We start from the raw sequence: 72,089 nt of genomic DNA on the forward strand, positions 1-72,089 counted from the left end.
TGATTGCACCAAGCTGAAAACACAGTGTGAATTTTCTCTCCTCCCTTCTAAATCCCGCCTGAACCCTTCTTTCACTGTATCTGCTCCTGTGCTTTTGCAAGGTGTCAAATTTCCTTTCTCATCCAAGTAAAGGAAAACCATGCAAAAAATGGAATTATCTTTCAAATTGATAAAATAAATTATGAAATTCATTTGTGGCCACATGAAAATAGACAGAGGTAAGTGGGTGGTAAACAGAATTGGTCTCAGCAGCAGGCAGTGGGCCTAAATGTTTGAGCCAGTTATAGATGGAGTATTATTAAGTGGGAAATGAAAATTAACCTCACCAGACTTCTAAAGAGCTAGGTTATATAAGTCAAAAGGAAGAGAATCTGAGGATATACTGTTCCTCTATTTCTCTCTTGTTCAACGGAATGAGTCTAAAATATCACTCATTTAACAGGTGACTAAATCCTGTTACTGAAGAAAAAAAAGAGAACCTCTTTTTAAATTTCTCAGGTACTCCTAAATACATTTTTTTTTAAAAAAAGTCACATTTCTTATGTGGATGTTGAAAGTTATACTTTACTTCTAAAAATCTTGCCTAAATGCTATAAATTCATCCTTGGCGTATTGTGTGAGACTGACGAACGAGTCATTTGTCTTAAAAAAAAAAAAAAAGAGAAATCAATCTAAATGTTTGAGATTAAAATAATTTTTGCTAATAATAGGTTTATATATATGTGTGTTTATCTTGATGTGTGCACCCAACAGACATATATTTACATATACCATCATTTTCTATATATCTGTGTTGTTATTCACAGTTGTTTGGCAAAGTCATGGTCCTGAATAAAGGGGATAAAATTTCTCAATGAAATATTTAAAATTAATACAACTTTGAAAATCAGTTGTAAATAGATGTCTGTGTATTCTGTTTCAAATAAAGCATAGGGAAAATACAAAATGGGCTTGGCATTACAGTAGATATAATTAGGAAGGTTTATTTTTTTAAAAAAGTAAAATAACTGTAATTTAAAATGCTGAAATTAAAAGTATCTGTGAATATCAACCCATGTGCAAACTGATCTGCAGTGGAGCAAGATCTCAGTAAACGCTGGATGAGCCAAGGACAATGCTTTAAGAAGCTTCTGTGATTAATAGTTTATGGTAGGGGTGGTTTTAGTAATGAATGAAAGCAACTTCAATTAATTGATTTGTTCTTTTTCTCATTTCCTTTTTCAGGGTAAAGCTCTGTTGTATTAAATCTTGATGAGAGCTCAAAAGCATTGTCTGAAGAATGATTAAATAAGGGCCCGTTCTGTTCAAAGCTGTCTTACATCTCCTTGGATTGAAGTCTCTGAAAATGTTCCCCTTGCATCTATATGGTCTTTCTGAGTCTGATGATGTAAAATGTTTGCCAAAGCATGCAAGTGACTGATTAAGTACTTGTTTAAGTCCCAATTGTTTCAATTACTAAATGAAAAGAAACTAAATTGATAAAAAATATTTCTGCATAATAAAAGAACATTACTCATATAGCTAGAATATAAATCACAGGAATAGCCTGTTACTTCTTCCCAGAAAGGATGGAACACAGCCAGTCTGTCTAACTTAAGTACTTAAACTTTGTTTCACAGATGTGTCTCTGGAGAACTCAAAGACAACCACATTAATTATTTTTATATGATGAAAGCAACACTTGAATAAAATAATAAAAAAAAAACAAACAACACAATCAGAAGCAAAAAATCCATCTAAGCATCTGAAGTTTAGGCACAAGGTAATTGTCTAGTTAATTTTATCCATATTGTAACATTTCTTATGCAGCATATTGATGCTGAATTTCTAAATAGACCTAGCTGGTTTTATGCTGTAAAAATAATACTGTATCTTTAATTAAAAAGAAAACAAGCAACATCCTCACACTCACTAGAATTTACTCCAGAGTTATTTGATTAATTATATAGGGAATTTTGTATTTTGAATTAATTAAATTTATGCTTGAATTTTCTATGATTTTATTTGAAACCTCCAGTGTTATTTGAGTAGGTTCAGTAACTCTGGAAATAAGGCCAGTTAATCAGTAAATGTGATTTACCATGGGTTCAACAGCCCAAGGTATGTCCAGTCTAGAGCTGTGTAATGTGTAGAATAGTCTCAGCTAGTTACAAAGGAGCTAGTTATGAAATTGGAAATATATCAGCTCTGGGCTAAACACAGCCCTGCTGACCTGACTATACTGTTTACATGTCATGACTTAGTACCCTTAAATAGTTCTGTGGTAACTCATGCAAACCTACCAACTAACTTGGGCTCTTAAGATATCTCTAAGATATCTAGCACTCTCTCTAACTGTGCTTCATTTTGTCCTACAAAAATATACAAAACTCAAGTATCTGTAAAAACAGACTTTATAAAAACTTTTGAGCTAAATGGTTAAATTTTTTGCACAGATTTAATGGAACATATTCATTGTTAGATGTCCTCATTGGCCATAGCACTTCAGAGGTGAAAAACAGGGACAGAACTTTATATCCTGGGTTGGTTTTGGACTAAATACAAAATTAAAGAGTTTAAAAGAGATTATTAAATTACTAAATATTCAGGGTTTCATCTATAGCTCCTGGGAAGAGCTAGTTACTTCCATGAAATTCCATAGGCTGTACAGGGATTCTAGTGCCAACATATAGAAGAACTACACCATATAAGTACTGATGTAAACATGATGCTGATCGGCGAATGAGACTTTGAATGTTAATAAGGAATAAGACAATTAAGATAGAGCTGTGAGATAATAATTTTTTTTTCCCATGGAAATTATATAACAAGTAGTCTATATATTGTCTTAATTTCCAAAAATGTTACTAAGCTTTAAATTCATAATTTACAACTCAAAGTTGTAAAGTTGCTTACAACTCAAAGATAAGTATTTATATTTGTCTATGAAAATACATTTCTTCTATCAAAAAGGAGGTTCTTTATGAGAAGATGATGATTCTTGCAGCAACTGTGCATAAAAACAACTCACCTGAAAACTGCTTCCCAGTTATGAAACATGGTGAACTATTGATGTCCTGGAAAAATCTCAAAGGATCACTTTTAAGTGTAAATATAGAGATTTTTTTCAATTGAGCTTTTTTTTCCTTAAAAGTATAATCATATTTTTTTATAATATATGAATGCATTAATTCAGTAATATAGTAGTTTAACACTGTTAGGATCTTTCACTATCTCTGGGTTGGGTTTTATTCAGTTATATTTCTCTGGATTTTTTTTTTCATTTCATTATATTGTTCCTTAATTTACAGGAATGCATTTTGTCTTAAATTATCCTGGAAAAACTTAGTATATTTGAGGTAAAACAGATAAAATCTAGTTCATAAAATTATTTCTCTGAATCAAGGAACTGATGACCCTGGTTGTTGAGCAACACTATGAACAAGAGAGCCAGAACACTCAAGCTGAACTTCAAACAGTTGAAACTTTTACTAATGCTTTGTTCAAACAAGCGTACATGTGTCTCCATTTTGTGTTTTCTTTCTTACAGAGTGTGTTATGAATCTACAGAGCAAGTTCTTACAAAACAGCTGATGAGAAATAAAGAGAAATTGAAGTTTCTCACAGAAAAAAAAATTGCTTAAAAACACATTTTTTTCCTATTAATGTTTTTTAACAACATGCTAGGTAATTGCTACTTTGCATATGGCTTGGTTGTGAAGCAATTCCTTAATCGTTCATTTTCTTTTCTCTATTATAACTAGTTCACTATGTCTTGGATAAGTGCTACCTTTTCAAAGACAGCACAATAGCTGTCTAAAAAATTAAAAGCAAGACTTCAAGTCCTAAGGCTCTAGTATTTATGTTCTCTGAATAACTAACAAAGGGAGCAATTAATCTAAAATTCTGTTTTCCTCTAACTAAAATAAGACCTTAAGGGGTAAAAATAAATCAGATTTTCAAATCTTTGTCTTTCCTGAATTAAAGAGGTTTCCTAGATGTCTAGCTTTACTTTCCATCACCATTTTAAGAAAAAATGAACTCATTCTCTGGAAGTTCTTATCAGCCTTTGACTAGGAGGAATCGAATATTTTATTTACATGAAAAAAGTCTCTACATAATTCAAGTAGCTGCTCCATTTAAGATTTTGTTTTAGGCACTACTGGTTCCTGGATTTAGGACTCTGATGTCCTTTAATGTTCTTTGCTTTTGCTTCCTCAGCTTTTACTTAAAATGCAAGTGAAAATTCTATTGATAATAACAAGTTTGGTGGGGTTTTTAGAATTTGAGAATTTTGGGGCATGCTTTGTTTGCTTGTTTTAGTTTAGGTGTAATAAGCATATGGAAAAGATGTTTACAGGCTTACTTAGGAGATCCTGGAGTGATATGGCTCTGTGTTTCTGCATAAAAAGCTCTTAACCTCACAAGAAGTGAAGAACTATCAAGAACACTATATATTGGAACATTACTCCTAGAAATCAGGTTAGTATAAAATAAATATCTGTAAACTAAAAATATTTTAATTTACTGCATATTCTGATCTTTACAGTGCACTTGTATTGCATATGCTAACTATCAGTCTGTCTCTATTTGCCTTAGTAAGCTTACTAGACTTGCTCAACTAACTTTGGGACACTGTTAGAACAACAACAACAACAAAAAGGTTTTCAAACTCTTTGTTTGAAGACTTCCAGATGAAGCTACAAATCACATAGAGGCACACTCATTAAATAGGTTGTCATGAGGCTGGCACATAACTTGACATAGAGTTCTTTTTTGGTCTGCATTCTGTTTCTGATGATAAATTGCCTGTGAATAAAAGGAAATACTTGTTTTCTGAAATGCTCAATGACCTCAGTCAGTACTTTCTTTGCCATAACCATGAAGACTGTAGTAATATAGACCCAGTCATGGATACTGTATGTATATAATACATTCTGTGGACCCCTAGAGATGGAATGGAAGTGCTTGTCCTGTGACATGATGACTGTTCTTACAGTACTGAACACTGGCATATCTTACAGGTGTGCAGATTTCATAGTAGTTTAGTTCTAGCTTCTGTCTACAATCAAAACACACTTAACAGAGAACTAAAGCTCTAACCTAAGTATCTAAATTTGCAATATTGTCGGTAGAGATTAAGACCTTGGCTCCCCAAATATAGATTTTGAAGGTGTTATAGTATATGAGAAATATACATGAGCTCGGAAGTTACGATGAAGGTGCATGGTAAATCTGTATATCCTCTGAAAAGAATTTGGAAGTCAGGTGGATGGCTTTGTCATACCAAATGGCTCCTGATGTCCATGTTAAGGTTACTGCGTTACACCTTTAGAAGTTTCACTGACTGTGTTCTTTAGATCACTCTTAATTTAAAAAAAAAATAAGGAAAGAAAAATTAATCATCTAGACTATGTGTACTCACCTAATTTCAAATATTTTCTCTTGAATTGAATCTCATCCCCACAACTTAATCCAGTAGCCTGAACACAAAGAGGTAGAACTGTGTGAGATGTCCCAAGGAGATTTCTCAGCCCATGGCAGTTAAGGCAAGAGAAACTTAAGCATGGACACACATCAGCAAAGATCTCTATGCTTCTTTGCAAGTATTCTAATGGAAGGTCAGTTCTAATCATAACACATATAAGCCTACATAACACAAGTACCTGATATGGCTAAATTTCACAGTAAGTGCCCCAGAGGCCAAGAGCCAAGCTGATTCTTTCAGACATTGGATCTGCACTGGCTGTGGAATTGATGACAGTGTCCTCTATGTTTGTTTGACCCAGAGGGCTGTTTTTTACCATCTCTAAACTTCTTCTAGCATACCACTGCCTCTTTAACTTCATTAATCAGAAAGAAAACCTAAAGTGACTTGGTCAGACTAGTCATCTGCACTATAAATATCTGCATCTAGTCAAGATTTTGTTCATCTTTCAATTCCCTTTATAGTATATATCATCTGTAACAAATTTTTTGTTTCTTCCTAAAATAGGTCCCTTATGTAGGTCATATGAATAGTTCAAGAGTATTCTTTTTGTCTTGGTTAATGACAAGGTGCATCTAAACAAATAGCTCAATCATAATTCTTTGTACAACAAAAAGATTCTAAAGCTGGATGATATGAACATTCTAGTTGTTCTGATATTTTAAATAATCTCTGGAAACACAAGAAATTCTTAAAATTTAATAGTTTGAGTTTACAATTTTGATATCACCACACAGACAGATTTGCGTGGTGAAGAAAGTTATGTAAAAGGAGAGAAGCTGAAGATTCTGAAAACAAGGGCTGTTTGATCTACTCAGTAAAATTTTAAAAATTTTAGAAACTGAAGGTTTTTCTAACATGTTTCAAAAGCTCTTTTCAAACAAGGACTGCTAAATGCTTAAGACTGGTGAAAGAATCATTCAGAGGTTTTCCTCTGGCAGGCAGTGATGGCATTCAATGTTCTATTCACAAAAACAAATCTCTGTACAACCAATAGTTTACAGTAGAGTTTAATTGGTTTACCTGAAGATAACACATTTAGAGGGGAAGATTTTTTGAATGTATTTATAAGCAAACACAATAAAACAAGAATGAGGAGTTATTTTTAACAAAAAAATTTAAATTTTACACAAAGTAATGTTCCTAAATTCATTAAAAAACTTATCTTTAGGAGCCTCAAACATCTAACACTTGGTAAATCCAAGGAGATATGTATTTTCTTGCCTAGATTAAAATAAAATTTAAAAGCTAAAATAAATACAGGTACCAGCATGTGAATAGTATGAATTGTCATAGTTCTGTAGACATCAGTGCCCGTTTATACAAATTAAATCCTAAAAATTTTTAAAAATACATTTTGAGGGAAAACTACATGTTAAATACATTGCATTTCATTAAAAAAAAAAAAAAGTATTTGAAGAAAGAATTTCAGGCTAGTTGTTGGATGAAGACCAAACTGTAGAAAAGTGGAGGATGCGATGCAGGGCTGAAACATCTAGGGAGAACATGTTAAGGGAAGCTCTCACACTTCCCTGCAGCAATTGTCACAGCTGTAACCATCTCAAGTGACAGTAAATGAATGCATATGACCTGAGAAATATGATGGGAGTTCTGGATAAAACTGGCAAAGAAAAATCAGGTGGGAAGACAGTGCTGTGTGCAAAAGAGCAGCACAAATCCACAGTTTTGGTACAGAGTGGATGATGTTTGTTAGAGAATTTGTGGGCCAGGGTCTTAGGGGAGACCAGCAAGGAAAGCAGGTTTCTCATGTTTCTCAGCTACTGAGTAGGCTGGGGTTGCACAAAAAGTTGTGAAGGGACAGAGCCAGGACAGCTGAAGCCAGCTGACCAGAAGTATATTCCATACCATATGGCATTGTGCTCAGCAATAAGTACTGGGGAAGAAGAAGGAAGGGGATGACATTCGATGTCATTGCATTTGTTTCCCAAGCAATGTACGTGTGACAGAGCCCTGCTTTCCTGGACATCATTGAACACCTGTCTGCCCATGGGAAGCAGTCAATTAATTCCTTGTTTTGCTTTACCTATTGAACTGTCTTTATCTCAACTCTGGGATTTCACATTTTTATCCTTTTGTTTCACTCCCCCATCCTGCTGTGGGGGAATGAATAAACAGCTGTGTGGGGCTTAGCTGCCTACTAGGGCTAATCTTCACCAGCTGACAGCACTGTGAAGCTGCTCTCAAAATGGAAAAATGGAAATTTCACATCTATTTTCAATTAAAAAAAAGAAGAAATATCTGGGAAATGAAATTATAATCAGTTTACCTCATTATTCTGGAAGACTTTTAATCAAATCCTGCTGTAAGTAATTTACACCTACATGAAGAAGTAGATTGGGAACAGGCAGCATGTATTTACCAAAGCTTCTTTAGCAGCCTGATGGGCTTTGCTGGTGATATGTCTGGCTGTGTGGGTGGGGGGAGAGCCACGTATGTAAATTACTTTGATTTTAGCAATAGTCTCATAGCCAGCCATAATATATTTGCAGCCAAATCTCCAGAAGTTTGAAGAAATGTGCAAAGTTATGTCCTTGGAACGGAATAATCCCATACAGTCACAACATTGTCAAATGGCTAGAGAGCAGATTTCCAGGTAATGGTAAACTGGGCATCCCTGTGGCAAATTAGATATTAACTAGCAGAGTAAACCCCGTGGCAAAGAAGGCCTATGATACACTGTGCTACATTAACAAGCAAGTAGGCAGCTGGTCAAAAATGCTGCTCCTTTCTGATTGGTACTGTGTGTGAAATTGTTTCTGAAGTATTGTGTCCAATTTTGGACTTCCCTTTACAAGGAATACACCGAGAAACTGCAGCAAGTCTGTCTTTAAAATTATTTGGGGACAAGAGTATGGTGTACAAGAAGCAGTTTTGCTGGCATCTTCTTGGAGGTGCACAGTTAATGCTCAAGAGGGAATATACACAACAGTGATGAGTGGTTTTGCTTAGGAGACAGTATTTGGATCAGGCACTCACAAACATCTTTCTTGGCAACATGAACAGTTGCACTGAGTGCATTACCAAACAAATTTTCATACAACACCAAGCTGTGTGATGTGATCAACACAATGGAGGTAAGATATGTCATTTAGGGAGACCTTGATAGGTTTTAGAGTGGGCTTGTGCAGATGAAGTTAATTTTATGAAGTTCAACAGAGCCAAGTGCAAGGCCCTGTACATGGATCAGGGCAATCTGAATCACAAATACTTGCTGGATGGACAATGGATTGAGAGCTGCTTTAAGGAGATGATCTTGGAAATGCTGGTGGATGTGAAGCTTGGCATAAGTGAGCAAGGCATGCTTTCAGCCCAGAAAGGAAATTATATCCTGGGCTGCACCAAAAGAAATGTGATCAGGAGGTCAAGGGAGGTGATTCTGTCTCTCTGCTCCACTCTGGTGAGACCCCATCTGAAGCACTGCATCCAGCTCTGGGGGCCCCAGTGGGCCTGGTAGACCAAGTCCAGAGAAGGACCACAAAGATGATCAGAGGGCTGGAACACACCTCCAGTGAAGACAGACTGAGAGACTTGAGATCATTCAGTCTAAAGAATGGTTTGGGAAGACCTTATATCCACCTTCCAGGACTTAAAGGGAGCTACAAGAAAGACAAAGACTAGGGAATGCAATGACACGACAGAGTAGAATGGCTTTCAATTGGAAGAGAGTAGGTTTAGATTAGAGTGTAGGAATAGATTCTTTACTGTAATGGTACTGAGACACTGAAAAGACACTTGCCCAGAAAAGCTGTGAGTGCCTTATCCTTAGAAGTACTCAAGGACAGACTGGATGGGACTTTGAGGAACATGCTCTAGTGGGTGGCATCACTACCCATGGCATGAGGTTTGTAACTTGATGATTTTAAGGTGTATTCCAGTGCAAGTTGTTCTATCATTCCATGAATTAATTTTAAGTGAACATACCTGTGCATGTTAGTATATTGCAGGTATCCCTAGAACAATAAAATCATTTTACAAATTGAAACTACTTGAAGTAACATCAAGATCACATAAAAAAACAACAAATAAAATAAGGAACTATAACAATAAATTGATACACATTAACTAGACAAGGCTTAAACTGTTTGACTAAGTTTGCTAGATCAGAAGTAGTTTTTGTGGTCTCTCACCCCATAATAAAAAACAGAGAAATTGACCAGATTTTATAACCAGTGTAATAATGTGTCACAGCAAAGTTTTAGAGAAATAAGAACCATATGACAGAATGCAATGGTAATAAGACTGTTGTGATTTTAAGCCTAAATAAGAGGAGGAAGCTTTTAAACATGCAGTCTTCTGAATGATTAATTCTTTCATTATCATTAATTCTTAAAATGAAGAAATGGTAATTTTTTTTTTCCTTATGTCTTAAAGGTTTCTCAGTTAATATTGGTCAGTTGCATATATTATCAATGCTTTGGGAAAACCTAAGCAAATATGGCTTATAGTAATAGCCAACAACATGAAGAATACTAATGGCAGAAATTAATTGACAATAAAATTCAGAAATAAGTGGTTGCATATGGTGTCTAGGTTCATTTTTTTCTTAATATTTCATAAGAAAGCTGCAATCATAGCTGTAAACTTTAAATAAAATTGGCATTCCCTCAGGATCCTAAACTTGTTCTTTTATAGGCAGAAAATCATAATTTTAAAAATGCTATCTTGTTCATCATAGCTGCTGTTTATATGTCACTGAAAAAGAAAGATTAATGAGCCAATGTGCTTTTTATCCAAGAAGCATAATTAGTCTGCTTCACTGAAATGAATAATTAAGAGGGACATTTTAAAAGAAAACAATATGTTAAAGGCTAATTAAAGTTTTGGAACTTATATGACAAGCCCTGTTTTATGTGTTCTTGTAAGGCAATTAAAGAGTCAGGGTCACATTTTTTGGAAGGTCTTGTTCTTTGCAATTGATACAATCTAAAATGCTCTTTCCACAAACAGCATTTCCTACCAGATTTTTAGGAGCCCTGAGATTCTGAGTTAAAATGCAAATTCATATCTGTCTGATTTTAGCACTTTTATACTGCATTTTTTAATTATAAAATATTTTTGTGAACTATAAAAATCTGGATCCAAACTGTACTTTAAACAAGTATGAATGGAAAAACTTAACATGCCAATACCCTTTGTACACTGGCAATTATGTAAATCGTTTTCATATTGCAGCATCTGTGGAAAAAAAAACCAAAAAACCCTCTTTATTCATATGCACTTTTTTGGGTCTATTTGGTACAATTTTTATAGTTTATAAATCAATAAAATTGTACACATATTGCGTGCAAACATTACCTTTCTTCTTCTGCTTCCTTTATACCAAACAAGTAAAACTATTTCTTCATCTATTTATAAGAGAAATCCCATTATATTTACTTCTTGTAAGTTTTAACTTGGTGAGCTGTGAGTGTATAGCAATATTTACATAATTGCAAGAGGACTAGCAGTATCTGAGCAAGAACAGTAACACATGCAAACTGTAGGCCTTGCTCTGTTGGCAGTGAGTTAGCACAGGTACATTATATGATGGTGACAACTATTTAAAAAGGCCTTTGGTTTAGAGATGTCTGTTTCTGTCTACTAAAAAGTCCAGTCGATTTAGAATAATTACCCAATTTTTAAACAATTAAATGTAGCTGTGTTGAACCCTATCTTTTGTGTAAATGATACATAGTTTTAGTGAAAATTGAAGATATGAACTGCTAGAATTGAAACATGAGGATTACTATATCCTGAGGTGCATTAAGCATAGCATAGCTACACTTGTCTGACTGGTAAGTGATTGTCCCACTGTGTTCAACACTGCTGTGTCCTGAACATGTGTGCAGTTTTGAGATCCATAGCATAAGAAGGGTATAAAGTTACGAGACTGGCTGGAGGGCAGCAAACATGGTGAGGGGCTAGAGGGAATGATGGACAAGGAGTGGCTGAGGATGCTGTGTTAGAGGAGACTGATGGGAAAGATTGCTCTCTTCAACTTTGTCTTAAGGAGTGGAGATCTCCGCATGGGAGTGGACATGGAAGTGCTGATCTCTACTTCCTGGTGTCTGGGAGAGGATGCAAAGAAATATCTTAGATCTATGTCAGGAAAAGTCCAGACTGGATATCTGGAAAAAAATTCTTCAGTGTTCTGATATTGAAGAATTGGAAAAAGCTCCCCAAGGATCTGATCATGTCTGCAGGTTTCTGATGGTCAAGATACACTTGGACAGCACTCCCAGATATATGGTTTAAGCCTTAGGTTGCACTGTGTGGAGTCAGACATTGATTCAGTGGTCCCTGTGGATCCCTGTCAATTCAGGATATTCTATGACTCAATAAATTATACGGCATACGTAGATAGAAAACGTTAATATTTCATAATAGGAACCTGTTACTCTATGAAATACTAGGCTGTGAAGTTGTCAAATTATGCAAGCAATAGAAGAAAACATTTTGCCTTTCTAGAACAAAAAAAATCAAATCTGTTGATATTTAAAATAACCCCTCTTTTATGGGAAATCATCTGAAAAATAGTTATTTGATTTGGAACAAGAACAAATTTCAAAATACCAGTTTTCAGCTAAATAAAAAGTAACATCTTGCACAGCTCCAGTGATAGCTGTGTGTGAAATAAAGGCTAAGTGTAGACATTTAAAAATGTGATTTTTGGCAGTAGAGAAAATGGCGTTTGAAACTATTCCAGTTTTTAAAGGCTTTTTCATGATTACTGGCTACTAGAATATTTCTTAAGATATTTCAGACCTCAGTTACTTACATAAACTGAGTATTTAAAGATAGTTCTTTATAGCCATTCAAACAATCGCTGTAGTAAACATAGAGGATATATCCAATTAATATACATAGGGAGAATGTTGATCTTGCTATTATTTCTGAAAAGAGAAAATCCAGGGGAAAGTCAGGAACAAGTGAAAGAAACATTGGTGTGAGACAGTGGAACTATTCTGAGAATATTCTGAATTCTCAATTCGTCAGCTTTAGAAGGTGACAGCTTTCACAGCTGTGGGAGATAAAGGTGAAGTAAAACCATATTTGCCTCCCAGATGACTTCTCTGCATTTTAGGCCTTATGGAGACACAGTGGATTCTTCTAAGAGGCAGATACACAAAAGCCCAGCAGTGCTACTGTGGTGAATGTGTTTTGTACTGATTGAAAAACTAAACCATGCTGAAATTCCTATGAGACCAGGTATTTTATTTCGAAATAGAGTAATTCATACAAAAAAAAAAAAAAAAAACTCCTAAAACTCTGTTGTTGAGAAACTAAAAACACATCCACCGGCAGGTTTCATCAACCTTCACTAGAACTGAAAGAAAAAAAAAAAATCATTTAATGCACAGATATAATTTGATTAGTGTCTTGGACTGTTCTCTTCTTTCATTTCTTTCATTAAACAGAATTTTTCTTTCTTGTTTTGATTCCTCCTTCATATCATATTATTATGCAGATGTATGGTGATGAAAATAAATTATTTGGTAAAATAAATCAGATTTATTACCATGTCCTTCAGACCCTTTCCTGCTGGTACAGAATGCTGTGACAGTGTGACTGTGACTGTGCTGTCATTTCACTCCATAGCAAGGTGGAGCAAAGAGCTTTACCATTCTAGAGAATTAGTAAAGACTAGGAGGACACAGGAAGTTTGACTTTTCATCTCTGCCAAAATACATTGTATTTAAATAATATCTTTCTGAAAAAGACATACAAAATTTAATTCTTTGCTCTGTGAGGTGGAAAAATTTCTGAAAAGTATTCCCAAACAAATGCTTTAGCCCCTCTATTAGTGTTCTTTGACCTTTCTGGCAGAAATCCCTTTTCAAATGATTTCACCAGGTTTTTCATTATACAAAGACAGCTTCAGAGCTCCCCAGGTTCCTCATCCTTTAACCAGTCTTGCATCCTAAAGGTGTGACAGCTCAGTAATGTGTTTCAAAATGAAAATTTGTTTTTCAGCATGGGTAACAAATCAAGCCTAGACTGTATTTTCCCATATTTATAATGTGTGTTTCGAAATTGAGCTCTCATTTGCAATTCACAGTTAAGGTACCCTGAATCTTTTACAATATTTAGAAGGATTCATTGCAAAAAATAAAATGGAGCAATAATATTTTACTCTTCATGAGGACCTAAACACAATTGTAAGCTCCTCCAAATTTTTCTTAAAATATTCTTTACCTTTTCTTTGTGGGTGGCTTCCTGCTTTTATATGCTTTGACAATTTTGAGAATCTATTGCAATATTTATTTTTTTTTTTTAATATATGCTTCTTTTGTGTCTTTTGCCAATTTGTCTTGTTGGGTTTTTTTTTTTTTTAGTGTGCTTTATTCTTTCTATTTTCTTTCAATTAACCTGTGAAAAGTCCACTGAAATCTTAACAAAATGCTTAAGTTTTATGTCAAGGGATAAAATATTACCAAGGAAAAAACAGTTACAAATACATATATGATTAAAAAGAGCATTTTAAAAACTTGTGAGCCTCTCTGATCTTAAAAAGACTGATGTACCTGAAAATGAGTTTAATTCACTTGTGAAAGGTCAGCACAAGCAGTCCAAGAACCTGATTGTTGAAAGCATAATCAACATGCCTCAAGGAAGCAATTTGTGAGTTATTAGAAAAGAGAAAAAAGTGAATAAAAATTCTTTTTAAATGAAAATTGTTAAAAGTAGAGAATTAGAACTTGATTAATATGGATTTTTTTATTTTTCAGAGGCCAGTTTTGAAAATTCAGCTCTATCTACAGCAACATTAAAAATGTGATCAGAATCAAAGTGAAACGAGTTTATAAATAAAGACAGGATAAATTTGTGATCAAGGGACTAATCCAAGAAATATTTTTATACTGATATAATTAACTGTTAAAGAAATGTTCTTTCTTCTCATTGCTGTTAATTTAAAAATTATGATCATAAAATATCTCATTCTAAGTTAAAAATCTTCATGAATTTTAAGTATTTCAGTATATTTCAGAATATCACCATAATGTTCTGTTGGCTACTAAGTGGTGGGTCTTTTTCATCTAAAAGAAAAACTGAAATAATAGTTATATAACAGACTGAGTTAAAGGAAGAAAAAAGCTCACCAGTTTGACATACTGTTCCCCTCTAATCAAAGACTCTTATGGACAATTTTCTAAAAGATTAATGTGTGTATGAATTTATATATTAGCTCTCTGAATGATTTTCTTCATCTTTTTGTGCCTCAGGTTCCCACTGGTAAACTGCAACTCCCCTTTTTTTTTCTCTGTTTTTTCTTTTCTGTAATAAGGCAAGTCCTGGGCACCACCTCCTTAAAATATCGATGATATAAATACTTCAATGACTAAGAACAGAATTGCTGGATTCAATAAGGAAAAAAGTTAATAAAACTATCACAACAGAATATGAACTCATGTATCTATAGAAAGATTGAAGTGAAAGGAAAAAAAAGAGAACATTATAAACATGGACTCAGTCAAAATCAGGGTTAGATTCTTTACAGTATAGTCACGTAACAGAATGAGGATTCAAGCCTCATATTATAATTGTTTTCCTATTCTGTAGCCAACAGGAAGATAGGATAAACTGCTAAGTGAATATGAAAATCAGAAAAGTTGAGTTCTTCTTAAATGTCAAATGGGCACTATGAGTGCCGGGAAACAATGTCTAATGCGTATCACCAGATGAAGCTTGGTCATAATTCAGTTTAACAGCAAGGTAGAACCACTGATTTTTTTCGTCTCTGCTTCTTCCCTCATGTTCCCCCATGAATACAAATCATGTGTAAGATCCTAAAAAGTAGCTGAGCTTTTTTCCTTTTATTTCTGAAGCTACAAGATTTTTCCAGTGAAAACTGAAATGCTACTTCTCGCCATTCTGAGATTTTGTTTCTTTTTCCATGTAGCTTGTATTGATTCTTGTTTAAGCATTTTTCATGTATTGTTATCTTCCCCCAAATTTGATAGAGTTCCTTCTTGGTCCTTAATTTGAGCTTCATTAATTCTTTCATGTCCTTTGCCCTTTCTTTCCTTACACATTTAGTTAATACCATCTTGCCCTTTTAACAGATTCTTTTCAAAACAGTTCTGTACAAATTCTTCTTGTGTTTGTCACAATGACTGCCATTGCTCATGCAGCAGACCTTCACTGCATTCGGAAGAGGGCATTTGTTCTGAACAAAAGGCACAAGGGTAAAAGTAAGTTTGGATAGTAGTATGTATGTGAATTGCCAACTCTAACACATTCAGAATCACTTAAAAGATGGCTGCACTTTGTTAGAAAGTTCATGTTCCTTGGCATGATCTCCTGTACCATTTGCTGCTTTAGCAAAGTCTTGGCTCAGAGCTTTGTGCATTACCTGCTGATGCTGCAGGTTCTTTTTACTCAGAAAAGTGGTCTACCTTTTTAGTAAACATCAGATATGAGGAGTTATGAGCATCCCTGAATAAAAACTTAAGTTATTTCTGAGATGCATTTGAAATATTAAATGTGAAATGTGACTCCCATGGGATTTTTTTCTTTTTTTTTTTGGCAGCACTTAGAGCCACAAAGATACCAGAGTTTGTCTTCATTTTGAATCCATTCAAATTTTAAAAATTCAAAGCAAATAGTTTATTTTACTACAAAACCTACATTGACATGGCTGGCGCATTAAGCTTTCATTGCACCTTTGGGTTGAAATTAGCTGCCTTTTAGTTGACTACAGCCTGTTCATTCCTTTAAAAACTCCAGCAGCTGCAGGACACATTCAAGCAAATTTGCCAGGCTCTAAACTTTCTATCAAAGTGCATCTGTCTTCGCTGGTAAAATAAACTGTTGACTGCACAGTATTTGAAGTACTTGGCTTGAAGTACCTCCCCACACTTTAAATATCAGTCTGCCTGAAACACTACTGAGATGATCTCAACTGCAGCCTTTTCCCTTAGCAATGTGCCTCTTTCTGAGCAATATGTTTTTAATTTATCCTTGCTATATTCAAAATAATTTCTACACTGCCCGATGTAAATTTGCCTCAGATCCTCCATTGTAGTTTTGAAGTTATCAGTATCACTTATCTCAGTACTCTGCTTTGAGTAGTTCAGTTTGTTTTGTGGATAATTGATTTGTACCTTCTTGTTAGTATTTAATAGTGACATGCTTCACAATCACCTTCACTCATAGTTTTTACTTAAAATAGATAGCATCACTTTAAAAATATTTTAAAGAACAATTTTTGTCTCCTGAGAAAACTCACATGTATTCTCTTCTACTCTTCCACAATTTCAGTGGAACATCCTTCCTACAGAAAGAGGCAGCTGGGAACTGCGGCCGTTATGAATGTTATGACCCAACCCTACCAGACTCAAATTGTCTTTGTACCCATCTGGAAAGAAAAGCAAAAAATATCTGTCTACTCATTATAAGAATCTGCTTAATGATTTTGCACAAGTAAGAAGGACCACAAGGTATATAAGCAGATTTTTTCATGATGAGGTCTAAAGACGTGAGTAATTTTCACTAGATTAAGAGTTTAAGGACCAAAGGAATCAAAGGCTTAAAAAAATGTATTACTCTGGAAAGATTCAAATGGAGATATCAGTGTTAAGAGATGATGAAGTTCTGGCTAGTGACACAGATAGGAAGCTTAACAGAAACTAGAATATGAATTTAAAAGCATAATTTTATCTGGCTAGAGAATAATATTATTGAACAGAAACTCTAAGATATCTTGCCTTGCAAAAAAAGAGAAGCTGAATTGAATAACAGGGGAATTACCTCCCACTGTCTACATTGAGAACAGCAAATTTGGTGAACCTTGACATTTGTACTTAGTTCTTAAAAAGATGGTGCTCTGGCCTGGACCAGCATCATGGATTGTATTTGGAATCACAAGTGAGCACTAGATGAAGCAGCCATAGACAGGGATAGTACACACAAAACATAGTCTAATATCTTCTTCTCAGGTATTGCAAACATCAAAAACTATCCAAATACAAAAAACCCCCTAGATTTCAGTCACTGAGACTTCAGTGACAGTAGGTAGATGCTATCTAAGAGTAAATATCTCTTCTATGCTATTCTGCTCTTTAGTTTAATCTGGAAAGATTAAAGGTAAATTAATAAAGGTCTTATATCTAAAAGTAAATGTGCATCCATTTCAGGTTTTAATAATTTCAGATTATCATTACATAAAGCAGACTGACAATGTCATACCCTGAAAGGCTGAAATTTTGCTTCAGCCTAAAATTCTTTGAGATAATACACACTTTATGCAGCTGCTAGCACTTGAATTTTTTTATTTACTTCCTCTTTTTTTTTTCTTTTAATAACAAGCTAGAGACAGAACAATTTCTACAAAATATATAACTCAGAACACATTGTGACTACCAATTACTTTTTTTTCCTGAGAATTTATTTTTTCCACCCTGATTGGAACACACAATGCAAAATTTACTCATCACAATAATTTCTTATAAAACTGGGGTTTTTTTGCTGTTTAAGTAACTTTACAATAAGCAAAACTTCATGTTTTCTTCTTCCCCATTACTATCTGATGGCTTATATTGTGAAATATCACAAAGCAGTCAATAATGAGGGACAGAATATGTTTTCTTGCACTTCGCTTTTTAGTATTTTTAGGCTACAACCACAGAGAAAAAAAAATATTATATTATCAATCTTCTAAGTAATGCAGGGCAACAAAATTTAGCATATAAGTCCTATATTAAATTACACTCTTCATGCTTGTCTGAAACATTCATTACATATATGTGGATCTGCTGGTACTTGCTTTAAATTTACCAATTTTTTTTTACTGAAGCCCATATCATTCAATGTTAAGTATCATTGTCAAGAAGTGGTATTGTTTTTCTGTTGTTGTGATTATCTATTAGTAGTTACATGCAGCCATAAATATATAGTTTTGTAAAATCCTGTGTGCACCAAAGTGTTTTCCAGGCACATAATTTCAACTTAGTTTGTCAAATTTGCAAGTATATTAGTTGCACATGGCCAAAGCTCATAATAATTATCTAAAATCTACTATGGTGAATGTGATTTAAAAGTTTTCATTTAATTTAAAAGTTTTGTAATATCTTAAATTATTATTTTCTCGATATGTCTATGAGAGGGAATGTGAATTAAGATTTTCAGCTTATTTCCAAAAGTGCAAGGATCCTAAAGCTTTGAAGTTCCCCAGGTCTCAAGCAGCTCTTCAAGCAATTTTCTGCCATGATGCATTCTGTTTCATTTTACATGCACACACGCACACACACACACACAAACATTCAAACTTTTAAGTAGGTATAAAAATAACTTATAATGATTTTGGGACTCTTATACTAAATGCCCTGCTGCCTATTCATACAAGGCTACCATATAATGTAGCACAGACATTTTAGTATTTTACCTCATACTGCCAAACTAACAAAAAAGTAATCACAACTGATGACAAATGAACAACTGAGATATTTAGTCATATTAGGATGCAAACTTCACTAAGATAGCCCTCAGTTAAGCATGGAATGTAATTTAAAGGAATTATCAGATACAATGAGATTATTGTATTTAGAGATTTTGTTGAAAGAAGAAATTAAGTACTACATTTTAAAAAAACATTACAGGATTGTGAAAAACAGTTCCGCAGAGTGAGAAATTTTGATCTCTATGAACAATCTTCTTGTTGCTGCTATGTTCAGAATTTTGTTTTTGGGATACTAGAAGAAGTGTTCATTGGCTTTTTCCTTCTGTATAGTGTTTGAGGAGCTTGGAAAATGTAAAATTTCTTACAGAACTGAAATCCTTATTCAACTGTCATGCGTTCAGTATATACTTACACACTTAAATTTTTTTTTCAGGGAACACTATGTTAATTTCTTAAAACTCTAATCCTGCCAAGTTTTTCAGAACAATCTGTGACAAGCTGAATCATAGTATAATAGAATAATTTAGGTTAGAAACAGCTCTGTAGGTCATCTGGTCCATCCTCATTCAAGAAGGAGGTTGGCTTCAAAGTTAGAGTGGGCTGTTCAGTCTTCACTGATTTCGCTTTGAACATTGCCAGGGTGGAAATTCCACACAGCCTTCCTGGGTAACTATTCCCAATGTTTTTACCATCTTTTAACTGAGATGAGGTCATGATATTTTGGACGGGGGTTTCTTGCTACCTCTCTTCTTGCACAAAAGTACATTTATGTATTCTATTCACAAGTTTTCCTCCTCCTAATAGCTTGTTTTTCTGACTCAAATTATTTGTCTTGAATTTGTATTAAATGCCTTCCCAAAACCATATTGCCGCTCTAATGGCCTCTGTAACCCTAAATCCATTATTCTTCAAGCACTTTCTGAGCTTTTTCTCATATACAATCTTTTACATTCAGAAATAGATCTCAGAAAAAAGTCTGTTTTGCTTCTTGTAAATGCACCATTTTGTTATTCTCTTTCTGAAGGAGTAGCATCTGTGGCACAATTAATAATTCTGAGACCTTTATTCATTTTGTTGAGCACAAACACTTAATGTTTTCATATGTTTTCATATGCCAGAAGTGATCCACCATATTTCTCTATTATTTCTTTACTTGAATTGTCTCACAGAAGAGTCATTAATTTCCAAGAGCATGATGAAGTGCACAAATAAACAACAGTTTGGTCTTTTAACCCTTGAAGATAAAACCAACAATAAGAAAATTCTCTATTTTATGATTCCATCTTTGATGAGCAGTAGTACAAAATTAAAGTTGACAAAGAAATCTCTGTTCATCTCCCAGTGCTTGAAAATCAGGTTGGTAATACAGTTTTAAAGTAAAATAAGGAACACTTTGTACTAGTCTAGCAGTTTAGTAACAACTGCAGATAAGCATTCCTAATTCCAGCAGTAGAGCAGCTAGACATGAACCACCAGACAGGAATATGTGAATAACTGAATATTGATTGATGACGTGACTGGAAAATTATTGCCATTGAACTGATTTTACTTCCTCAAATTCTTTCCAGAATGAGCTCCCCACAGATTCCATCTCTTTGATGTGAAACATTCACCCTCACACAAAATAGAATGGTAACTTTGGAAGACTGAGAAAGAAGACTATGCTAATACATAAAATAATGTATATTTTGGAGGAATATTTTTTCATATCTCCTTATGTCAAAATATCCAACAATTGGCTTCTATTTTACTCCCACCAGGCCATTTGTCAAAACTAAATGTATATAAGTACATTAAAATGAAGATGCACATCTACCAATAACCAGCATAAAAATGCTCCACATATACTCTGTGTCTCACAAAATGCGAGAACTCTCACTTTGACTTGATTGAATTTCTAAATTTCATGCTGTGTATGACAGGAAGATGCTTCGAGACTACAAAATTCCCTAATAGGCTTCAAGTTTAGAAAATAATGTCTTTTCTCAGTGCTTCTATGTTTAATGATTTCATTTATATTGCTAATAGTGTGCTATGATCTTTAGGTAGGCAAATACTTGTTTTTGTTTGATTTTTTTCTTGCCCCTGAGTGAAACAATTTAGTATGTCACTGGAGAAGAGTAGGAGCCATGGCCTGAAAATGAGGACATGGTAAATTAAAGAACAGTTCATAATAATTCTATAAAAATGTCAAAATGCACATGACTGCATGGCTGCTGCCTGCAGTTACACCATGACCCTCATAAAAAAAAAATCCATAAAAATCAATCTGTTGCAAGAGGCATATAGACAAAGTGATCAAAATGTCCAAAGATTAAAACATCCTTTACAGAGACTAAACTGGTAACACTTTGAGAAATTATGAATATTTGAAATCTGTTGATTATTTTCTTTGTGGAGAAGTTCCTTTAAGACAACTCAAGCCAAGAATGCAAGGAATTACTGATTTCTAAAAGTATTGGCAAGATTTTTTCTGTGTCTTTATGTGAAATATTACGTTATGGAGTACAACCACACACTTTGGCTTACAGTGTCTTAGAGATTGTACTTAATTCTTTCAAATTAGGGCAAGATGCATGATTTTATTTTTCTTTCCTCTGAAAATTACATCTAATGCTAAAAAAATCCCCAACCAAAAGCAATGAAAAACCACAGCAAACCCAACCCATCACATATGTTTCACAGGGCTTTTTTACAAAATTAATTTGTCTTCTGATGACTCTTTTTGCTGTGATGATTTTACAGTAGTTACCATAACAGATTTCCTGATCTGAACAAAGCTCTTTTATTCATCCCAAATCTGCACTCTCTCCCACCCAGCTGAATGATGCAGAATTGTCACTTGCAGCCATGAGAAAGAGAAGTGCAAGCAGAATGTTCTATGATTTGTTTATTCTGGCTCCTGCTGTCTTCTCACAGCTGCTATGGTCTGAAGCGTTAGATGCTTGCTTGAGCTGGGTTTCAGATTAATATTTGCTTGCTTGTAATTTAACAACAACAACAAAGTTGTTTAAAATGTTAAAATAAAAAAAAATGTTTGTCAATGATGTATGACTTCAGGGTTGAATGCACTGGAATAATTAACAAAAAGAGCAAGACAGTTTCAAGAATTAGTTGTAAGAATCACAGACAAATATCATGTTTCAATATATGCTATAAAATATTAACCAGGATATTATAACTCTACATTGATTAAACAAAACAGAAGTTAATTAATGATCAGCTCTTTCTTGCTATCAGACTAGTAAGCAATTTAAAGAATGTCTAAAGCATTACTTGAGAAGAAAAAACTATGTTTTTCAGAAATTTTCTGTATTCACTCTATTCTTCCCCAGTTAGGAACAACTGGCTATTAAGTATCATTAAAGGAAGAGAAGAATTAAATAATTGACAATTTTGGTAAATTTAATCTATCAAGCTTTACTCTTCTATGAGAAACTACTAAGGCAATTCCTGTTCTGATCACTCCTAAATCACATTATGACAATGAACTTGTAAGTTTTAACCCTAAAAAAAACAAAGACTAATCAGTAGCTTCTCTTAGGTTTATTTCCTTAATTCTATACAAAAAAAAACCCCCCTGTGATTGCAGTCTATGTTTCCTTATATTGTAACACTTAGCATTTTAGGACTTGACTAATAGTGATCCTGCACTGTTATTTTACATCACAGTTTTGAAATACAACTATATTAAAAATGAAATATTACAGCAGCATTTGTCAAAAGCGTGTCTGTGGTATCTCTGCTGTCTTCAAGGCTTTGCAGAAAAGCCATGGTTTAGATGGAGAGTGATCATGAAAGATTTAACACATGACTGAACACCACAGGCAGGCAGGAGGTATACTCCAGCTCTTTGAATTACGCAAATGAGATCATATCTCTTAGGATATCCTTCTTTTTATTGACTACTGGCACCACACACATGCAATAGTGAAACAGAAAAGAAGATATACTTGGTGTGGCATCCATGTCCCATCAATTTTTATATCAGCATTTGTCCTGGATTTGGTTGTGATTGAGTCAATTTTTTATAGTAGCTACTATGGGGTTGTTTTGGTTTTAACTTGTTGATAACATATATAGATAATATATAGATATTATAGATGCCTTTGTTTTAGCTGACCAGCAGTTACCCAGAGCCAAGGGGTGTTCTGCTTCATAGCCCACCTAATCAGAGAGTAGGCTGGGTGAACAAAAGGAGCTGGGCAGGGACACAGTCAGGGTAGTCGACCCCAGCTGGCCAAATGGATATTCTGCACCCTAGAGTGATGTGTTCAGTTAAAGCTGGGGAAAGGAGAAAGCAAAGGAATACATTTGAAGTGATGGCATTTGTCTTCTCAAGTGTGTGGTGGAGCCCTGCATTCCTAGAGATGGCGGAACGCCTGCCTGCCTGTGGGAAGCTGTGAATAAATTCTTGGTTTTCCTTCGTTTGAACCTGAACCTTTCGCTTAACCCATTGAACTGCCTTTATCTCAACCCATTAATTTTCTCATTTTTACCCCTCTCTTTCTTTTCCCCATCCCATTGCAGGGAGAGTGAGCAAGCAGCTGGGCAGGGATAAGTTTCTGGCTGGGGCTAAACCATGACAGCAGTATAAATGTCTAAAATTACCCTGGTTGCTATTCTCCAAAGAAACAGACATCTCTAATGAACAATTCTGCTGACCTAATTTATACTGTTACAGTATAATGTTAAATTTTTCCCCATGTTTTGTCAAAGTGATGTCAGAAAAATTAGCTCATATATAAACTAGGGGAGGAGTAAATTAACCCCACTGAGTTACAAATTTAAGAAAAAAATATTGAACATAAAGCATATCCAAATAAGCATTCAACATAAAATTTCACTTCCAGTCACTGCTCTTTGCTCTGCATAATTTCCCTGGGTTGTACAGTCAGTGTTAGATTTGGAGACTTGGGGCTCAAAGCAATTTATTTAGCTCTGAATATTCTCCACCTCTTTCTACTCACACAAACACTCTTCATTTAAAAAAAACAAAAAAAACAAAAAAAAAAAAAAAAAAAAACACAATCCCAACCAACAAACAAAGCAAACAGAAAACCAAACGAACACAAGCACACCCCCCACCTTAAAAAAAAATAAAAATACAAGACTTCTTTTTTGGTGTGACATTTTGTATATTTAAAGAGCTTGTCCCCCTCTTTTCCACTGGGAAACACAAGGGCAAATTTCCTTATCCTCCTAAATTGTTAGCAAGGGAGGCATCTTCATCGTATAAAGGAATGACTTTTTTTTCCTGCAATCATTTCCCTTACTTTGCAGTTATTCATCTGGTTAACTCCTCATCTGATCAGGACTTTTTCTATCATATTAAAAGTTCCCTATAAGTCTAAAGAAATTTTATATTGCTACCTGTAAATATACACAATTTATAAACTGTATAATAATTTGGCATTAAAAATCATGGCTCCTTCAATTACAAAAAGAATTATCTCTCATATTCCTATGACCATCTGACATTCAGGTCACAAATCCTATGACCTCCTCAAAGGCCAGGAGCCTGGTCTAATACACCCCATATCATCTAAAAGAAATGGATTCCATGTTATTTTTCATATCTGTAGTACTGTCAAACATGTAAGCCTTCTGATAACAATTATGCCTGTGGGAAGTGCTTTGTCCTTTTAGCGTCCTTGAGTTGTGGATCAGAGTTTCACATAACTTGGTGCGAGTTTCAGCACTGAGCACTGGCACTGATTTCTCAGAGAGGCTGTGCAGCCTCCATCCTTGGAAATTTTCAAAAGCTGCTTGGAGTGTAGACTGAGGCAACTTGTTCTAGGTGGTCTTGCTTGAGTAGAGGGTTTGGACAAGATGAACTGCAAAGGTCCTTTCCAAACTCAGGCATTCATTTCTTTTATGAGTTTTTTTTTAATTTAGTCTATGTGAGAAAAAAAAAAGGTAATTTTTATATAGTCAGACTGTTGATTCATACAACTTAATTTTTAGGCATGGGTCATGGGAAGTTAAAAGTTCAAGGGATGGAGAAGCAAAGTGAAAAAATTAAACTAAAGTTGAAAAGACTTACCTAGAAGCTAAAACTATGAGACAGGAAGAACATAGACAGATGAAGCAATTATTACTTACTGCACCCAATTACTTTATTCATCATAGCTGTAGGATTGTCATGGAGCTATTAGTGATTATGCTATAAAGACACATTGCTGAAGGTGGGTGAATAGCTATAATATAATCCAAAGCACCAAAATAACTAATCAGGACACAGCTTTTAAGTGTCAATCGTGTCCTAAAGTAGATTACTGTAGCTCGATTATGATTCATTAATTTTGAATTTAAGGATGTAGATGTGAATAGTTTAATACACTTTGTACATGCCTAATTCTGCTGTGGAAGATAAAACAAAACAAAACAAAACAAAAAAAGATAGGGAAAATTTGAAAATTTAATTTCTACTTTATTTTGAATAAAATGTTCTTCATTCTTCTGTGTCTTTTTGTTCAATCCTCATATGAATCTGCATGTTCAGTGAGAGATGAGAAACTCCAGCTGCTAAGAGAATGCTCACATATTGTGAAACTGAGCTCATTTTTACTTGCTCAGGACTCTGACTTATTTCTCTTTCCAGTTTGTTAACTTTAATATCCTCTCAAAGAAAGGATTTGTTTGAGATCAAGTATTACTTTTATTTCTATTTACTGCATTACAAAAAAGAAAAAGTGAGAAGTACCTCTTTCAAAAAGTTAATTTAATGTTAAAGAAACCATGAAGTGTACCAGAAATGCTAACATCATTCTTTACTGGTAAAAGATATTTTGGTTTTTTGCCTTTCACTCTTTTTGTCTGTCCCTATGGTCCTCCTAAATGCTGATGTGCTGATGTGTCTCTGTACAGTTCTTCATCTTATTAAAAAAGAAACCCAAAATGTCTATTTTTCTATTCATATGGATACTGTTCACCAGCAGCTTTTTTGAAACTATCCTTGATAGTCTCAAATATCTCAGAAGAGGAGCTGTCTCTAAAGGGTAGTATTCATTGGGAGAAACTATAATCAAAGCCTGAAAACTTTTCTTGGTAGGATAGGAAAGACAAAACATGAAAGAACAGCAGACTTTTCCGATAGTCACCATGGCAACAGAACGACAAAGTTTTTATTTCTTTGCCTATTTCTTACGCAACTGTTTTTACACATATTACCATTTTGAAGGTTATCAATAAGAACTTCAATTTATTTTTTAGTTTTACCCTACTGGTATGACATGATTTCAGGTAGCTGGATGACTCCAAAACGTTCTTTATCCATGATATTTTTTTAACCACACTGCCAAATTTGGGGCTGTGAGAACCAGCAAGTGTTCTCGCTCTCCCTGCAGACTCACAGCTCTATGCAAAATGGGACTGTCTTGCTGTTGAACTACACAAGCTAGAAAGTGAGCTATCACTACAAGGGTTTGAAATTCAGAACTGTCTGCCACAGACTTGGTAGGATGCCCCTTATGCTGTTCAGGTACAGGAAGGCTGCAGGGTAACAGAGAGTCTATTATATTTTGAGTCTATATTTTTTAATAAGAGTCTATATTTTTTATATTACACAGTATATTTGCTGATGATGGCCTATATTGCTTATTGGTTCATTCATTAAACTCTAAAGAGCCATTTCAAAATGACTATTCACATCGTCTTAGAGTATCCTATCCTAAGTCTAAAGAAATCAATTAAAAGCAGGCAACTGCTGGAACTGGGGTAAAAACTGAATGGAAGAATGGTAACATCAGAGGGCACTAAGACATGTCTAGATTCTGAATACTAGAAGCAGGTATATAGAGACTATCTTTCAAGAAGAGACAAGGTCAAACATTGAAAATGTTCTAAGATAAGAAAATATCAGAAAATAATTGAATGTTATTTATTCAATAAGGTATCAGCTCCTTAGGATATTCTTAACATTGATTACTTGACATCCTCCTATTTCTCTTTCTCTTTCACTTTGTTACCATTAAAAAATGACCATTTCATTAATCTAATGCAAATGTAACACAAGCAATACAACTTTAAATTAAATATATGATAAAATATTCATGAGCAGTGGATTTAGCCTACAGAGGCTGCTCATGACTTCTGTGGATAAACTGTGTTTTTATATCTCACACAGAGAGACTCATTTGAAATTAGTAGTCTGGATAAAATGTTTTTATCCTTGGGAATGAATTTATCCACAGATGTTATAGCAGATTTTGTTATAATCAGAGCTTAATTTAGAGAAGGTTTTGTTTTGTTTTTGTTTTCTTTTGTTTTGTTTTCAATAAGTAACACATAAGCTTAATATTTTTAAATAAAATCTCAAATATATATATGCATATATATAAATTTATTTTCCATTTAATGCTGCCTTGAATGTAGACATCTGAGCTATTTTACAATATAAAGAAAATATAATTCTCTTCTTTATACTAAAATACAAACCTGCAGTGATATTACTTTGTATAATATGAAATGGTATCTTTCCTGGTAAAACAGCATGTTAGTGTACATTAGGTGCTTATTCTGGTAAGCAAAAACTGATACAGAATTTATTTGTGACTTTTAATAAATAATTCACTAATCACTTTTGTACAAGCAAGACAATATTGATTCACTTTGTGTGATAATGTTCAGCTTAGAAAGATCTTTGAATGATTTTCCAACTTGCTTAAATGGAAATTGATTGTTGAACTGCTGATAATGTGGGGGAATAAAAAGAAAATTGATGAAGACAACAGATCAAGTTTTCAGCTATAAACTATGTAATACTTTTATTTCAAAATAAGATGAAATCGATAAATTAATATTTGAACATGTGAGAAGGAAAAATGTGTAACCAAGTGATCCAAAGATTAATATCTTAGGAATCCTTGCATATTGTGACACTCCCAGTCATAGTGCTTGAAAGCATGTGTTCTTGCTTGGCTTTGTTCTTCACAGTTATGTAGAAGAATGACCACAGCTACTGCCCTAATGGGAGATAAAAATCAGCAGAGGGAATGGAATGGATGCTATCTGCTGTTATAAATGAGTGCATTATGATAATCTTGATAAAAGAAATAGCATGCAAAAGCAGTAACTTTGCTGTAAGCTGTGACATGTACTAAATTTACAACAGCTATGCAGTTGTAAGGAGCAGGCTAACAAGAGAATTATGGGAACAATGATGCTGACATGTGAGATCAAATACTTTTTAACGTCACGTACGTGTCAAAACTCTATTGTTGTCTGAACATTTATGTGAACAGAGTTTGAAAATAGAGTAATATTGCCTTGGAGACCAACCAATACAGTGAAAACTGAAAAAGAAATTTAAAAAATCGCTTTTACTAAAGTAGAAACCTTCAGGTTTTGTTGTATGAACAATATTTCATCATCCTTTTTTATTTCAAATTATTGTTGAGTAAAAAATAGAGTGTATAGAACACGAATATTGACTGCAAAACTCTTTCTGAATTTCATACTTAGAAATGCAACAGCTTAAGAATAACAAGTTAGTTCATTTATCTCTGGCTGTAGGGGCCATGGTATATGGCCCATTATCTGTTGGTGCCTTCTATGACATAGCATCCAGTACTACAGCCGTGTGAAAAATGAAATTAAATTGCTCAACAGAACAATTAACATCCAACATGGTAAGTAGAAATCAATGGATACACCAATGATTAAAACTGAACCAGCTGAACCAGCTACCCTCAAATTAGAATCATTTGGAGAACACACGTTTGTGACAGTTAAGATTCCGGTCAAAACTTTATGGAAAAGATCTGGTAGTAAAAAGTACAGAACTTTTTATACCTGTCAAAATGTAGACAGAACAGAAGAACCTTATACCAGAATGAAACATGAAATTTTGCACCAATTCTCTTGATTTCAAAAGGCTGTATCCAAATGCATCATATCCATGGGTCACTCAAGTAGGAAGTACTAAAGACTACTTACATGAACTGTTGTAAGGAAAGGTAATAAATATTAACACCCCTACAAAACTACTGTCTTTTGTCATGGTAGCAGATCTGTATAGAATCTGTGCAGAATATATTTCAGTAATCCAGCAAATGTTGCATGAAAACCTCTCTCGACTGATTTGCAAAGAAATAATGACTTTTTCCTCATTGTTGCTGCATTTTATTTGAAGTTTTAACAAATTACCTGAGTTACTTTGAACAATATGAATTCATTTCATACATAATAACCCTTTCTCCTAAAAAATTTAATGCATTAAATGAAATTCATTAAATTCAACTGTAAATTTCTCTTATCTGAAAAAATGCACTCACAGCCAATAAGAAGGTATCACTAATGTTTGAAAACAGATTCTTACAGACTCTGTCTCTGTTGACATTTTTTTCAAGAAGAGAAATTAAAAGTCAGTATGACCTGCGTTTTGGATAAGGAAGTGTGGCTTTCTGATATAGTCCATATAAATTAACAGTAATATGATTTTTTAGTTATATTTCTTGAGCTGATTCCTAGAAGAAAAACCTTGAAATCTGAGCATTAGCAATTTTTTCCCCCTTTGCTAATGGATTCACACCTTTTCTGACACTGTGTATTTTTGAGGTTCAAGAATATTTTGAAAATCCTTTTCCTATCATTTGTTTAAAAAAAATCCTTTAAAGATTATTTCAGGTCACTGTGTTGACTATTCAGTTCCAAATATACAGCAGAATATTTGTGTTCTGCCCTCAATATTTAATAGGGAACACAAGAGCATATACTTGTTTTGTTACTATATTATCTGATGGCTAAATATGTTGCTCCTTTCCTTGGAGAAACTTTGAAGAATTTTTTGGGTTTTATTTTCATTTCTCTCTCTGAGTGGCTCCAAATCACATATTTTCTGAAAACACAGGTAAGCCTAGCTAGAAAGAAGTGTTTTAGCCAAAATTCCTTTTGATTTTGGTATCATGTAGGTTTTGTTTCAAATTAAAGTGTTCAAACCTATTTTTTTTAGATATCTACATTCTCTGACAACTGTTTGCTGCTTCGTTGATGGTTACTGACAAGTAACTGAGTGCTCTACTTGGAGCTTTATTTGCATATTTTAGTTACATACACAATAATACATAAATAGCTTTATAGAAGAGATAGAGATTTAACATCTAGTGGTTTTAGAAGTAAACAAATTATCTGTTCCTGCACTTAACCCCTTCATTAAATTTTGTACACTGCAATTAATTCCTTTTTTTTCCCCCTGAAATTGTCACCATGCGGTTGGGAAATTAGCTCCTTGGCAACTTGGAAAATTTGGCCATAAGAATATTGGGTATGACAACATAATTAGTGAATGATAAGGAAGGGTATTTAATAAGATAGAAGCAAAACAGATCGAATTCTAAAGAGGCTGGACTGTAAGAGTAAAAGTATTTGTGGAAAAAATGGATGAGAACAGGTGTAGTGAACGAGAAAATAGATAATGTAAACAGGTCAGGGATTACAGGTGATGGTTGCAATAGCTACATTTCTTTTTCCTATTGTTCGTAGTGAAAATTCCAAGGTCAAGTGACTGATTACAGCAATCAAGTGCACAGATAAGATAAAGTGATCTGGATAACATAATTTAGACATAATAAAAGGATTTCTAATCTGGAATTAATTTGAAAATAGTAGGGGGAGTGTGCATGCAGAGAATATATTAATTACTAATTTTAATATTCTAAAATATTTAGCAGTTGAATCTAGTCGAACTAAAGATAATGGCCAGTCATTCTCTGGGAAAAAAGATAAAAAGAGAGAAAATTTGTTAGGAATCAGCATCATACTGCTGTTCACATGCATTCTTTCAGTGTGCTAATTGATACTGTTCAGGTGCATTAGTAAACAGTTTATAAGGCTCTCATACAACATAATTATGCATGAAGAGCTCACACAGGTAATGAAATTCATTTAATCTCGTTTTAAATATCTTCAAATTAGAAATGTCTTCTATTCATCTAAATTTCCTCCACAGACATTAAAGAGAGCAACACCTCCAGAGATATATTTATCATGGTTCTAACACATACCTGTTTAAAAATTAATTATTCCCTTTCTGGATGTCTCACTCCTTTCTTTCCATTGATTACTTGGAGAGTATAAACATCTGACTTGGACTACATACCTGGCTTGTAAATGAGTTGAGATGAAATGGATGCCATTCACAGTCACTTGTGTCATTGTGAGCTGAATTTCTCCATTAATTGTTCCAATTTACATTATACGACTCAAACTTTTGCTGTTAGTTAACTAAGATTGTTTTGAAAATTCCATGTGGAAACTTTATTTCTTTGTTGTTTTTACCATGAAAATGTTCTTTATTGTTTCTTTAATTAGATATTGTTACTAAAAGGCAAATGTTTTGACCTTTCCTGTTCTAAACACAAAACCAGCCAAAATAATACAGATTGAGCAGAAGAAGGAAAGAAACATGTCGGAATGAGGAGAGAGTTTTTCTTTATTATAAACTCTTGAGGCACTTCAGTTCATAAGTAATGGTAAATACTTATGACTAGTATGTATAGCGAGTGTGTAATTAAAACTACAAATAACAAAATTGCTTTAAGTCTCACAAATAGACTAGAACACACCTGTCCTGGTTTAGGGCAAATTGGGGAGAAAACATCCAAAGGGGCCCCCTCAGGAAACAAACCCAAGCGGCCCTTCCTCCAAAAGCTCTGGGAAGAAATTTCTTCAGGGAAAAAGGAAAAAACTGTCCAGGGAACTTCTCTGTTTCAGTTGGTCAAAAACTAATTAAAAGCAAAGGAGAGCTCTCTCCTGCTCTAACCACAGAAACACAGTCCAGGAGATGAAGCGATCAAATAGGAATAGGACAAATAGGAATACAATTCAACTTCACAAAGTCACTCCAGGACAATACCAGTACAATCTTCCTCCTGCTCCTCACTTTAAAGTTTTCACTCAAAATTATAGTAACAAAATAATCATTTTAGATTTCACAAGTACAGATTTCAGCTCCTAAGAGAGTTTTTGCTCAGGGAAGTGTTAATACTCCCATGGCAGTCTGCCATGGTGGGCAAAGGTGCTGAGAAATTTTCAGAGACAGCCTGCTCAAATCTGTTCATTCCCCTAATTTGAAGTGGGGGGAACTAAAGGTAAAGAAATAAAGGAGCAGGCCTAGAAAAAAAATAGACTAGATTTCTTGTTAAACAGATAGCATGCGAAGAGCTCAGATACAAAAACAGAGACGTGATAGATGGGAAAGTGCGCACATGCCTAAAGAGGAATACAAAAGGTATTATTTGAGCTTGCAGATATGGAGTTAGGAAGGGATAAATTCAGCTGGAGCTCAAACTAGAAAGAGAGACTTCTGATCTGGTTAGTACTGAGTGGAAGAACAAGGAGCGCACAGACTGCTGCTGAATGGAGCTAGCAACTAAGTTAGAAATGACACAGAAAAGAAGTACTCAGTCGTGTTTTGACCTCAATCTGTAAGGTTGATGTCAGCTCTCAAGTCTCCATTCCAAGATGAAATGGAAAACCAAATGGTGAGTCACTGACAGCAAGGGAGGATTGAGCTAGGGACCATCTGTAGCAATTGTACAGGAAGAGGTTTTTAGGATCTGATGGAATGAATTTGAAGACATCAGAAGATACTAACGCAAACCTCCTCTGCCATTTTTAGAAGGTGATGGAAATTGAAGAACACATGTTAAAAAATAGTCAAATATGTCCATCAACAACCACCAAAAAACACCCAACAAAAGGAAAAAAAAGAACAAACCAAACCAAACAAAAAATAAAAAAACCAACTAACCAACCTAAAAAAAACAAATAAACTAGAAAAACAACACTAGGAAAAAATACTGACCAGACAGCCATACCTGAGAATATTATAGAAGGAATACATATGGAAGATTTGTCTACACAAATAAAAGACAAAAAGATTAGGAAGAGCCAACAGACTGTGCTGAGCTGGTCTTACTGCCATCTATGATGAATTGGCTTCTTTAGTGAATGGAGGACAGCAGTGGATATCCATTTACCTTGACCACTGCTGACATGATCTCTCACATACTTGTTGAAGCTGATTAGACATCCTGGACAAATCAGTCTGAAGACGGATGGAAAATGTTTCAAATGCTGAACACAAAAAGTCATCAATATCTCAGAGCCAAACTGTCAGTTGGTCATGAGTGGGATTCCTCAGGGTCTTTAAAAACAACTTGGGTGATGACACTGACTACCCTATCATCATCTTTTCAACTGGCACCCCATTGGGACAGGAAATAGAAAACACTGGATGGAAGAGATAAAATGCAGAGTCCTCCACAGGAGAGAAAATCAGGCTAAAGGGAATTGCACAAGGTTTAAAAAAGTAAAATGTGAAATCCTGCAGCCAAGATGGAATAATTCAGTCAGCAGCACTGACTGGGGACTGACTGGTTTGGAACAGCTCTGACAGAAAAGATTTGGGGCTGCTGACGGACAGTGAGCTGAATGTAACTTAGCAGCATGTCTTTGCAGCAATGACAAACAATTTCAGTGATTGCACCAGCAACTGCATCAAAAGGGATGTGATTGTTTCATTCTACACAGCACCTGTTAGGCCACATGAGGTATATTTTGCCCAGTTTTGGTAGCACCCCACCCGCCAAGTAAAATACAGACCAAACAGAGGAGGAGCCACAAGATGGTGGTAACATGGGAGAATTTGATGTATGAAGAAAAATTAAAGGATCTGCTTGAGGGAAGAACTGTGGGAAGAAAAGGTTCAGAAGGGATGTAATCATGGTTTGTCATCACCTGAATGGCAGTTATAGAGGAGAAGGAGGTACTCTTTTCAAAAGGCTGCAAAGTGAACAGACAAATGATAACAGACGTAGGTCAATACAGGGAAAATTCCACTTAGATGTAAGGAAAAAAAAAATAATCTTGAGGACAGTTAAACATCAGAGAGGGTGCTCAGACCTTTTCTTTGTTGGAAACACTGAAGAATATTTGACAAGGTCACAGTTAGCCTAGACTAAGTCCATGCTTTCCACAGAGGATATCCAGAATTCGTTTCCAATCTAGACTCTTATTTTATAATTTTAGCTTTCATGCAAAAATGTATTTGATTCATGGAAGACCATCAGTAAAATTAATCCCTTTTTTTTAGGGAAATGATGTTGATAGTTTAACTGCATCAAACTCCTCCATGGGTATTCTCATTTACCATTTAAAGGGTCCCAAGCTGATTTGTTGTAATTCAATTCCTTTACAGTCAATTGAAATACTAGTATTTTCTCAAAATATAGGCATGATCAATTTTTAAATCTTCACATTTAAATTTCAAATGTGTGCTCAGAATATTGGGAAATCACATTTAAATATATAAACACATGTTCAGAAAATTGCAGCTCTCTCTGTCCAGAATATTAAGATACCTCTAATACTCACACTCTCTATCATCAGTAAATAATAAAGGGTCATATCAGTATTGTACCAGTCTGCTCACTTGATGAAAAATCTCAGTTGGTACATCCTCATTCAGACAGTTATGTTGTACTGGTACAGATGACTAAGTGTCCATCTGCAACAGACGTGTTGTGATTTGGAAATACTGGTGTATTTGGAACCACACAGACATTAATCATTATGGAAAAATGCACTTTGCCACCTGAATGCCAAATTCCATAAGTATAAAATTGTGCAACATCACTCGTTAATCATGTCTCAGTCTGTTGAAATCAGATGGAGCATGGATATTCATATGACTTGCTTCTTTATCAGAAGAAACATGGACATTAAAGAAGGGGTCCTGAGAATGCAGGATGAATGCTGATTTTCACTGATGCAGAACCATAAGGAGGGGAACATTGGACAACCCATACATCTGTCTTCTCTGCAGAAATTTTTAATCTCATAGAGATATCATGCAGTGGCCCACTTAATCTACACAGCAGAATACTTGTCCTGCAGAACTACAACTATATCATATCAGCTTCTTTCATCTTAATTGCTCTCATTTTTTCTGCATGGCAATGAAACTTGAAACTGCACAGTGACCTCTTGAACTGATCCGCAGATCTATGTGGAATATGTACCTCACTGTACTTTATGTGATATGACAACGTGGCCCTGAAAAGAAATGCAAAGCACATTGTGTCAAAGCCATAAAGAAAAAAAAATTACTAGGATAGACATATCAGGGTTTTCACCATTTAATTCAATTTCTTGGAATTTTATTTTGGCTTTCAATCCCTCTTTAAAGAATGTTTGCATCCTGAAGTAAGAGGTTTACTTTGAAAATAGGGTAATAATGATGCAAAAATTGCCTACTTTGAAGCTTTGTTAAAACTCCTTGAAGCTTGGGGTTAATCTGGATATAGGCACTACAGAGACAGGCAGAGTTGATTGGACAAAAAATAGAAAACATCTTTCAAGTTCTTATGCTCATTCCTATGCACCAGTGCACCTAATTCACATTTCTTAAGCAGTCTGTAACCTATGTCAGTCTCCAAGAACAATGATGCTGCTGTAAGGGCTGATTCAGCAGAATGAGAACCAGCAAGAACAGCTTTGCAATATTTAAAGCCATGAATACAAAAAGGAAAGGAGAAATTGAACTAAACTCTCTGTTCTGAACTGCTCCAGTTCAGAAATGTCTTTGTTTCATATATGCTCTTAACAATGAGTTGTACGTAAATGGTATCAATTTTAAAACTTTATAAATATTACAAATATTCCAGCACTTCATTTTTATGCACAACTGCTGCGAGAGTTCACCTTAAAAGAAAATGCAATCTCAATCTCTAAGAGTGTGTTCTAATGACAAAATGAGGTTGCTTTATATTTTATTATTCCTAAAATGAAATTGATTTCTACTTTATACTGTGAAAGGCTGTGAAGTGACCTCATTTACACCAGGGACTTGTCACTAACGGATCTTCCCTTTAATAGATCTAGAGTTCCTTTTGATTAGACCACTGGTTCATTTAGCACAACACATTTTCTGCACCTGGGGCTTATGTTTCTAATGTTGCAGCTGCTAGAAGACTTATCTTAGAGAGAAGACCCATAAGCTAGATATTTCATCGAAAAGTTCTTAATGTAGTGTATTACATACAATTATTTCTGTGGGTCATAAAGACCTAACCCTAAAGCAGAGCTCTTTTCTGCTGTGAACTGTAAGGAATTGTGGAAAAAATAGACATAAAAAAAAAAAAAAGCAAAAAATTAGGGCCAGAGAGGTTAAATATGCAGCAGGTAGCAAAAGTGGCAACAGTGAGATAATAAGTGGAGTGCCTTGGCTCATGCTCAAGTGCCCTCTTTATTTGGCCTTGTAACTTCCCTGCAGCTATCAACAGATGCCTGGCTGGAAAATATAAATTCCACATGGTAGATAATCATGCAATACTATATCCACATGGGATCATTCACCTTGCCTTCACAAAACTAGTGGAATTTTTGTGTCCTAAGCATGGGATTTTCTTTTGCACTTTTCTTCTACCAAATAAAGCTACTAACATTCTTGTAAGTATAATAAATTCAAAATGAAAACAATAAAACAAAAAATGGACGTATTTTTAAAATCCTTTTAATACATTAGAGATGCAGACAAAACTGTGAGCAAAACCATGTTACAGTGACTTTAACATGATATAATATGATTCATATGATGAAAAGTAGGTATTTGTGCTACATACAACTAATGCAAACTCATCATCTTAATTTTCCTTTATAGTGGAGGGAAAAGTCTTCATCAGACTGTGGTTATCTCACTCTAAAACAATTATCTCCTACAGGTCAGATGAGCCAAATCTAAAAAGTTTTTCTGATTTGGGTTTTTTCTCTATTGATTACAAAATAATTTTAAGGTGGTAAATTCAGACATAACCATTTTCCCTGCAGGCACCTTGCAGGGAAATCTTGCTCTGGAAAAATCTTGCTCTGGAAGCCTGTTCAGAGAATCACTGAGACCAAAATCAGTAATTATCAAAAAATAAGCATAAATTAATTTTCTGCTATATGACTTTTGGAACTTTGCTTCATTCTAATTGCAGAACAATAATTTCTAAAATATTTAAGCCCAACATACTTTAGTATGTGGGTCTTTCTCTCCATATTGTCTGTGTCCACATATCCAGAAGTTGTGGCTTAGCAATGGTACTCCCCAGTTTAGTGCTCTCACTGCATCTCCAAACCATGCACTGCTTGGGCATTCCCCCACTTTCCTCTCTCCCTCCTCCTTGCTGCAGGAGGGAAAGGAGAACTGGAGGGGCAAAAGGCAAAGATCACAGGTTGAAATAAGAACAATTTACTGGCAACGAGGGTACAAGAGATGAATGATTCCCACAGGAAACCCCCGGACAGCACACAACACATGACAGCCCTGTCTAGGTTTACTCCACCAGAAGGAACTCCATCTCCTCAGCAGAGACTCCCTTCATCTTGCAGGGCAATGACATAGGGGGGGCACAGAATAACCTGGTTCCTAGCCATGCCCCCTCCTGGCTACTGCAAAAATGAACCCTGTCCTGGCCAGAACCAGGACACCAGTTCATTATACCGAAGTTTACTGGTGCTTTTAATCTATGCTTTACTTCAACGGTCTTGCCGTCCTTATCTGCATGTAAACTGGCAACGTTTTTTTATAAATACGATATTTAAAAAATTAATATCACAAGAAAAACTGCTTTTCAAAAAATTAATTATACTTTGGAGTTAAGTAATTATATGCCAAAATTTTACTATTTTGCCTTGTGGGAAAAGGGATTGCAATATTTAGAGCAATGTTGAGGGGACAATGTCTATATTCATAAGAAACTAAAATCTGAATCACTCATCTTCAAGTTATCTCAAATTACATTACAAAAATTTACTGATAGCATACTTAGGTAATATTGGCTATATTAAAATTCCCAGGCAGTTTGAATAAAATTTGCTTATTATAAGAAATAGGAGCAGAAAGTGACACCGATTGAAATGAATTTATTTCCTTGAAAGATATTGAAGAAAACTCTTTCTGAAATAAAATAACTAAATCGGAGGAAACTGCATTGAAAGTGTTTTTGTTACATTTGTTTTTCACCAAATTTTGGGAGGTTTCATGAGTCTTGCTTACTTCTCAAGCAATATCTTATAGGTCCAGAGGCAAAGAAGGGTATCGAATTAAAAAAATCACTTACTAGTCAAGATGCTGCCCATCTAATTCATTGTGATAAGAACTGGGATACTCAAAAAACACATTACAGAGATAAGATGTTAATCCAAAAAGATACTTGAGCCCTTAATTTAAAAAATCATGCCACATTAAGCACATCAGATTGTTGCTTTTGTAAAACAATGGCATTTTTTCTGAATCACTGAATTGTTACATTTTGACTTTTCTTTAAATTCAACTCAGTTGAAATATATGTGGTTTCTAAAATGTTAATTTTAAAGAAATAAGTCCTCATTTTGTAAAAAAAAAAAAGGCATTTTATGTTTTATTCATCTGTTTCCTCATATACAGAACAGATTTTAGAAGGTAAGAGTGGGAGGAGAAATCACTGGTCTGGAATACATGATACATGTATAACACAAGAAATGAAGCCAGCAGTGGAATAATAATGGCAACATTAAGATTTTCAAATGCCAGACCATGCTTGCCTCTGGTAGATAGATGGGAAGAGCAAATATATTGTGTTTAAAAAAATATATCATTACTTGATTTGTTTTTATTACTTTTCCCCCAACAGTTTTAAGAAATTTCAAATTTATTGTTTAGTAAAATGTTTTACAAAAGAAAGGCAACCTAACAATGTGAAGAGGAGATTATTTTTTTTCTTTAATACTTAATCAGGATTGTTTAATTTGTGAGAACTGAACCCAGGCATTTTTTAGTCATTGATTCTTTTTATTTTGCTTGCTTTTCTTTAGATCAAAAGAAAAATAAAAGCAAACCCTGACTGAGCAGCTTACCTTAATTTTTCTGGAACAGGGTATTCTTATAGGACATTAATGAGCTTGTTACCTGTCCAACAAACTTTATTTTTAATCTCCATGACACCCATCATATTCCACAAACTATCAATAGTACAGTATTCAGAATCAAAAAAAAAACAATGTTTTGAAACTGCTGCTGGGAAAAAATATTATCTCTAAGGGGAGTAGTGAAGTCATTCACAGCAATGAAGCTGAGGAAAGACTAATTGCACTATTTATTTCTCCAAGAGCTAGTAATTGTAAAAGGGGAAGGCTGTCTTGTCATCTGTGTATACTGATCTTTTACTTTTTATTAGACAACAAAATCACACAAGTGAGGAAAACAATCTTCTCACTAATTTTACCAAAAATTAGGCTGTCATAAAAATAATAGAAGGGAAAAAATGCAACAACCCTCAAATAGGAACAACTTTTGTTCCCCAAAACAATCAAAGAAACAAACAACCCCCACATTCAAACTTGTCTCCTTTCTATAAAACACTAGTTGTAAAACAAAGTGACTTCTGTGTGTGGTGAATGCTTATTTTAAAGCTTGACTTCTATTGATGGTCATACATTCTACAATACCTAAATCACTGTGATGATAGTGTGTGCTATCAAGGGAAATCAATTCTTTCTATGTTCAGGTAGGAGAAATTTTAGTTGGACAGTGCTGGTTTTTTCTTTTCCCTGTCTTGGAGAAATTTAAAAATCTGAACTGCATATGAAATGTTGATATCCATATCAACTAGGCCATTTTCCTGCAGTCACAAGATCTTGGACTCACTGTTGCTTTCCAAGCTAGGAAAGATTTCCCTCTAGGGTCTTTTGGAGGGTATTGCTGCACAAATAATCAATGGGAAAAACAGAAAGAGAAGTTGGAAGCTAAGACTGTATTTTAGAAATTCAGCCAGTCAATATCTTAAACACCTACTCCTATCCAAGATCTTTATCTAGTTCCTTATTCTTAAGTTGCCCTTTAATAGAGAAGGGACTACTTTAACATCAACATTGTTCAAAATTGTATCTTGCCCAAAGAAGAAAATTACTACGTAAAAATATCACTATATTGATTCTACTTTGCATTTCTTTAAACTAACATGCACTTATGGAAATTACTTACTAAATTTAATCCTTCCATAAATGAATTTTAAAACAGGAACCCTACAGGAACATTCCTGAGAAAATGAATAAATAAGAATGTGTTAGAAATTGTAATTAAAAAAAAAAATACTAGCATTATCAATAAAACCACCAAGTTTTTGTAACTATGAAAGAATTGTCCGCATATATAAGCATAAAGTTGTAACACTGATAAAACTCAGCTGTTTTGTTTTGTAGGTCTCTTCCCTTAATTTTAGCTTCTGAGTGTATATCACTACTGTAGAAGTGAGTTAGGAAAACAGCACTTCTTTTTTCCCCAATAAGACTGTTTTCCTGCCCACTTGAGCTTCATTCATAAAAGAAACATTGCTTTGTTCTGATTTTTCTTAAGCTGATTCATAATTCAAAGATAAATTTTAAAAGAACAAAAAATCTCCAAGAAGGACAGTGAACCACTCTGGATGTTGGATTTCAGAACAACAGAAGCCACAGTTATAGCCTGCTGTTCAAGCTCAAGTAGACCTTTTCATCCTTGGAAAACTACAGAAGAATTTCAGCACTTTGTTTAATTTTTTTTTTGAATATTACTAAGAAGCTGAGGAAAAAGGAAAGGAAGGCAAGGCAAGCAAGGGAAATAAGAAGTGCTCCTTGCTAAAAGTAAATCTTGCTTGCACTTTATATGCTATTAAAAAGGATCAGGCCAATTTTAAATAAATTTCTGAATTTAAAAGTAAACCACAATTTTACTGGTGGTGGATGGAGGAAGGGATCTCTCACCCTTTCTTTCCTAGAGGTTTTCTCCCAACAAACACTGGAGTATTCTAAGCAAGAAAAGTTACAAAGCAGTAATATCAACCTATGTTAAGATGATTCAAAAAATCTTAAAATAAGCATTTTTCCTTAAAGATATAAAAGAAGGATAAGACAATTGTTAATATTGTTTGCCAACTATACCTCCATAGCCAAACTTGAACTAGCTTCTTTATTAAAAGGCATTATGCAATTTCTGTTCTTACCTGCTAAAATTGAGTCGTTACAGAATTACACAGTTGTTGTACAAATTTATTTTTTGTAAAAGACTGTCACCAATCAACTGAGTAGAGTCACTGATGGTTTTCTTGGTGAATGATTCTCAGTCCTTCCAAGATGGTAGTCTGTTAGTTGAAGAAAACAGGAACCAAATCAACTAAATTGCATATACTATGAAGAGTACATAGTGAATAAGCTTTTTTTTTTTCCTTTTTCTTTTAACTTATATTTCAGGAGAAGAATAAAATGCAATAAAAATGTAAAGGCTGGGGTTTTCTTTGCTTGATTATTTATTAGCTAGCTAAGTATTTTTGAAACCAATTTGACTTTCCTGATCCATTGCTCTTGTTTTTTGGTGCAAGAGCTGAGAAATGTGGTTGTAGAAGTAGATCTTTCATTACTAGTTGAGGGTTTTCCCTTCCAGATCTACAGACAGTAGGAAACCTGTCCATGAGAAACATGAAGATCCACTTCTGCAGTAGAAAAAACCTCAAGGTTAATTTCAATAAAATAATGTCCCTAGACATGGGAGAACACAACACCATATTTATGAAAATTGTATTAGATGTAAAAGAGAAAAAAAAAGAGTCAAAAAGGTAGATGAAGTTACCACAAATACATTTTTTAGGTACTAATTTCCCCAGTGTTAAAGTTTATTTTATTCCACTGAAAAGCACCATCCATCCATCTTTGCACACACATGCAGAGCCAAAGCATCAAATCCTTTTTAGAGAAGAATTTCATTAAAATCATTGAGGTACATGACCTTAATAAGCCAAAAGGCAACCCCCCACACTGCAGAGTCTAGTAGTTCCTGCATTCAATAGGGTTTCCCATAAGAAACTCACTACTTCTCTCATTTGCCTTTCCCAACACCTACTGTCTAATTTCAGGCAAAAGTTTAAGTAATTAAAGGCATTGAATGGTTTCCTGCATTTGTTGAGACAACAAGCAGAACATTGATCTAGGTTTACCCGAGTGATCATTTTCTGTCACTCCTTGACAGTTCAATCTGAATAATTGTTGGACTGATGAATAAGGGTTTTCTGAGTTTGTTTTGTTTTGTTTTAGTGCTTCTTTTCTCCTGCCACATGCTGCTTCTTTCTCACAGCAATTAAATGATCTATGACACTTCAGCTAATGGCTCAGTAGATTAAATGAAGGGTAGCCTTTACACAGCCTAGTCTTTTTGAGGCATAATCAGCTCTGGAAATTGGTTGATTAAAGTCTGATTGTTTTCAGACCAAGAAGTAATGCTAAAACTTAGAATAAAATAGAGTAGAAGTATCCAGCATATCTGAAATTTTGTCAATATTTCCCATGTAAATTGATCTAATAAAATATATTGTTTTCTTATTACAGACCTTATCTTATTCCAGATATCACTATATCTAAATATGACTGATGGTGTTGTATTTAAATCTGGTATGAAATTGCTGCAGTGTCATGGAAGACACACTATGGAGATGAGTGGCTGAAAAAGTGATTTATTATAGCTCTGAGTGCTTGATTTTGTGTGGAATTTCTGTGGGGTAATGTGCACAGATACCTCTTGATAAATTTGTATGATATATAATATAAACACTCTCATGGCTATACAAGATTCTTGATTACATTTCAGTCCTACTCACAATAGAAACACCTCATCAAATGAGATAGTTAATATAATCTATATTTACACTCTCACTTGGAAATTTAATCTTCCTTTAGAGCTGATGAATAAGAACAGGCTGTTCCAATAGATGCTACTGAACAGACAACATAGGACATTTGATGTGAATGAATATAGAATAAGAATCTCAGACTGTTAAGCTTGAGAAAGTTAGTAGCTTTTTATGAAGGATCTCTAAAATCTTTAAGAGAAAGTGTCACCCTTTATATTGACATAATGTCTAGCTCAGATGTGATTTTTGATGGAACCTGCAAATAGTACTGCAGCACCAGTAGAGATATTGTTGGTAGAGACATGGGCAGTAAACCCCTGGAAAGCTTCTCATCCCTTTCAAACATCAATTTTTAAAACAGATTTAAATTTTTTTTTTTTAAACCGAGGTTAGGAGACCAGCAGACAGATAGTATGAAAGAATTATAATACACCACTTTTTCTACATGTCTTTAAAACTCTTGCTTTTAAGAGTTGTTTCTACTTCGTAATAGTCTCTTTATCTACATTCAGCATTTATTCAGTATTTCAATTACACACATCTCAGAGTTGATTGTAAGTTCAGATCTCCAGTTATGACTTGGATCAACTGCCTACTGTCATTTAATTGTGTTTTTTAGCAAATTAGTTTCATCTGCAAATCAAAACATTTGCATCAGCTGTGCTGTTGCAGACATGTTGGAGTACTTGCAGTAAATCTGAATGTTCTTTGCTGCTAATAAGAAAGGACATTCAAGTAATTTGTTTATAAAATTTACGAGTTTACTGTGTTTTTAAAATTCTAATATCTTCAAGAATTGGTTTGGTTCTTATAAAACAGAAGTTAAAGAAACTCAACAAATATTACTTGCACTAAAAAAAAAATTAAAATGTGTAAATACTGAGGTCAGAAGAAGATAATGAGCAGAAATCTGAGAAAAATACCGTCTCCTAGTATAATGAACATCATCTAGTGTTGGCTTATCTTTAGAAACCCCAAAAATGCAACTGGAGTCTTGTTGATTGCATGCTGTCATAAAAGAGGAAATAATAAAACATTGTAAGAAAAATTAAATATAATATAAACAACATACAGGTAATAATAAATAAATAGACCCATTGTAATGAGAAAAATGTGGGAAAAAATAAATCTTAAGAAAACAAATACAAGATTTCTACAGGAACACAGCATTGCAGACCACCAGTGGGATAGAGGAAAGATAATGCAGTGGCTAATCTTGAAAAGTGATATCAAACTAGACATACAATGGTAATACAGAAAAATGCTTACTGGAAAGATGAATAGGCTCCCTTTAACCATGATTAGAACATGAACTGCAAAAGAGAGAATTGTGAGATGTACTGCAACCACCCAGCAGTGAAACCAGCACAGTTTTCCCTTTGCTCTTTCAGGCATGAAAAGTTAATGACATTATCCACCTTTGAAAAGGAAGGTTTAGAGCAGGTCCACACTCTGTGGTCATGGTATTCATTACATATTAACTGCCATTACATGGACTCTAAAACTTCCATTTCCCCCTCCTGTACATCTGGGCTCCTCCAGCTCTCAGAACACATTTGTTTCATTCTCTCTAGTTGCTCTGCATTTTCTTCCAAGTGAACTGTGTGCAAAAGGGAAAAGTAATGGAATGCTAACATTTGGAAGCAAAATACATAGTACAATGTAGTGGATACCAAAAAAAAAGAACTTTGACAAGATAAAAAGAATGACGTTGTTATAAATGGGAATCTAATTTTTAGAAGCATGAGTAAACAGCCTTGGGCTTGATCTACAGAATGAACTGGAACAATTCATATTGACTTAATTTAGCAGGACTGTAGGAACTTTTTTACATAATACAGAAATACTTTCTCATCTTTACACCCAAACTTCTGTTGAAGCATGACCAAAGCTTGTAGGGAAATCTTAGAAATAGTTATAGGTGTTGTCTGCTCAATGTCTTTTCAATGGGCTGCCTCTCTGTACTTTGCAACAATAGATATGTTTCTCCTGAAATATCTGTAAGATTTATATTTACAAAAAAGTTTTAGTCAAGGAACTAATTTTTCTGAACATTCATAAGAATCAAGATGCAGCCGGGATGGTTTAAATGCAATTAATATTAATATAGCTAATTATATTGTCCAAAAATCTTGAGCTCATTGCTTGTGGAGAAGGACTTGTCCTTCAGAAATAGGTATTTGAACTTCACTATAGCAGAAAAGAAATTACAGATGGGTCATAACAGAAAAATCATAATCTATAAAGAGAAAACCCTAAAATGGTGTAGCTATGGCAGTTTGCACCAGGCAAGAATTATGCTAACAACCTCAAGGCACATACTTCATTCCTGAAAATAAAAATGGTTTAGAATAAGCACATTACGAATCTTGACAATGCCACACCTGATGTCCTGACACAGGGACGGGGTCTAAAAAGAACAACCAGTGGAAGAGATGCAGTTGTGTTCATATCAGTTTACATCAATTTCTGTCTGATTTCTAGGACAAATTACAGCCTGAAGCTGATGTACACAGGGCTCCTAACTAGCTTCTTTAATTGGTTGCTTTACATGGAGTCAGATAATACTGTTAAGCAACAGAATGTTATAATGAACTGAGGACTACACTTGAAAAATAAGCTATGCTATTTTTTTGAGGGGTTGGTAAAACACAGATTGCTTTCAGTTATTTTTCTTGGCAGGACTATTGTTTCTGCCCATAGTCTGTCAAGCTAGCATAGTACCCAGATGGTTCCAAGGCTATAGGGCACCTTTATAACTCACATCAAACTTTAACAGAAAAGTAGAAATATTTATATATTTACATTTCAGTTCCCCCTCCATTCAAAGCAAAACACAGCTGTTATATTTTCACCCCAGCCATTGCATTGTGATGCCCTATCCAGCCAATATATCTACTCATTGCCAATTTGTAGTAATATTCCTACATTTATCTTCTTTCTAGCTCTTGTGTAAAGCCACATTTGAATTAACACATCTCCTGTAGGTCAAAGAAGAAAGCAGCATACCAGGGGATTGTTCTGTTTTGTATAACTTAATAGCATAATAATTTTTAAGGTATTTTTTACACCACTCAGACTTACTGATGAGGTGTTATTTCTCTTATCTTCAAACCTGCTTTCTGACTCCCTCTCCGTTTGCCATGTGCGTCATCTGCACCATCTGGGATGACCTTTCTGCAATGACTGAGAGTACAGCACTAAAATGTCTGAATTCCCTGATTTAAAACTGTCAATGTTACATTCCTTTCCAGAGTTGTTAAATGTTTTTCTTTTAATCATTTTGTGAATGGTAGACACTTTAATTTTCAACATTATTTGATAAGCCCAGTGCACACATAAGGAAAATGTAAATATTTTATATTTGGATGGATAGAAATTTCTGAAGGTTTTTTAAAAACTCCTCCTTTAGGAAATGACTTTTCAGTAAATTAACGCACTATTGATTGTGAAACAGTGTTCCCAGAGTGCTGTTTCATCTATCCTTATCATTAATTAAGCATGACAGAGTCTATATGGAATTTTAATAATAATTTTTAGGAGTCTAAAATGTAATATATTCACTGACACTGTACTAGCCACATGATTTAAAGACAAATGAATGTGCCCAAATATTTATACAAAAGCCAGAAATCTTTGGGGGAATAAAAAGAAAAAAACAACAGGTTGTTTCAAGACTGTAAGGAAAACATTTAGTTCAAGGAAATACTCACATGTAGAATGTGTTGTATTCTCTAGAAACATTCTGAAAAGTGGTCACAATATGAGTTATAAATTGGACAAACCCAAAAATTTAGGGTGAGCAATATATCAAAATAATTAGCTAATTTTGGGTCAATTTCACTGAATTAGATCAGTTCTCAGAGTTCAGTTTAATTTTGAAGGTATTTTTTGAATAGAAAACATAAAAATATATTACTTTTAGAACTTCTTGTTTACTGCCTTGTATTACTCTGATTAATTATGTTCTTTGTTGAGATTAGATCAGCTTGCTTGAGAATGTTTTGTGGTAGGCAGAAAATCCAGAAATCGGATGAAGTATTTATATCTACAGCCATATTTCTTTAAATATATTAGAATATGTGCATTTATCACTTCTTGTCCATATATGTTTCATCAAATAGAATTAAAACTTGAAAGACTCTGAGAACTGCACTCTGTTTATCTGCCAGATGCTATTTAATGGACAAAGTTTCTGAGGCAGTTTTACATAAGGCTTTCTAAAATCACTTTTCTAGAATGACTGTAACTTTTCTAGGCAGTATTTCAGATATGCTTTCCTTCCCTCCAACCACAAATATTGCAAAATACCACAAAAGAGAAAAAAGAAGACAATAGACATTGATCCAGAAAGTACAAATTTAAAATAGAGTTCAATACAAATTTAACGTTATTGAACATCAATCTATTTTATTTTGAGTAGGCTTGTCATAGTTGCGAAGCACAACATAACACTGATTTTCCATGGACTCCTTGAAGGCCTTTTCAGGACTTTCCTAGACATCTGACTACTTCTCACTGTTAATAAATGGCAATGTAGGAGAAAATAGAAGATGTATTTGTAACTTTAGAGCAAACTTCGAACCCCCCTGTTGTAGAGTGAGTGATAGAACACCTCTCCTATAAGGAAAGGCTGAGAGAATTGGGATTGTTCAGCTCGGAAAAGAGACATCTTAGAGGTGACCTAATTGCAGCCTTCCAGTACCTGAAGGGAGACTTCAAGAAAGATGAAGACATACTATTTACAAAGACAAGTGGTGACAGGACAAGGGGAATAGCTTCAAACTGAAAGTATGTTTGGATTTGATATTAGGGATAAATTCCTTACTGTGAGGGTGGTGAGGCACTGGAACAGGCTGCCCAGAGAAACTGTGGATGTCTCATCCCTGGAAGTGTTCAAGGCCAGGCTGGATGCTGGATGGAGTTCTAGGCAGTGTGGTTTAAAAAAAATGTGTCCCTGTTCACAGCAAGGGAATTGCAACTAGATGATCTTTAACGTCCCTTTCAACCCTAACAGTTTTATGATTCTAAATAAATCATAATTATAAAATTGAAAGCAATTCTAATCTTTAGGGAGCTGTTGTGGCCATGCATGCATGCGCACACACATACATACATGGAATCCAGAAATGCAAAAATCATTAGTGTGGCAGACTCAAGGTCTGATATAAAGTTGAGAAAACAAATTTCTTCAAGCAGTATATTTAGTACCAGTAAGATTGCAATCTCTAAAAATATTAGCCATTGTAATTTAATTTTTCAGCCACCATGCTAAAAATAATTTTTTAACAACAGGTGCATTGCAGGATGGACTTGCCACACAAGACAGTGATTTTTTTTTTACCTTAAGGAAGAAAATTATTCTTGGAAAGATTGTGTGCATAAAGCAATACAGTTAAAATCATTATTATATATGCAAATATTTTAGAATGTGTATATATAAGTGCACATACAAAATATATTTGAAGTTTAAATTAGATTACTGAAATCAGTCCCAACTTTATGATCAACTTTGTTTGAATTGTAGCTGCACAGGATAGGACATCTTGCATTTGTTTTCTTGGTATTTAACTGTTATTGAGAACTAAAAGCTATCTAGATTTTTTCTTTCTCTTGCACTGATCAGTTTGCCAAACAAGAAATACTTTAGCAACTTCTCAGCTGCTTCTTAGCACAGAAATGCTGGAAAGAGAGATTTTTCTTTCAGAAATAGAAATAAACTCTAATTTTATTAGATGGATATAGGTGGAAAAAATAGACCAGCTGCCAACACAAAAGTTCCTTTCCAGATCTGAAACAGAAGCAGCAATTCAAGCTGATTACAGATTACAAGTGTTTCAAGTTTAAATTATGCTGTAAATGCAACCATTTAAACAAAATTGTATTAGGTTTAGAACAAAAAATATGTTAGCAAAGAGAGTAGTACTACGTTGTTAATTATTCTTGGGGTTTGTGGCACAATTAGAAAGCGGAACAACAAGGTATTAGAAGGAAAAGCAGGTGAAAGGGAATGCAGAAATGTCTGTGATGATGGCACAACTCCACTTAAAATTCTTTTGTGGTAATGCTGCTTTTGGGCACCACAGGCTTTGGTTTTCTCTGGCTGCCTGCTCTTACTCTTCTGGAGCATATTCCACTATTCCAGCAGAAAATGTTTATGCAAGCACATACCAAACTAGATCAGGAAATTGTGGGTTTTTTGTATTATTTGGGGGTTTTTTTTGTTTTTATTTTTGGGTTTTTTGGAGTTTTTGTGGGTGGGATTTTTTGGAGTTTTTTGTTTGTTTGTGGGGTTGTGTTTTTCTTGTTTGGTTGGTTGGTTGGTTTGGTTTTGAGAAACAGGGTTGTTTGGTTGTTTTCCATTTGGCTGGTTCAGTTCCCCAGTCCAGTTGAGGTTTGGGTAGAGAAACAAATTGACCCAACTGATGTAGGGGCAATATCTCACAGTCAGCTAAGAGGAACAAAGGCAAAACTAAGACCAAACTCAAAGGTAGAAATATTTTCTGGTGATCCCAACAGTAACACAGATATTCTAAATAGCATATGACAATTATCCCCACAATGTACTTCCTTTCATTTAGAGTACAGTTGCAGCTTTGTTCCAGGTTTTTCATCTCTACTACAGATGAAAATTTTAGATCAACAGAAATAAGATAATTTAATACAAATTATAAGAGTGATGGATAAATATGTGGTCAAATAGAGAGACCTACTTGACCTCTGCCAAGGAGAAAATATCTCAGAAGCTGATGAATTTTGAAAATTTTAATTTAGTTTCCAGTCTTTCACAGAGAGAAAAACTTTTATCCAAAGAAGAAAAAAAATTATTTTGTTTCACTTCTGTACAGCAAGATTTTGCTAAATTTCTTCAGTCACTTATGTAGCAGAAAAGTTCAATATTTATTACTTAAGAGGCAATAATCTATTTATGGTAGTAAAAGATGCCTCTTGACAAAACAAGAAGGATCTTAACTGTATAATTGAAATATGGCTACTGCATTATTAAAAAGATACAAAGATACTTGCTTAGAGTCCTGTTTCTTAAAACATATTGTGCTCCTCTGATAGTACAATAAAACCTATTATTCTCTGGCCTTTTAAACACAGAAAAGGCCTTGAAATTGCATTCAAGTATCTATCCTGAACTTTTAAACCATTTATTTATCGAGTTAATGCAACTCATTATATCACTGAGAATACATTTTCAGGGACAATTTTTATTAGCTTTAGACTAAGGACTGTCTTAAACCTGATATTTTCTTCCTAGCTAGGATGTGACAAAACAACTCTAGCACCTAAAATTGTTTTTATTGTATTTAGACCACTTTAGGAAAAATAATATAAATCACAGGAAAAAAAAAAATCTATTTCATTTAAGTGACTAACCTCCTACAGAAATCCACTGCAATAGAGAACGTCTCCAAAAACAGAACCTATAAAGGAGACAAAATGGGAAGGTAGTGTTTATGCTTACATGTCATTCTTCAGCTGCTAATAAAGAAGATCCTGACAAGTGAATACAGTATAAAAGGCAGTTCTTTTTTCCTTTCTTCTTTGTTCTTTTCTTTTGGCTTTATCTCATAGCTCTTTTTTTTTTTTTTTTTTTTTTTTTGCACCTAACACACAGCCAAGCAAATTCAATTCCCTAAAGAATGAGCTGATGGACCCTGAAGCAAGGTCTGATAATATTATGGCTTAGAGAGGAAAAGAGACATAATTCTAGACTAAGTATAAATATGCTGATTTTCTCATCTTAGATACTTTTACATTGAAATTATTTTACTGTTATTAATTAAAATAGTAGTCTTCATCACAATGTTCTGTTGAGTAAAATTTCCTCCGTTCTCTTCTTTCACTTCTTGGAGTTTAAAGCTGTAGAATGTCATCTTTTCATCTTGTGACGCCAGAATTGTTCCTTTCTTGCTTTTGTTCATCTAAAACACATCAGAAAAATGCATGCATGCATGCATCAATGTCTCAGTGTTACCACAAGCCCAGAGTAAGGGGAAGGATTGCAGGTCACCAGGAGAGCACCTGAAGAGCAGCATACAGGAATTCAATTTTCTTGGTGAGAAAATCACCTTAATCGGGGCCCAAATTAAATGTGTCTATAGACACGCACATAGCACAGGAATAAATAAGAGCTGTTTTAGCCTTCACCTGCCAGCAGGACTATGATCTTGTTGGCATCACAGAAATATGGTAGGATGACTCCTATGAGTAGTGTGTTGGAATGGAATAATATTGGCTCTTGGGGAAGGACAAGGCAGGGAGACAAGGAGCTATGTCAGTGACCAGCGTGGAGCTTTGTCTATGGATAGATGAAGAGCAAACTGAGAGTTATGGTCAGGGTGAAAGGAGCACAGGGTCAAGTGACACTGTTGTGGGGGTCTGCTACAGGCTGCCTGACCAGGAAGACACAGTGAATGAGGTGCTCTCTACACAGAGAAGTTCACCTGCCCTTGTCCTGGTGGGGAACTTCAACCACCTAATACCTGCTGGAGTGACCCAATAGACTAACTTTTATATAAGCTCAAATTTCACCACATGTGCAATACTTAATATTTCAGATGTAGACAAGAAGATAGCAAACAAAAGCAAAACTGATTACTTGGATGTGTACTTTATACACAAAAGTTAGCATGATCCAATTTTATTTAAACTAATTTCAGATTTATTCTTATGTTTCAAGTGATGAATATAATTTGAAACATAATTATATTTAAAATTAAAATGATGCTGGTATTCTAATCTATCAGTGTCAGTCAATTATTCCTTCACGTTACCTCAAGATTAATGCACAACATAATTTATTATTAATGTCTGAATAATTAAAGAAGGCCAGAAATTGAGTAGTATTATTCATTTTGTAACAGAAAAACTACATCACAATTATCAAACATGAACAATGTGATTGATTTTATATACCTGGAAAAAACAGTTTAATTAATTAACATGTCACTCAGATAACAATTCTTCTCAACATACATAATACGACTTATTACAGGCTTGAACCAGAATTGTTGTAGTCGGAGGAATAAATACAGCTGGTATAAGAAAGACCTCTATCCCACAGATAAAGAAAAGGTATATTTTCTGATAAACAATAGGTGTAGTATGTGCAACTGCTTCATTACTTTAGTTTATTTCTTGCTAGAAGAAAGGTATTGCTGTGGCCATTCTTATAATATTAAACCCCAAGGTATTTAAACCTGTTTTGATTGTTAGTTTTAATGCCTCTTCCCTTGCCACAGCTGCTTCATTTGTATGCTTTTAGAGATAATTTTCAGGTTATAGTATTATTACTTTAAAGAGTAGTACTGTAGTTTCCAGCTGCATGCCCGAAGTACCTTCAGTTCACCACAAGCTCACAAACCAGAAGAAAAATATTTTCCTTTCTGCACGTGTGTGTGTGTATGTATGTGTGAGTGTGCGTGAGTTTGTCTATTTCATTATCACAATTCATTTCAATTAGGCTTGGTTTTTTGTTTGTCTAAGATTTTGGAGGTCACATATCATCACAAGATATTCTGGAAATAGTGTTCAACAACTACTTCTAATGCTGTTTTGGAATCCAGTGCAGTATTTTAATAGTGTTCCTGTGAGACCAGTCATTGCATCACTAAAAAGGAGGAAAAGTAAAAATATGCAATTAATGAAATAATGAATAATCAAATAAATAATTTGTTAAAAATTAGAAACTTTAAGGAAAAATATTGTTCAAACAAGACAGAGAAAGGGAATCATTAGATTTTATAACAAATTAAACATATCTTTGTCTCTGCTGCTCTTTATTTAAAATGGTTTACATTCATGGGAAAAAGCAATTTCCTGGGGTAGTTCAGTGTTCTCCAGAATGTTGATCACATCATGGAAGTCATACCGAATTCATCTTACCTAAACTTTAGTCATTGAGAGGTAAGGACATAATCTAAGTCATTTGTCTGAGTTACCTTGTACTAAATGGAAAAGATAAGCATGATTTGTTCTTTCAAGGCAACTCATTCTATCTGAAATATGTGGGATGGATTTTCATCTCCAAGTGGCTTTTTATTTCAATCAAATAGAATAGGTGTATAAACACACTGTGTGGGTGGAATGAATGCCATTTACTTTAAGCCTCAATAACATCCCAGTTTATTTTTCCAGTCCCAAGTTAACACATTTGTGCCACAACTAGCTTTTAGTTAGCTGATTTCTAATCACTTCTTTTTTACTTTGTTCTTTTTGCCAGGTTTTTAGAGCTTTAAGTTGTTTTGGCCACACAGTGACTGGTAAATATAAAGACTCTGACTTTACTGTCAGAGCTGCTGCCAGTGTGGAAATAACTTATTGGGATCACTGTCGGCTGGAAACTTTTGTTGCTCACAGAGTGGCTTATTTTCAAAAGATAGTATTTCCCTAAAGAAAAAAAAAAAAAAAAGTAATTGGAATATTTGATCAATTGTCTCTTCAGCTTCAGGAGATGAACCAAATAGGAGAAAAGACAAAGTGGCATCTTAAATTATTTCAAAATTTATTTTTTTTGTTTAAGTTTATGGGAAGTTTTAATATCTTAAAGCATGTTTTCTAAAACCTGTGTTCTATTTGATTAGAAGGGAAATGGTTTGACTGTGACTGCTATTCTGAGAAATGGTGAACCATCAGTTAAAAGAAAGAGGTACTTGAGATGCATAAAAGGACAGGAAATCAGTCCAAGAGACTTGAGAGACAGAATTAGCACTTAAGTAGAAACAATACATATGACAGCTAAGAACACTGCCAGACCAAGAGGGAAAGCAGGGAACAGAATGTTTATTGCCAAGGCCAATATTCACAGAACTGTAGAATGCTTTGGATTGGAAGTGACCTTATAGATGGTCTTGCTGCATCCTCCACTAGATCCATTTGCTGCTATGCAGACAGCCTGAGAGAGATGGGGCTGTTCAGCCTGGAGAAGAGAGGGCTTCAGGGAGACCTCATAACACCTCCCAGTACATAGAAAATGTCCAAAAGAGAGCTGTAGAGGGACTTTTCATGAAGGTTTGTAGCGAAAGGACGAGGGTTGATGGATTTAAATTGAAAGAGGGTAGATTTAGAGCAGACATTAGAAAGAAATTCTTTACTGTGATGGTGGTAAGATACACTTCAAAACAGGTTGCCCAGAGAAGTTGTGGATGCCTCATTCCTGGAATTGTTCAAGACTAGTATAGACAGGGAAAAAGAAATTGCTATATTCAATAAAAACTTTTATTTTCTCTCATAAGGAATAAATGGTAATCTTGTAAGGTATAGTAGAAGTCTGATGACACAACTTAGCCCTACAACACTCTAAAAATGTGGTAGAATAAATAAATGATAATGGCAAATTAAAACAAAAAAAAACAATATGTTAGGGAAAAAATATTAGAAGCAGAAGAAGGAAAATTGGGATGAGCATTATGATCACAAAACAAGACAAAAACATAGTAGGTACAGTGGGATGGTGAAAAATATCTGAGATTTTTGATATGACATACAAGGATGCCATACTGAAGATCTGTACTCTTTGAGACAGAATCATAGGTTGAATCAAAACCAGGGAATGCAATTCAAGGAAGCTGTAGTAATCTAATAAGAATTTTAGAAAGTAAAGCAGTAAGTAAAGGGCTTAATACTCAAAAAGCATGATTGCAATCTTACAATCTGATAGAAGACAGCAATCTTTAATGAAGAAGTGTGCATTTCTGGATGTTTTGTATCTGTTCCCATGAATCAGTGGTTCATTTGCTACCCTAAATTAATTTTCTTTTTATCAATCTACATGTTGGTCTCGTCCACGTACTTGAATGTTTTAAATGAAGACTGTAATCTGCTATATAACCTGAATAAAAATAAACTTCAAATATCTCTTTTACTATTATTAATGCAATGAAATTTGGCAGTTTCATCATCAGCTCCAGTCCTCATAAATTCATAATTACAAATACCTTAACAGTAGACCCACATTTTCATTCATTCTTCAAATACCTCAGATGCTACTGAAAGAGGGGAACAGGTTTCGGAAGGAGGAATTGCCATATGGAAAGCAAGTACAAGAAAAGAGCAAACATAGAATAAAACATATGGAAAAATGTCTGTATGGAATAAATCAAGTTAGTCTTATGGAAGTTATCTTTGGCCTCTCCTGACTTTTATTTACGTCTATGACTAGCAATTGCCTACATCTTATCTTTTACCAGTGCTGAGGAAAGAGGAAACAAAATGTATTAAAATGAAATTACAGGAAAATAAACAAAATGTGCCTATATGGAGAAATTTCAATTTCTTTATGAGATAGCCTTCAGAAGAACTCTGATTCAGGATATGAATAGGCTGCCCTTTGCAATTAATTAATTTTTTGACAACTCCTTAAAATATATTGCAATATATTACACATCTTTTTTTTTTTTTTTCCACTGGTAGCAAGTTAATTTGCATTATGTCTATTGTTTCAAATTTTTAAAAAATTGAAAAGATAGGGACAACTTTTCATAAATGGGTGCTAAATTACATGATCTGGGCTTCCTTTTGTGAAATAAAATTTTGATATCAACTTTCACATCCATGAATCGTTGCTAAGATAAAAAGAAAACCAGATAGTTTATTGAAAATGTTTCCAGTGCAACACCTTGTATTTCTGTCAGCTTATAAAATTATGTAAGTGAATATACAAACCAATCTAGTGTATTTTCTAGTAATAACTTGGTAGATAAGAAAGCAGAGCATTATATTTTAGATAGCGTGAGGTCTGAATAATCTGGAAGACTACATAGTTATTTCTACTTTCTCTTGAGAGGATATTATTTAATGCTACTGCACTAAACAAAGCAAAGAAAAATAAGTGCCATTCATAGAGCTGAAATGTTATGGCAAACAAAATTGTATGTGTCAATATGAACACGAAAAAATATTTCATTTTCTTCTTTTTTCATTTTCTTTTCAAATAAGGAATAGAATAAACATGTAGGTAGCTAAAATGGAGTCATTATGACATAATTAAGTAGTAAGCTAAGTTTCAAATATCTTTTCTGTGTATGGATGAACACAGGAAGTTTCAAAATTTACCAGAAAACACTTCATGTCTATCAAGACAGCTGTGTCAAAAATCACACCTAACTGTACGTGTTTAAATATAATGTCTTTGCACAAATATGTGTTTTAGCCTGTACAACAGAGCAAATATGTCCCGGGTTTAGATGAGTGGATGAGCACTGAGCACAGCTGTTGGAACAGAGAATGCTATTCACCTTATCCCACGGTAAAAATGTATGCATGACTTTTTTTCTAACATGGATTTACAGCTTCATTTGGGCTATCCAGAATATCTGCCAAGCTTCAACTTGCATTCCAGAAATGAACAAGACTACCTCCTGGATCACTGTCATATTTGCCAGCCTTCTGGGGATTTCTTGGATCTCCTAAGACATTTCAGAGTGCACTAGATTATCTATGTCTAGCAAATTCAATCAAATATCTAGTTGGATGCTGTCATATGCATTTAGAAATTTCCATTTAAATGCCTTGATATATGAGCTTATTCCCATCCCAATAGACCTGGGATGACATTATTAACTTGAAAATAGGTTGTAATAGGTTAAAATAGGTTCCTGGAATAGAAATGGAACTGGCTGATTGCAGACCAAAATCTGGCCCTGCGACATTTGAAAGATATTTTCTAATTCTTATATTATTTCAGGTTGGCAAGAGATGAGAAATTTCCTGCTAGCCAAGGAAGTGCTTTCCCCAGATTATTTTCTGACTTTAGAGTTCTAGCATAACCACTTGCAGCTATCATTGCAATGGCAATCTGTAGCACCTCTTTGCCTCAGGATGAACAAGCAAGTTGTTGAAATCCTGGCTGACAATCTTCTGCCTTAGTCACATTGCATTATAAATAGAACTCTAGTACTAAGTGTAGAGAAAAGAAGTAGTTAAACCTACAGATAAGAGTTTTTTCAAGTAGGTATCTTTTCTAAGAAATATTTGCAGAAATGTGGGTTGAAAATAACTTAGCTGGAGAGGAACATTAGGAATGCTAATTTTAGTTTGCAGAACAGTAACATAGGTAGATATTTAAATATCAGTAAGTATCAGTATTGATATTTAAATAACAGTTTCTGTATTCCAAAGCACCCGGGTTGGGTAAAATAAACTTTTACATTGAAGGTAAAGGAAAGAAGGGCACACAAAAAGCATTCACATCTTGTTTATAGTAAATGTAAGAATTGCTCCTATTCTTTTTAAGGGTATAAGTCACAATAATGAATTAGAGAAGTTTTCTAAGTGAATATGGAAACCAAAAGAGAGGAAACATTGAAAGTAATGAGGCACACATCTAAAATTCTGACTGTCACGAGGGCTCTAGTAACCCAATACAACCTCAGCAAAGCATCTTTGAGGGATTAGATATCTCCAGGCTTCCTACTTTTATGCAACTAAGTTGTATCTATAGCAACAGATGACTAGCCTTAGCTGTTATTTCAAGAAAGGCAGCAGAAAATCTTTCTTCCCTGACTGTTTTCTTCAGGTTGATAGGTTGGTGGTAAAATATTCTAATTCCCACCCCCTACACACATCCTTTTTGTTCAGAAAGGATCCTACTGCACATTGTTTCCAAGTTTTTTAGGTACTTGTAAATAAAGATACCTATGTGTGTGTATTCAAATCAGCCTAACAATGTCAAAGCTAATCTTTGACATGAACCTTAGTACTGCTTTTAATATGCATGTTCTGAAAATACCTACAGGTAAGGACCACTCGATGTTTAATTGTGTACGGTACCAATTGTCTAACATAATTTTAGATTTCACTAATCTAGACAAACGTATATATATTGCAGCTTTTGGGCAAGCCAGGCTCATAACCTCTCTCACTGGAAGAAACGTTATACAAGATTTATTCCCTATTGTCTCTCTTTCAGTATCAATTATACATTCAAGGCCTCTGTCATATGTTTCAGTGTAGCTCAACTTTACTTTCACAGGGGCACGAATTCCCTGATGCTACCATCTTAACTTCTTGTTTTTAACTGTTTAATGTCATGGTTTACCTCTTGTATTGTTGACATTGAACTTGATGATATAGGTAATTGATTTTCAGTTAATTACACATTAATAAATCCATAAACAATTTTAATCCTTATTAAACATCTTGACTTGAAGAGTTTTTATCTGCAACTACATCAGTATTAATTTACCAACCATTATGCACATGAAAAACTGCCTGTGCTTCCCAGTCTACAAACTAGCACAGAACCAGCACACTCAAATACTTCAAAGGCAAATGAAGCTGCCTTAAACTGTTCCTCTGCCTGAGGACACTAGCTTAGTTACTGCCCAGTTCTTATGTTACAGGTATCCAAAGCATTCCTATCATCTGAACACAGTAATACAATACCTGAATTAGTTCTAATCCTTTTTAATCATAGGTTTCCAGGCTGTGAGAAAGCAATAACTCATTGCAAAATAAATTATCTCAAGGAATTTCTTTCTACAATGAATGTAGCACAAGGAGAGTTAATTTTCCTTTCTCTTCCCTGAACTAAGATATCAAAAGCTGCTCTTGAGTAATGATAGTGTTTTTCTGAGTTGTTTCCGCACCTGAATAATATTTACTGTATTGGTTATGTCAGCACTGTCAATACTGTGAAATCTGAAATACCCATTGCAGAGTTTCCAAGTAGCTTACTTTGTGATATCTTGTGCAAGTGACTAGGATTTATGATTGTTTGATTACATCTAGAATAGTCATTGAAAAATTTCCCAAATCAATTTTTCTTTTCTTTTTTTGAGATCAGATACCATTGAAATATTATGAATTTGCCAATGATCCTCTAAAAAGTAACAAATGAGATTAATGAGATTGAGAAATGAGTTTAACAAAACATCATAATAACGGAGTTTTGTTATTATTTTTAACTTGATTTCTTAATATTCAGCCTACTTTCTGTCTGTAAATCTTGATTAAGACTTGATTTTTAAATAAATATAAAAAGATATAGTTCTGGGAACTAGTGAAGTCACTGTAACTCAAGCTCTTTCATGGCTCTAGACATTAACAGTTTGGATTCAAACATCTAAGAGAAATAGACTGGTTTTCAAAGAGCTTGAATATTTTCAAAGAGCTTTTCCCATAAGCCAAAACAGGAATTGTAAATCCTAAACAATATTTTTTAGAAGCAAACTTCTCTATACATTGCTATATCAAGATTTAGTTCCTACTGTTCAGCTCTGTCCTAATTCATATTAGTACTGTTTCTTTCAGTTTCCTTTTTAGCAAACAAAACTAGAAACAGCTAATATTATATTAAGTCATATCTTGATGTGCTTCACTTCATGAGGGGTACATCAGGTATATCAGGAAACTGTTGGGTTTGCTAGATGTATAGGAATTCAAATTATGGCAAGATACCAGAAACATGGTACTACAGGGCTTTGTTTTTAGTTCCATATTTTGGCATTAAGCTATTCTCTATATTTGGGATATATCAGAGAATAGATAAAACTTCCTAGGGGAATCTGAAGAATGATTTCCTAGTGAGCCTTGAAGACATTCCATTTGATATACATAAAGAACTTCAATGACAGTGCAAGAAGAGTCTGATTTATTTCATCAAATGAAATCTGCTGTAATGCCAGAAAGGAACACTTTGTTAAAGCATCCTAAAGACAAATAAAATAGGATGCATCTTCTGCTAATATTTTCTACAGTAGCAGCAGAAAAAATGACAGAAAATAGTTGAAATCTAAAGTCAAGAATAGCTGATAACAACAATTTAAAGTGTTTTAATTGACTTTGGTAGTCATCTTCCTTATTACTTAAGCCACTTAATTATTTTATCAAACTTGTACTTCAAAGGAGGTGAGGCTGCAAAATGCTTTATATGATCTCATGATTATGAATTCTTTGCCGCACCTCTCTTAAGCTCTATATTTATTTGTAGACAAGGGCAAGCAGCTTCTTGAGGTTGATCTATCAAACAAAAAAATATTTTAAAATTAAATTAACAGACACATTTCAACCACCCTCACCTCCACAAAAAGCAAACAACCTCCATGAAAACACTCAAAAAACAGATTGAAAGCTGTGAGTCAGGTTAGGTATAGGAATTTCTTTCATTCTTTGTGATACTCTGTTACATGTTGTGTCTACAGGTTGTTTAGCTTCTACAGCAAACACAAATTTAATTTGTGTAACAGGACCATCTGTTGAGGTTATGATGTTTAGTAGCTCCTAGTCATCAATTTTTGAAGATGGCAGCAGAAAATTATTCAGTCTTTTTCGACATATGTTTCCATCTTCTAGATACTAACTTTCAAGTCATAATGTGTTTGGTCTCCATTTTCCTTTTCTAAATGTTTGGACGGAAAGATTTTGTCTCAATTCTGCTGATGTGTCACCCAGATGGCATATTTTAATCTGATGTGGCCATTATCTCACAAGATGATGTGAAGCAGTGCAAATGCTTTCAGCAGCTCCTGTGGAAATGTAAGCCCAAACCTTGAGACAAGGGCAATCTTCACCTTCATTCTGTGACCAAAATGCCACTGAATAACATAACCTGTGGATACATCTTGACATCAGCCAGCTGCCTCTCTGAATTTATACCCAAATACACATCCTACTTAAAACAGAAAAATTCAAACCAACTGCTATTTGTTTTCCTGCTTCTGTTTCTTATTCAACTGATTCTCATTCCACTGCAGGAACTGCTGTTTCCAAGTATGCTTATAATAATATTCTTTTATTTCTTTAATCAGTATATTTTTTTTTTTTCAAAAATAACAAAGTGGAAACTACAGGCTTGGTGATCAGCAAACTAGTTGTCAGTTCACCCTGTTTTTAAATGGTTAATGCAGAATAGAAACCAGTCCATATATAATTGTCAGTTTTAGAAGTGGATATTTCTCTAGTGACTTTACTTCCTCTTGGGTGGAGAAAACAAACCAAACTAAGAGTAATCCCTCAGAGCATTATTTAGGTTATGAACTTGCCCTTTGCTCCATCATGTTTTAGCAGTGAGTTTTCTGTCTTACAGGTTTGGAATATCTCTTTTATAGAAATCCAGGAATTTTGTAACAGTGCCAAATTCTTTTAATCTTATTCATTCCGATTAATGACTTTCCTGAGAAAACATTGCAAATAATTTATATCATAGTAATATTCAGTATCTCACTGCCATATTAACAGTAAAGTACCTCTTTCTAGAAACACTCTCAAACATTTCCTGAATACATACTTTAATTTGGACTAAAACTTGTAGAAAAACTTGGCAGAGTAATCAAGCAGAGTAATAAGAACCTTTCCACAAACCTTTCTCACGACTGGTCTCCTACACATTGAAATAAGTGTTAGTTAAGTGGTTTATTATCTCCAATTGCAATTTTCAGAATAATTTATTTTATCCTAATTTTTCATTTATTTTTTCTATAGATGATAATTATGTTTCTCATGATCAACATGTGATATCACACAGCTTTCATAAAAGGTCACACAAATAATAACAAAAGGCATAGTAACTCATCTGTCTGCAGGATTATAGAAAAAAAATCACACTGAAATATTAAATAATAATGGAAGAAAAAAAATTACTATGTTATTAATCTGCTGTAACAGCTTATAGTTTCTTATGTTCACAAAATATAGCACATAAGGTAGCAGCAGCAACATACTTATAATTAGTTCGGTTACACTTCAAACAATAGCTCAATGCTTTTGTGCAGTGAAGAGAGCTACGGGGATGAGAGAGGATGGAGTGAGTTCAACAGTGTGAATAACATGAAGTGTCACAACAATGTGTGTGGAAAGATGGCTGGAGTCTAAATTTAGAGAAGACTGAAAAATTATACTCACATCCTAACAGAGGTTTTGCCAATACAGAAATTATAAGGTAAAATACATTTGTTACTCTCTGGTTGGAAAGCGGTTGGTATGCTGGAAACTCATGATGCAATGATTGCCCACACCCAGAATCTGCAGCCACAGCTCCTGCTAAGGGAGATGGAACAGAACGTAGAGCAGAGTGGAGGCACTTCGGCCAGGCTCTGCTGAAATCCTTGCAGGGAAGGGACCTCGATGGTACTGTGCAGCTGAGAAACTGCATACCACCTGTCAGCCAAGGGAGTCAGGAGGTGTCCTGCTGCACAGCCAGCAGCCGTGGCAAAATCACTCTCCTCAGGTGAACCTGGTTCACTATAACCTAATTGTAATATTAATGCACACCTGCATCCCAGACGTTCCTCTCTCCAAGGTACGATCACCCATCACTTCACATGTGCTCTCTATTTTTTTTAACTGTATGTATAAAAACTAAGTGAGAGGGTTTTACATCAATCACTTTCAAAGGTATGCATGACTTGAGTCACTCCAGCTTCACCTAAACATAAAGAAATAATATAAAAGTATGTCAAGAATGAAGGAAAAGTTAGAGGACACTCCATCATAACTGCTGGGATCAGTTGATGGGTTGAACCTCTCTTCTCCCCCATAGTGACACCTACTGGGTAAGAACCACACTCGGTGTGCTGAATACTTTTTTTTGGGAATTAGAACTTGTCCATGTATTGCCTTGAATATGGTTTTGCAGTCAGATCAACAAGGGTATCACCAACAATCCTCAAAACCTAACCTGTTAAAATTCTATACTAATAAAGAATATTATTTTGTAAACCTTTAGTGTGAGTACTTCACAGGTGCTGGCAGACACTGGCAGTGAGTAATATATTCAAATACAGTGGAAGACCCACTGATGGGTCTCCCTTATGCTTTTGGTATATTTTCCTTACTATGTTAGTCAAACTGTCCTCTGATCCAACAGGGCTGTTCAGTGAAGGTTCCCTTAACATAGTGCTGACAGGCTGTCAGGCATAATGGTCTTGACTTTCCTGGGGTGCTGACAGAAAAATTAAATAATAAAGGTTGAGTAAATGTCCCCACACCAAGGGTCAAGTAAATATCCCCTCTTCACATGACAAATGTGACTGAAACCCATTATGAATTTGGTTCTATTTTTATTGTAGTCATGTCAAAATATGAAAACTATTTTAAAGCTCACATAAGGGCAATCAGATTTCACTGTTATGGGTAAATGAGGTGAATGAGTTTTTCTAATCTAATTTTTCTGACTAATCACTTTTTCTTCCTTCACTGCAAACACTATGAATCTCCTGGCACATATAATGAATTTATTAGAACTGCAGAAAAAAAAGTCATTACATGGGAATTTCATGGACATGACAAATGAGTGCATAAGGAGCTGTGACATTGCACAGGTGGCTAAGGAAGAAGAAACAAGAAACATCCAAACAACACAGGCAGCAGAAGGAAACACTGGGACCATTTGGAGAGCAGAATCCTGCAAGGCCAGCATTGCCTCAGTAGTTCCATTGTCTCAGGCAGAGTGAAAGCTTCAAAGTTTATTAAAGAAGCCCTGCTGCTGTGTTTGAAGGTCAGACAGGACTCCTTTGTGTATTTAAACTCATCCACTGGAAGGGGTTTAAATAACAGGTAAATCCTTCCTTAGCCTCTGATTTTGGCAACAGTTTAAATTTAAGGAATTACTTTGGCCACAAGTTTTAATGATGGCAAATCAGTTATATTTAAAAATAAATTATATATTAAACAAACAGTAGATCTTAATCAAAAATGCTCACTATACAGTATAAAACTAAAATAACTACTCATAGATTACAGCATAACATAAAACATGATATCAAGATACCTATATCTAGGCTAGCAAAGAAATAGTCTCAATTAGGAATTGAATGTAACTTATCACTAAACGATGCTAATGTACACAGATTCCTTCACTTAACCTCTGGGAAGTAACTTGGAAATAGTGTCCCTATTCACAGGAGACACTCCACACAATCACAGGGAAAAGTATAAAATATTTCGAATTTTTGAAAGTTTGCTGTGGCTTTTATAATTGTAAAGCAAATGTTAGACAGAAATCCAGCTTATCTTTACAGATCTCACTTCAGCAGTAAGAAGCTGAGAGATGCCAGGCTAATGTTAACCCCATGTTGCCAAAATAAGTCATTTTAAGGCAGCTTGTCCTGTTTGAGTTATCTGACTGGTTAACATGTAACAGATAAGCTCTTGTTGGGTGAGTAAGATGCCCTCTTACATCCAGCTGTGACATGGTTAATTCACGGATGATCCAGGCTGTGGTATCAGAACTAGCAAGGCTGGCTGCAAATGCAGTAAAATTGAGATCAATGGGGAAAACAAAATTAAGGAAAGGTTGTGCATTTGGAGGAGACTTAAAAGGAGAAAGGGATGTACAATGGAGATAAATAGAGAGATTAAGAAAACGACTAGAGGATGAGATTTGCAGGTTATGACTGGGACTTCTTGGGATTCTGTCCTGGGCTTGATCATTGTAAGCTGCAGTCTAGGTAAATGATGTATTAAATCTCATATTCATAGCACACTTCAGATTGAAAACCTAATTCCAGGAGCAGAAGAAGGATTAATGGGGTGATTTTTGTGGCTATAGGTAGGTGCTTACATGACTGGATCCAATATTGGAATCAGTTACTGGTATCATGATGCTAATTCCTTTTACAGGAAAGCTTCATCAAATACTTGCCACTTTCTCATGGAATTTGCCTATTGAAGTGTTAGGGGTAAAAATACTGTAATCTTTGCTTGTTATTTGCCATAATTTCCAGTTTGCAGTTACCTGACTTATTTAGAACTATTCGGCATGTTTCCAAGATAAATTTTACCCTTTCAAAAATTACAACAGAAAACAAAATCTACATCAAATGCTCCTGATGGGGTCTGGTGCTTTCAAAGCAAGTGAATGCTGTTATTTTTGTGCAATGTTAAGATGCAAAATACAAATTCAACAGTGTAAACCAGTTTTGTGCCATAAGACTAATTGTCACTATTCCAGTAATGAAAAAATAGATGCTGTTTATTTACAAAGTAGTTGAGAATTAAAGAAAACTGGAAAAAAATTGTGCATTTTTCCTATGCTACCATTGAACATCTATGTCTGAGACACTGACAAAGATAGTTGTTTTATTTCTTGACTTTTTTTCAGGGGAAGTTAATGAAGGTATTATTTGCATCTTCAGCATAATTCCACAGTTAATATTAAATAATTATCCAGTATTCATTGGTTCATCATGATTCACTAGCCCTTATATTCCATGGTGATTTCAAGTGGGCAGTAAATGATATTTGACATTTTAAAAGACTAAAATTTCTACCCCACAGCCTCTCAAAATCACCCAATTCATTTTGACAAGTCAACTTTAATCTTTTATGTATCAAACCAGTAGCAAGGATAAGTTTTAACCTGAGATCTCAAGTCACTAAGATAATCTTCTAACAACATTTCCAAACAACATACTGATGACTGACATGTGAAACCTTTATTCACATTTACACACACCAAACATTAGAATTAATTAATAGAAATAAAGAAAAAAATAAAATCACAAGCTGAATTATCCTGAAGCACTCAGGTATTTACTCTGTGTGTTTTCTTTGGTAGTCTACCTTTTGGAGAGAAGGTACAACAAAATCAGTGCTATTATTTTCTTAAAGGTTTATGGTTTTCTTTCTCTTAATCTTGTCTCCACTAGAAAGTCAAACTGTTTCCTATATGGTAGATGATCCTTTAGGACTGTCATGCATTTGCTCATTAGACAGAAATAACCACAGACTAGAGAAAGCTTAAATGTGCAGGAGCAATGACATGAAAGTTTTAATATGACTTAATATTTCTAGTATAAGGTTTGCCATTACATGTATTTCTAACTTTCTTGCTAAGTCCTCAAGGATACTCACAGTGGCAAAAAACTTGAACAAATCAGAAGAAGCTCACTTAAGATTTAAGTGTCAGCAACTTCCAGTGATAGAATCATTCTGATTTTTTCCCAATATGTTTAAGTATGAGAATCAAAATCTATTTTATTATATGTGACCAGGAGTGAATATATTAAATATAAATTAAAAAAAATAAAAAAACCCCAAAACTATAAAACTAGTTCCTTAATATATTTAAAACTTTAGGGTGAAGTGTACAATAACAAGAAAGAGAGAGTGCACAGAGATAAAGAGAGAGCGTACAGAGATAAAAATCATATGATGCTGGTGTGCTCATTGGCGTATGAAGACAACCACCAGCACAGTCACCACAATAATAAAATGGCCAGAAGAACTGACAGAGGCTTTTGGTATCTTGCTGATGGTGGAAAAATATATACATGCCCACTTGGAAAATGAAGGTATCCATTAGCTTTTTAAAGTTAGAAATCATAGCAGCTTCTGAAGTATTTTATACCTGATGTGATGGAAGAGGAGTGACTAACAAAATGACAGAGATACAGCATAGTGATATATGTTTTGAGATTCATACAACTTCAGTTGGGCTTTTCAAGGACCTTAAATGCTAGTCTGGAGTCTGGATTTCACTCAAGGTTTATTGTGTGTTCAGACTGTATAAAAAATTCAGCCACAGGTGAGTGTACTCATTTAAACCATATCCTGAAATCCTAGAAGTAGCCACAAGAAATACAGCTTCCTAAAGTAATCTGGCTGACCTGCATGGCCCAGTATCACCTAAGGAAATCTTATCCTTCTCCTAGAGTTTTTAATTTCTGACTCATTCTCAGAAAGAGTTCTCTCACCCTTTTCCATTGCCTATTCCTTCAACTCACCCACAACAGAAGCAGAACAAAATCCACAGTTTCCACACATGCAAAGCTTTATTTCTTACTTAATTCCATATGTCTCATGCCTTCATGGAATCGCTAATGCTGAAGTTGAGAAAATCAAACAGTAAAGAGGAATTTCAAAAAATTGCAGCTAGGAGGCCTCTGCCCATCAAATCTTGATTGAAATGGGATGTACACAGTAATCTCAAAAGACAATCTTGTGAACTGAATTATAGATGTACTTGTTACTAAAAATTACAGACTCAGTTGAGATACCAGCTTGATATCATACTCATTTTGCCTAGCTTCCATCTTACTCTTCACTATACCAAAAGTAATAATTAGCTGCCTTTCTGTTAGGAGCTGCGATCTCACCCACATCTCCCTCAGCTTCACCAGTGCTAGATGCCTTTTCTTCAATTTGTCCAAATGATTAACACAATGAAGTTAAACCCAGAGCAATTTTTCTTACCCTGTATTTAGCCTGAAGGCTGCTGTTTCTATTTTAAACCTGATGATGGGCTTGCATGCCCAAAAGCTTGTCATCTTTTTACCCAGCTATACTTAGTCTAAAAATCTCCCCAAACCCCCAGCCATTACTTGTCTCTGAAAATCTTTCCTCATAAGCCATTAGGAACTATTAGTTCTATTTTAGAATTAACCACAAGTTAAAAAACAATGCAAATCCTCAAAATGAATAGTTAAGCCTGCCTGTTGTTATTTTGTGCTTAAATATACACCAGTAACTATCAAATGCATATAAACCTGTACACAAAAAACACCCAAACCAAACAAACCAAAACACCAGTTTGTATCTAAGGATCCTCTCTTTCTCTAGAATAAGGTTAGGGACACTGATGAGATTTCAGTCCATTGTCACAGCTGAGATTTAGCTTTTGTTTTTACTTTCACAAGTTCAGACTTCATCCTGGGAACTTAAAATTGCCTGTGTTCATAAGAGAGAAGTGCCTCTAGAGGGTATGAGTTCAAGGTCAGATCCACCAATTAGTATTGTAATATATACATTACCTAGAGGAAAAAATAATCAATTTATTACTTCATTGCCTAATAAGTATTTCATGATAAGTATGATGAACACAGAATGGGACCAAACAAGAGAATAGTGTGATATTCTCTGTGTGTTTGTTCATGCTTAATAGCTACATGAATTTAAGCATGTGTACTATCTATCACTTTTAAAATGGAACATTTCGAAAAAATTTCTGCAATTTATACAGTAAAGCAAAGATCAGAGAATATTTGGAAAGAAATACAAAAATATGGGATGCTGAAAATAAACTGAGTAAGCAAATAAATTAAAACTAACAGGCGAAGACTGTAATTATTCTCTGTTAGAAGTGGGAATTAGTTTGAAATGTAACTCCTATCAGAAACTTAAATTTGTCTGTCAGCAAGTTGTCATTTACTCAGCTACTTAAATGGCAAACCTATAGCCATTTGCATTGCCCCAGGGACTTAAACTTCACCTGCCACCCAAAAAAGCAGAGGTTTTTGACCAGCCAATTGGCATCAAATCTAAACCACCTCTGTTGCAATAAGAGGCCAATTTATCTTGTGCTATAGCTTGTTACTTGGGGGAAGGGACCACCCCCATCTGGCTACAACATCCTTTCAGGCAGTGGTAGAGTGATAATGTCTCTCCTGAGTGTTCTTTTCTCCAGACAAAACACCCCGGGCTCCCTCAATTGCTCCTCACAAGATGTGTTCCAGACCCTTCACCAGCTCCTTTGCCCTTCTCTGGATTCACTCCAGCATCTCAATGTCTTTCTTTGAGTGAGGGGCTCAGAATGGAACACAGGATTTGAGGTGCAGCCTTACCAGTGCCAAGTAAGGGAGTGTGATCACTTCTGATACAGGCCAGGAAGCCATTGGTCTTCTTGGCCATCTGGACACTCTGCCAGCTCATGTTCAGCTGAGTGTTGACCAGCCTTCTCATGTTCTTTTCTGCTGGGCTGCTTTGCTGCTGGACACTGTAAGCCTGTGTAATTCCATGGGACGGTTGTGACACAAGGGCAGGATATTCCACTTGGCCTTGAACCTCATACAGTTGGTTTTGGTGCATCAGTCCGTCCTTTCCAGATTCCTCTGTAGAGCCTTCCCTTTGTAGAGTAGATCAAACAGACTACTTGGTGTCATCTGAAAATTGATTGAGGGTGCAGACCTCAATCCAGACCACTGATAAAGTTATCCAACAGGACTGGCTGAAATACTGAGGTCTGGGGAACTCATGGCCGTTTGCCCTCTGTGTGTAACTCCATTTGTCACCATTCTCTGAGCCAAACCATCCAGGCAGTTCTTAACCCAGTGAATAATGCACTCATCCAAGACTTGAACACAAGGAATTGGGAGGGAGCACAGCCAGGACAGCTGACAGAACTGGACAAAGAAATATTCCATATCACGCAATGTCATGCTCAGTGTGAAAACTAGGAGCTGGCTGAGTAAGTGGTTGCTGCTTGCAACCAGCTAGGCATCAATTAGCAGGAAGTGAGCAATTTTGTTTTACATCACTTGTATTTGCATTGGTTTTGCTCCTCTCTCTCTTTCTCCTTGTTTTATTATTTAAAATGATCGTATCTAAATCCATGGGTTTCACTCCTTCTACTTCTCCTCTCCATCCTGCAGGAGGAGAGACTCTCTCTTGCAGGACATATTGCAATGTCCCCTTCAGCTGCTTCAGGACCTGGGGTAACTGCTGCTGGTAACACTGGTCTCTTGATTCTCAGAAGGTGCCTGTTACCTCGCTCCACTCCAGACATCATCTCAGTAAGGAGGGCTCTATGAGAACTGCTCTTCAGCTGGAGCTTGCAGGAGAACCTGGAGGGCAGCATTGCCAAATAATTTTGTATTGGCTGAGGTAAAACACCCCAGGCTGTACTTACCAATATCTGGAAGCAGAAGGTGGTTTTCCCCATGTCCAGGAGGGGCTGGTTCAAAGTGTCTACGAGGCTGGTACCTTGATTTTTCATTACCAACACTCTCTGAGCCCAGTGCACCGATCCAAGCCATGAGCAAACAGTTCCTGCAGGAGAGCTGTGTGGGAAACTAGTGTCAATGGCTTTATTAAAGTCCAGGCAAATAATAAACACAGCCTTTCCCTCATTCACTAAACAGGCTATCATGTCATAGAAGACAATCAAGTTTGTAAATCAGAACCTGCCTTTCATAAACCCATCCTATCTGGACCTGATCCCCTGTTAGTCCTGTATGTGCCACATGACGGAGCTCATGACCTGGCACCAAGATCAGGCTGACAGGTCTTTAGTTCTCTAGATCCTCCTTCTGGCCCTTCTTGGCAATGGACATCATATTTGCTAAATTCCAGCCTGGTGGAATTTTTCCACCTGGCTAGCCACAGCTGCTAGTAAATGATGGAGAGTTGCTTGGTGAGCACTTCTGCCAGCTCCATGAGTAGTATCCTTGAGTGGATCCCATCCAACTCCATAGACTTTTGTATTTCCAAGTGGTGTAGCAGTTTGCCAAGTATTTTCTCTTGTTTTATGGAGACTATTCTGTTCTCTGTCCCTGTCTTCCAGCTCAGATCTGGAAAATAAGTGGCCCTACTATTAAGGACTGAGGAAAAGGCATTAGGCACCTCAGCCTTTCACCATCTATTGTCACTATGTTTTGACTGTATCAAATAAAGGGTGAAGATTTTCTTTAGTCCTCCTTTTTACTGCTTATGTATTTATAGAACTTTTTTTTATTATTATTCTCATCTTATATTGACTTGTTTATTCTTTAACAACATCTGTAGAACAGGTAAGATAACACAGGGCACCTTCAGCTATTCTAGTGACCTATGTGTTGTCTACTAAATTGAGCCTCCTGTGCCTAGAAGTGAGTTTAATGCCTAACATCCTGTTTAATATCACTGTGATTGTTTTTTGGTCAGCTTAGCTTGTGGAGCCCATCTCATCTGTACAGCCAAGAGCTGGATCTCTCACCAGACTCTACCAGTTGAGTAGACACGACCTTGAGGAACTAAATTTCAAAAATGAAAACTGGCCCACTTGTGAACACTTATGCTTAGTTATATGAATGAAGTTATCACAGCTTGCAATGGGAGCTCTCCCTGCTGAACTCACCTGGCACTGAAGAATAATCCTTAGGAGACCTTGATTCTGTGAATGACTCAACACATTTCCATAAGGACTGTTCTGTAACATCTAATGCCCTTTCTTCCTCTGCTACAATTTCCAAGTTAAACCCTGCAAGCATTTCGACTTTAGGTGGTTCATGAAAATGTGTTTGCTTTCTAGGGAAAATATTAAATTCAAGAGGACACCTAAATCCAGCAAGTGGCATTGTAGAGATGTATTACTTTTACTGAGCTAACTAGAAGAAAACAGCAGACTCTGTGGTTTTTATGGTTTTAATTGTTACTCAAATCAGTCTAAAACAGCAGTCCTTCTATCTCCAAAACTGGACTATGTTAGAAAAGAAACATGCCAAATGATAGTATGAAAATAACACCAGATGAAACATCTTTGAGCCCAATATTTTCTATGGCTAAAGAGAGTTGAGAACAGATTTCATAAAAATATCTCTTTTTAGGAAACAATTTGCAATCATTACAAACACAAGCATTTTTCCAAGATAAAGGACCATCATGATGCTGAAGTTCACTTTATATTATGTATTAGTAGTATCCTGGGGCATATTTATTTTGCAGAAAGCAGGTTAGGATCTGGATTGTATGATCTCTGGTTGATATTAAAAATGGCATAGAGATATACTGTTCTATAAATAATGCTTAAATCAATTTTACCTTGAGGAAAACTGTTCCATAAGAACTTCCAATGCTATTATTTGAGAAATTTTGTATCAAATAAGATAATATAATTTTATATATTTATTGGTCTGCAAGTCACCAATGTGTGTTACGTTAATAAAAACCAAAACAACACATTTGGAAAAAGCTTCCATAATATGTATTGTATATTTGTGAATATACTTTTATAGCTAAAATTGTCTATAATAAAGTAAGATTAATATATAAAAAAAAGATAAATAATAAAATATATTTCTATTTTACTAGGTAGCTAGAAGGAGGTACCACAGTTCAGTTCATGGTTAGTAGAATTTAGCGAGACCTGTAAAGGAGAAAAATCAAATTAAATATTCATTCATGTACATTGATCTTAGTTTTCTTTCTGACTTGAGTAGACCTGTGAGGAACATCTGATTTTTTTATAAGATTCCTAATTTGAGTTGTTTCTTACTAGTGAAAACAAACCCACAGTATTAGGGGACAATACTCCAAATAAGGTTAGAAAGAAGCAATTCCATACATGCTTTAAGTATCTGGTCCATTTAAGTGAATTAGGAGGCAGTCACTATTACCTTCAACCAGGATTTAGCAACACCTGTAGACAAAAATACTTGATAAATAATCAGATTAGGTTGTTTAAATTTAAACACAGAATTTATTCTGTATTTTCATCCATTCTTGCTATAACACATCAAAAGAATCAATTTTCACTTTATTGAAGCCACACAATACCTCCTACAAGACATGTGGAAATTTTATTAGGGTGACTAAGGACCAGAAAACTTAATTGTAATTCAACACCATTGTACATGGTTAATGCACCTGCCACCCAGACTGCCATGGAGACATACACCAGTGTAAGTTATATTTAAGGAGGAATAACCATTAGTGTTACATCAGTTAGAAAGCAGAATGTAGAATCACAGAATCACAAATAATTTTAATTGGAAGGAACATCTTGATGTTGTAGATTCTAACACCCACTTCAGATCTGGTCCAGTAAGGCAAAGGTCTTCAGGGCCTCATCCAGCTTGGAGCTTTGAATATCTCCAAATGTGTAATTTCCCCAGCT

Source organism: Cinclus cinclus, chromosome 2 (assembly GCF_963662255.1).
Source record: "Cinclus cinclus chromosome 2, bCinCin1.1, whole genome shotgun sequence".
NCBI lineage: Eukaryota > Metazoa > Chordata > Aves > Passeriformes > Cinclidae > Cinclus > Cinclus cinclus.